This window comes from Wolffia australiana, chromosome 13 (assembly GCF_029677425.1).
Source record: "Wolffia australiana isolate 7733 chromosome 13, ASM2967742v1".
In the NCBI taxonomy this organism is placed as follows: Eukaryota; Viridiplantae; Streptophyta; class Magnoliopsida; order Alismatales; family Araceae; genus Wolffia; species Wolffia australiana.
In genome coordinates, this window is record NC_135847.1 from 14,281,010 (window position 1) to 14,353,098 (window position 72,089).

A 72,089-nucleotide genomic window follows, 5' to 3' on the forward strand; every position below is an offset into this window, starting at 1 on the left:
CTGATCTGTGGAGCCACTACTCAGTGTTTTCTTTGTGAAGGTTTTTGATCCCAAAGGCAGTGGTCTCTTGAATATGATCTGTAATCACTGGTTGTAGACGACTCTCTTCTCGGATGGCTAGGCGGACAGCTTCTTCAAAGGTGGGAGTTTTTTCTCTGTTAATAAGTAAGGTCTTAAGCGTGTCAAATTGTGCATTCAAATCTCAAATAAATTTATGAACTCGATCTTCTAGAACATACTGTCTTTCCTCTGAGTCAGGGTTTTTTACCGGTCTGTAATGATCTAACTCATTCCAGATTGCTTCTGATGCTGACGCATACTCTAGCATTCATACTCCCTTGAGTGAGGGTAATTGATCGCTGAACAAGTACTGCTATGTAGGCTTTATCGTTCCGCTTGGAGTGTGTTTGATGTACTTTTTCCCAGACATCCTTCACGAATGTTGATCGTATCAGTCTCCGACCGATATTAGATCCTTCACGAATGAGCCATGCCTTAAGTAAGGCATCGGCTTCCAACCACCCCTCATAAAGAGGGTTAGAGGGAATTGGTGGGCAAGTCGTAAGATGTAAGAGCTTTCTCCGTCCTTGACGAATCATTTTCACATATTCAGACCATTCTAACAAATTGGGTCCCTTCAGCTTGAATATTTCAAGGGCCTTAGGCAAGTCATAACATGACTTTGCATAGTCAGCAGCGGAATGTATGGGAACAGATGAGAGTTGGACTTTCACGCTATCATCCATGGTCTTACTCAGACAAATCAAGTAAAAACAAACTCTCCAAAAAACTGGTATTACAGCCAGCAAATATGGGCTCTTCCTGGGATAGGGGTACGGCTCAAACCAATTAGGATTACGGCCAACAAATATGAGCTCTCCCTAGAATAGGGCTATGGCTCAAACCAATTAGGGTATGGCTCTCCCCAAAAAAAAGGTAACAGCCAACAAATGAGTTCTCCTCTGAATTAGGTCTACAGCTCAGATCCAAAAACAATGATACAATGTTTTTCTGTGGCCCAAAAAAGGGAACACAAAAACGATTCTATTGTGGAGAAATCGTTTTCCAATGAACACAGGTCGTTTTAATGGAAGATCTCAGTTCGCCCAAGCAAAGAGGAAAGAAACAGCGAAGAACAATGAATAGCAGAGTACCCACGGATGGAATCCCAGATGTAGGAAAAAAGAGGAGTAATCACACCTGGGTGTCCTGCTCTGATACCATGAAGGAAAATATGGCTTCAGCAAGAAGAGAGACCACGAGAAAGTGGAGCACCGTGAAGCAGCTTGAGAGAGAACGGTGAGAGCAGCAACATCCACATCAAATGGCCTTGGGCGAGTGGATTTGAGAGACTCTGAGGGTCTAGTTCAGCAGAAAGGAGAAAAAGAAAATGTATATTTCCCATGGGCAACAAACCCTAACTTATACAGAACGATTGGGCCCATCAATCATTAATGAGGCCCACTAGGGTATACAACGGTCAAAAAAGAAAAAAGGACATATAGGTAATTATACTAACTTAATAGGGTAAAATAATAAAAGCCAAAAAACAAAGCTAGCTTTGTCAACAAGAGGGAATGAGAGAAATAATCAAAGAGTCAAAATGAGAGAAAAGAGGGAGAAAATGAGAGAGAGAGAGAAAGACAGAAAAATTCAGACTGTTTGAGAGATTGTGGGAGAGGGAGGATTAGAGAAAGATGAGAGAAATAATAACAGAGTGGGTGGGAAGCTGAGAGAGGGAGAATTAGAGGTAAAAAGATAAAAAGAATTAGAGAGTGAGAGAGAGGGAGTAAGATAGGGAGAATTGTAGAAAGAATTTCACTAAAATGGAATTAGAGAAAGGGAGAGTGACAGGGTGAGAGAGAGGATGAATGAGAGAATTAGACAAAGAAAAAGAAAAAGCACCACAGAGTGAGATTGAGAGAGGGAGATTGAGAGAAAACAAGATACATAACAAGACCAGAATTGACGAAGATAAAAATAAATTGAAGCTTCTGAGTACTGAATACAGATACTCCAATTTGAAATAGAATTCTCTGAATACATGCAACAAGAATGGAAATTCCAATTATTTATGAACGGGAAGGAGCTATGAGAAATAGCGGAAGAAGATTTGCAAAGTTGGCATGTGAGAACTGAAAATTAGCGGATGAGGTAGGAAAAAAAAAGAAGAAAATTTTGAAGAACTTAGTGGCAGAGAATATGAGAAATAGAGGCAGAATAAGAAAAATAAATTTGAAGGGGGAAGAAGAACTTACCCGCGACCGTCGATTGCGCCGATGCCGCCGTCCGCCGATGCTGCCGTCCATCGTCCGCTGTCTGCCGTCCGCGGTCCAAACCCTCTACGGCTCTCTTTCGTGTATTTTCAATTCAAATTTTTGAATCGAAAATACACGAAATAACCATAAGAGTAGTGTTCAATGTTGGATATCGGAATTCGATATCCAACATCGAACACCGATGTCGTCATCCTCCTCCCAGAGACGGAGGCGGATGACGACATCGAGACAGATATCAGTATCGGATATCGGCACTGTAGCAACCAATATCCGATACCGATATCTGGATATCGAATTGAATGGATACCGGAAATTGCCTTTCCGGTATCCTATACAGCATCCGTCCCAATACCGTCATCCGGTACCGGTATTGGGACGGGCGAACACTAGAGATGAGCAATGAGAGAGACAGAGACGAGAAATGAGAGAGAGAGAGAGCTATGAGAGATGAGCAATGAGAGAGACAGAGACGAGAAATGAGAGAGAGAGAGAGCTATGAGAGATGAGCAATGAGAGAGACAGAGACGAGAAATGAGAGACAAAGAGAGATATGAGAGATGAGCAATGAGAGAGACAGAGACGAGAAATCAGAGACAAAGAGAGATATGAGAAATGAGCAATGAGAGAGACAGAGACGAGAAATGAGAGACAAAGAGAGATATGAGAGATGAGCAATGAGAGAGACAGAGACGAGAAATGAGAGACAAAGAGAGATATGAGAGATGAGCAATGAGAGAGACAGAGACGAGAAATGAGAGACAAAGAGAGATATGAGAAATGAGCAATGAGAGAGACAGAGACGAGAAATGAGAGACAAAGAGAGATATGAGAAATGAGCAATGAGAGAGACAGAGACGAGAAATGAGAGACAAAGAGAGATATGAGAGATGAGCAATGAGAGAGACAGAGACGAGAAATGAGAGACAAAGAGAGATATGAGAAATGAGCAATGAGAGAGACAGAGACGAGAAATGAGAGACAAAGAGATATGAGAGACAGAGAGACATATGAGAGAAGAGCAATGAGAGAGACAGACGATAAATGAGAGAGCGATACAATCTGAAGTTTGGCCACTGTCAATCAATTGTGAAATATGATACAATCTATGAACAAATGCACTTGCAGGATAATAGGATACATGTTGAATTGGTATTACATAAAATGAGCTCACTTATTACTGCAATCCCTTAGGGATCTTCATTTGACATGCCCACTTTTGCCCCTCTGGTTGAGTTCCTCTGAGGAGCATTTAATTAAATAGCCCGGCCGTCATTTACTGGCGCCTCATCCTTGGTCAACACAACAAGATCCCAAGGTCAAAGGAGATGCAGTAAACTCCTCGTCTAGACCTTGGTCAACCCCAGGTGGAACCAACCGACTGGGTCCGCAGACCTCAATTACTCAGATGCTTGAGTTTTATCTTCTTCACCTCAAATCTGAATCTTTCTCTTTCCCAACCATAGTCTTTATGAAATGTAATTCCATCTGTACACAAATATACGTACAGGATAATATGACACATATTGAAGGGGTAATAAATAAACGAAAGTTACTCATCACTGCCATACCTTGCCATTAATGTAAGCAGATCTTGGCGTTCTTCGGAGTTAACACGCCAATATTTTGCCTCTGTTGAGTTCATCGAGGAGCACTTAATGAAACGGCTTGGCCTTCATGTTTTATCCCTTTTGGATAAGCAAATATAAGATTTTCCAAGGATGATCAAAGTCAACTGGGACTTCTTCAGCACTCAACTCTATTAGATCCCAAGGTCAAAGGAAGGAGACGCAGCAAAGTCCTCGTCCAGGGTTTGGTCAACCCCGCTGGTGGGACCCACCAGGTCCTTGGACCTTAAAATCTCAGCTGCTTGTGCTTCCATGGCGTCCAAATCCAGGCCTTGGTAAAATTCATCGTCGGAGAGCATGACAACAGCCATCTGATCCACAGAAGATTGACCTTTGGCTGCCCTTCGATCAACGTGCGAAAAAGTTAGCTTCTTCTTCCTCACCTCTCCAATTGATGATTCAAGCATTCTGACGCGTGATGGGCAGTTGATGGAGTTTAAGGCAGGAGACCCATTTCCGTAATTTTCCATTTTGCTGGGAGTTTGAAGGGAGTTGGAGATCTTCTCTGAGGAGCAGCTACCAGTTTCGGCAGTCACGGGGGAGAGAGATTCACCGGCAGATACTGCGGGAAACAGAGGGCTTCTCATGACCGCAGGTGACTGAGTGAGCAAAGAACGTCTGCAAAAGATAAAAAGGAAGAAAATAGTTTGTACAAGTAGAACATGAAAACTAAATATTCCATAGATGGCAAAATTTACAAATATAACATGGTATGAAACTTGCATTTAACAACTATAGCATGGTACAAATATTGGATGCATTTCCTACGGATGGTACATGCACAAGTAAAAATAAAGTAAAATTTAAACTGACATCAAAATAAACTGCGAATAGGGTCTTGATGATTGATTAACACTTTTTTGGCACCGTCAACTGTCCATAAAGAAAAGAATTGTTATCATCATCGCCAATTAAGTTAATTTAAACTGACATTGCATGGTTTATGATTCATTTACAAGAATTTTATTAAGTTAATGGCTGACCTTTATCAGACGGCATCCACCATCCATGATACCCCGTCATGGTCTTTGTCAACCATCAATAGTGACCTTGGCAACATCATTGTCAGCCATCATAATTGTAAGCGCTACTATTTTTGGTGACAAATGCTAATTACGAAGTCGTTCAACAATCATCCAAATCTATCAAATTAACCGTGACTTTATGTGCATGATTATTTTTTGATAAAGATAAAATTGAGCCTCCCCCACAAAAAAATCCAACATGAATATATATAGCTTTTTTTGGAAAAGAATGTTTTTGTGCTGCCAAATTAAAGTTTCCTTCAGAAATTGGGTAGGTGTTTACCTGTAAATTGCCATCATGTCAGTTCCACAATTCTCGCCTCGACCGCGAGTCTCTGCAGAATCCGACTCATCATTGATAAAACTATCTTCATATTGACTCTCTACCGAGCCTTCATCTTCATCTTCCGATGCCCTTGCGTCTGAAGACACCCTGAATAGAACGACGAGAAGGAAATACGAAAAAAAGAATAGTGTTAAATAAAACACGACATATCTATTTAGGAAACTAATCTTATTTAATATTTCTTAGATTTTATATCTGAATTAATATATCTGAATGCCAGCTTACTCTGCTTCCTCTTCAATAAAATGGTTGGGATTTACTTTGCCCTTATTTTTTCCTGGAAAAAAAGATATTTTATTAATTCAGCATCATACTAATCCAAAAATTATTAGCAAAACCTGGTTTTACCTCTGGCACTCTTTGTCTCGTCAGGTTTCTTCTTCCACCGCTGGCAAAATTGCCTGGCTGTCAAGCAAAATTTTTCTTCCAACACTTTACAAGGAAGCTTTCTGATAAAATCACGGTGCCTTCGTAGTCTCTTAAATTTTGGGGTCGGATGAGGTGTTTTCAAATTTTCAGCGGAATCAATCTGCCATATTTCACTGGAGCTGTTCATTGTGTGACTCACCACTGGTGTTTTTTCAACATGCACCTTGGGACAGAGGCTTTCTGCAGAAGTTCCCTCTATTCTGTGGATTTCATCATGTCTTAAGAGGTTCACTGGAGACGGAGAGACAATTTGAAAACTGCAATGGGCTTTTGATGGGGTGATCATTGCCACTTTTGGAGATTGTTGAGAATCATTCTTTGGGGTTGGCGACTCAGGAACCACGCCTTTTTCAATGAAGAGAGTTAAACGTGGACTCAGTTCTGTATCATGAGGAACATGTGTTGACATGCTTGCCAGTGTTCCTGAGTTCTGGGGTGAAGTCAAATAATCAACATGGAATGATCGTGAAACTGAGTCGATAGTTTCTCGTGGTGAAGATGACACATTATTCTGATAAACTATCTCCTGAATTGAAGGCAATCCGCTGACAAATGAAAGTACAGGAACGGAGGTGATTGAAACACGACAATGCACATCCACGGTCACAAATTCTTTGCCGAAAAGTAAATTGTGAAGAACATTGGTTTTCTCAGGAAGAAGATTAAAACTATCTTCCACTTCTGCGACAGGATTAGTAGCTTCCTCTGAAATAAAAACAAATTAAATTTTATTGTTAGATTTGCAGTAATCAGGAGATAAAATAAACTGAGAAACATAACAATATTTATGAGGAAAATCTTTTGATTTTAACAGGATCAACTATTTTTACCTCTTGGGAAGTCATCATTATGTTCCGAGATTTCTTTACCCATATGTGGCATAATATTCACCTGGAAATAGGAAGACAGTCAACTAACTCGAGCGGAAACAATATGGAAATTTTTTTTAATACCTGATTAGAATGATTTTCTATGTCATCAACTGAGGATAATGTTTGGAGACGTTGCATAGTATCAATCAGCATTGTCGTTGTTCTATATGAATGGTTTATTCTAGAGACCCTGGAAGTCACAGCCTGAAAGCCGGGAAACGCGATGAGGGATGGCTTCCACGTGTCTTCACAAGAATGGAAATACCTAGAGATCAAGCATTTCTCTTCTTCTGAGATTTTCATTGTAATTGGGGATCTACAGATCAAGTCATTTCCCACTTTCTTTCCACGGGGAACAAACTGTTTGATCGACAATTCCACAAACTGAACCTGGGGTTTGCACGCGTGAGGAACCTGCCAAAAAGATTTACTAGATTCTTAATCAATAGCATCACAAAAAGAGTTTATTAGTATTCTTTCCCACCATTCTTGGACTGGGATGAAAATCAAAGCTTTTGGTTCCGCCATTATTCATGTGCTTTCTGACAACCTTGCTGTTTGCTTGCTTTTTCAAGTACCCCTTCACTTCAGCCCCTTCGCTTGCTAAAACAAGTGCAACGAGTCATGGAACATTGGGTGCTCATATCATGGATTTGGACTTTGAATTCACAAAATATTGTAGTATGAATCATAACTTTTCATCATCCCTGCTTTGGATCGGTAGCAAAAAGAATGCTACATTGATAAAAATTAGGAAATTCAATAGCAAGAAATGTAAATGGTAAGATATTATCATGCCAACTTAATTCAATAGCAAGGATATCAACTCTCCCATCATTCTTCCTGCCTGTCCTTCCCATCCGCTGGATCATTCTCAAAGGCGATATATTAGCATCAAAGCAGATTACAAGGTCAACTTCCATGATGTCAAGGCCTTCTTCACCGATCGATGTCGCAACAATAACATTGTATTCGCCAGAACGGAATTTCTATAAAAAAATGAGATATTAAGAAAGTCATTTCTTGGACGATGTCCAACAAGATAACAGAATAAGTTTTCCCATAGCTGTATAGAACATAGATTGCAGTAATACTTTAACCATGATAAATATACGGACTTCCCTTTTGCAAAATGAATGTGATATGAGCCAAATCAGGAAATATACACGGAAACGGTATAACGGAAGACTCGTTTAGCAATGCAACTAAAATTAGATATGCTCGATGATATTAAATAAGAGGGAGCATCCTCAAGAATGGAGGAGGGAGAGTTGGAGTTTTGTTGACAGTCGAGGAGATTCTCCAAGACTGAGGAGGAAGACCGATCCGGTTGATCTCCATGAGGCGGCCAGCTGATCCAGCCATGTCCCGAGTCTATCATCATTTTTCCGTTATTGCTATTTTTCTTTTTTGTTCTGTCCCTGCCGTTCTCTCTTCGGAGTTAAGGAACTGGTCTTTTGTTGAGAAGAAGTGGGTTTATCTTTTCTTGTGGCTACTTTCCCTATTTTTCTCGAATCTGGTTACTACATATTGATACAAGGAAGCATATGTATCAGAATGGCCTGATTCATCACTACAGCAAAAGTCTGGATTTTGACTTCATGAAGCAAAAGTTTTACCACAGGTGAAAAGAGAATAATAAGTTCCAGGATTCGCCACAATCCCTGAATCTCACAGCTGCCACTATTGGCTGGGTTTTACAGAGTGAGACACACCACTAATTCGCTTTCAGCAGTCCCAGACCCCGGCTTCTGCACTTGTAGCACATTTGTCTTCCTCCACGCGCTCCTCGGTGACGACCACATCGACTGGAGCAGGAGCTTCGTCTCGTGGTCCATCTACTCGGACTGAGGAATCCTCCAAAGGTGATCCTTCCCTTTTCTGCAATTACTGCAAAAAGCGGGGTCACTCCAAGGAGACGTGCTTTAAGCTTCAACGGAAGCGAACACAACAGAGCAATCTCGCTACGGTTGCACCTTCTGTCAACCAAGTACCGATGCCTGGTCAAGTGCCTCTGTCCTATGGTCTTCTTCCAAGTGGAGCGTCTTCGGCGAGTGCTTCTCTTCCCGGCTTTACACCTGAAGAAGTGGAACGTCTTCGGCGATTGCTTGACCCTCCAGTCGTGGGCTCGTGCTCTCTAGCTAACGCGGGTATGTCCACCATTCCTTCTCCTCCTCCTTCACCATCTCCGTCGTCATCATCATCCACTTGGCTTCTTGACTCTGGTGCCACTGCCCACATGACACCCAATCCTAGAGCTTTTGTGACCTATGAACCCGTTTCCGGCTCCTCCAAAGTTAAAACAGCTTCCGGTGATCTTCTCACTGTGGCTGGGATTGGTCGTGTGTCTCTCTCCTTCGATGAACCTCACTAAAGTCCTTCATGTTCCACGGCTTGCTCATCATCTTCTTTCTTTATCCCGCCTTGTTCGTGATCTGAACCAAGATCTTACATTCACTCCTAATACCTGTTTTTATCGTGATAAGGTGTCGGGAGGCGATTTCCATTGCTGAGGAGCATGAGGGTCTCTATCTTGTTCGATCTCCTTGTCTCCTCGCTGTTGCTGCCGCTGCAGTTCCCCTTCGGCGCCTCATGAGCGTTTGTGGCTTCTCCATCGACGCCTCGGCCATCCATCCTTTGCTACTCTTTATCGCTTATTTCAAAACTTTTCCAAGGCCACTCTGTGGACCGCTTTGTTTGTGATGCTTGTCGAATTGCTAAACATCATCGTATCACGTATCCTATTTCTTCTTCCCATTTGACGACTCCTTTTGCTCGCTCACACCGACGTGGGGACCCTCCTGTTCATAGCACGTCCGGTGCTCGGTGGTTATGTATATTCATTGATGACGCTACTGCTTCACGTGGGCCTATCTCTTGAAAAATAAATCAGAGATCTCCTTGTTATTCCTCAGTTCTACTCTCATTCAAACTCAATTCTGCACTTCTATTCGCCGCTCATCCGACAATGCCCGAGACTGTCAATTCCACGTTAAGTACTTTCTTCCAAGAAAAAGGCATCATCCATGAAACCACATGTCCTTACACCCCAGCAAAATGGAGTTGCAGAACGAAAATTTCGTCACACATTTTTAAATGGCTCGAGCCTCTTATTTCACATGCATGTGCCAAAGTATTTTTGGGCTGAAGCTGTCCTAACTGCCATTCATCTTCTCAACCGTCTTCCGTCTCGCTGCATTTAACTACTCTACTCCCATTGATTGTCTCCAGCATTCCTTCCCCAACATTTCTCTCCGAACCAATCTTACCCCTCGTGTCTTTGGGTGCGTTTGCTTTGCTCCTAACCACCATCTTGGTCGTGACAAGCTTGATCCTCGGGCCATCCAATGTGTCTTCGTCGGCTATGCTTCTACTCAAAAGGGTTATCGATGTTATCATCCACCCTCTCGTCGATTTATTGTCACCAAGGATGCTACCTTTGACGAATTCACTCCGTATTACCCCTCTTCTTCTCCACCTTCTCCTTCTTTACCACCTCCATCAGATCCCCTTGAATTTATTATTCTTCCTAACTCATCTCCCTCGTCACCAGTCCCAAGTCCTTCCTTGCCTGTTCCTCTCGAAGAGCCTCCATCTGATATTCCCATGAACACCTTGTCCTCTGATCCTCTGCCTGCACCAATCCCAAATCCGCCTGTCCTTACTAAAGATCCATCCTCTGCTTCATCGAACCCTCCTGCAGAGTCCCCATCGGATCCCTCTATCCCACTATGTTGTGCCCCTTTACCTATACACCGTTGCCCGCCAGAAAAACGCTATGGTATCACTCTTGCTCGTCGCAAGCCTCGTGTTCCTCCTACCCCTGAAGTTCCCTCATCCTCCTCATCCACTCCTCTTGAAAATCCTTCATTAGCACTTGTGTCTTGCCCTCATCCTTCTCCATTGTATCCATTAGCCGCATCCATCTCATCTCATCGTCTTTCCCCATCCTACCACGCTCTTCTCACCTCCCTTGACACTATCTCCCTTTCAGAGACGGTGGACGTAGCCCTCTCTCTTCCTCATTGGCGTCGGGCAATGGAGGAGGAGCTACAAGCACTTGCCCTAAATGACACATGGGATCTGGTTCCATTACCGCCGGGCAAGCACTTGGTTGGCAGTCGTTGGGTTTATGCTGTAAAGCACAATTCCGACGGTTCTATTGAAAGGCACAAGGCACGTGTTGTGGCGCAAGGGTTCACCCAACAGTATGGCATTGATTATCAGGAAACGTTTGCCCCTGTGGCCAAGATGAACACTGTCCGGATTCTCTTGGCTCTTGCCGCCGATCGGGGCTGGATATTGCAGCAATATGATGTCAAGAATGCTTTTCTTCATGGTGATTTGACTGAGGAGATCTATATGGCCTTACCTCCTGGATATGCCTCCTTAGTGCCGTCTACTCCGAGTTCAGTTGTTTGTCGCCTGAAGAAAGCGCTGTACGGTTTGAAGCAATCTCCTCGTGCTTGGTTTGGCCGTTTCACCATGGCCATGAAGAACCGGGGATACCGTCAGTGTAATGGAGATCACACGCTTTTCTACCGTCATTCCACGTCCGGGGGAGTGGCTATTCTTCTCGTGTACGTGGATGACATTATCATCACGGGTGATGATACGGAGTCCATTACTCAGCTGGCTATGTATCTGTCGTCGGACTTTGCCATACGTCATCTTGGCCCATTACGATATTTTCTTGGTATTGAGGTGGCTTATTCTTCGAGTGGGATTTCCATCTGTCAGCGAAAATATACAGTGGATCTTCTTTGCGAGCTGGGAAAGGAAGACTCCAAGCCTATTTCGACACCGATTGATGTGAGTCATCGACTTGGTGCGGATGAGAATGAAGATCCGGCTGAGCCCGGACAATATCGAAGACTTGTGGGCAAACTGCTCTATCTCACCCACACCCGTCCCGACATTGCATATACAGTGGGTGTTCTAAGTCAGTTTATGCAGAACCCTCGAATGAGTCATCTTCATGCTGCCCATCGCCTCCTCCGTTTCTTGAAGGGCACCATTGGCCGTGGATTAATGTTTCGTCGTCACAGTGGTCTGCGTCTAGAAGTCTACACTGATGCCGATTATGCAGGATCTGTGGTTGATCGTCGGTCGACCTCTGGGTACTGCACCTTCTTGGGAGGCAATCTTATTACTTGGAGGAGTAAGAAACAGAAAGTGGTCTCTCGATCAAGTGCTGAAGCAGAGTTCCGTGCCCTTGCGCATGGTCTTTGTGAAGCACTTTGGATTACCCAACTGCTTCGTGAACTAAGGTGTCCGGTTTCTTCCCCTGTTCAGCTGTTCTGTCCGGCTATCAGCATTGCTCATGATCCCGTCCAGCATGATCGTACAAAACACATTGAGATCGATCGACATTTCATTAAAGAGAAGCTTGAGTCGGGAAATTTGTGCACGCCATATGTTCCGTCAGCTGAACAGCTTGCAGACATCTTCACCAAAGGGCTTCATGCCCCTCGGTTTGAGGAGCTCTGTTCCAAGCTGGGTGTGGAAAACATCCACGCTCCAGCTTGAGGGGGAGTGTTGACATTATTGTCTCCTTTCCTTTTCTTTTCTTCTTTCTATTATTAGCTCCTTTCTATTATTAGCCCATTAAGGGCCCTTTCTATTATTAGCCCATTAGGGCTCCCTATAAAACCCCTTGTAATCTCTTTGTTTGAGTATCAAGAATTGTTCTTTCTTCTTGTCTTCAACAAATGCAAGAGACGAACAGATTAAAGCATATTTCAATTAGAAAAAGGAATTTCGCAGGAAATAAAGTATACATGGAGAGATTTCCCATACAAACCTGTAAGACAGCTTGTTGAACTTTCTGTGTTTGGCCTTTCAAGGACTTTCCTAGAATATTCACAAGAAAATTTTTTATTAGAGATGAGTGATAGACCATATTAAAAAATAAACCTCATGAGAGTATACACACTGAAGGAAACCCCAAGAATATCACAGTATCTTCCCAGCACAAGAATACACTAGAGGCAGGACAACATCTATCAACCCACAAAAATGTGCTATAATTTTCAATATTAACTCTGGATAAAATTTTCAAAAAAAAACTCCTGATGCAAAGAATTCATCATAACTTAGCAAAATTTTGACAAGTGAAATAGCTTGGGATGTCAATATCTTTTTTTTGGCATATTATTCAGCAAGGGGAAGATAGCTCAACAGAGGAGCAGTGAAGAATATTAGAAACGAAAAGCAGGTAGATGGGTGCCACTCGGCATCATTAATCCCTTACAAGTGCTTTACAAGTGGCAAATTCTTACATACAGCCCGCATCCTCTACCTAATAGAGTCCAGTAGACTACAACACAAACTACACATAACATCACCAAGGAACAAGGAATACATGAATGCCCTGATTCGATCGTTTATGGCAGGGAGATCCTTTCTGGATACGCCGGATCAAACAAGACAACATGCTTTCATTGCAAATATCTGGATGGAATTTATACTTGTTATGTTTCAAAGGGAGATGACAATGGAATAATTACATCTAGCAGTACTACAATGACATGACATCACCAGGTAAACTAAATCACAGTAGAAAATGTCAGGCAAACACAGTATTCAAAGTAGAGAAAAAAACATTTTAAAAAATTTCCCCTTTAATAAACTCAAGAAAAAAAAATCTCATTTATAACCTCTTGGCCTTGCCCTCACAAAACTGATAATGAAACCACGATATTTAAAAAAACACAAGGGCAGGAAAAAGCTCCTGCGTTGGCTCCATCTTCCAAGAACAAACCTGAGCTTTGACCAACAAATTCAGTGGCCTTTATCATCTCTCCCTCAGATGACAACGAATGCATTATATCCCTGTACGTATTAAAGAACTGTAAACATTGGTGCATCAGTCTGATTAAAATCAAGTGAAAAATAGTATGCAAATGAGCACTTTGAAGATAAGCAAGCACTTTATAGGCTAGAAAAAAGACTGCGGGATCTAATTCAATGCAGAACTGAGGGTAACTAAAAATGGCAGACAGAATATATGGAAATCATGTGCACCAACTGACCAAGTGTTTAGGCCCCACGCACATACGTTGAAAGGAGGAAGAAGTATTCAACCAAGTATGTGAATATTGTAGAGGTCACGTGTTGATGACCCTAACCCCCTAAATGGGGGATTATAGGTTAGGGTTAAAGGAGTCACTTTTTACGAGCACTCAGCAGACAATCCACATACCTGATGCATTGGAGTTGCCAACTGGGGCTCTGGGTAGTCCCCCTCTATCTTCTTGTTATGGGATAAATCCCTCTTTTTGATAACACGTGAGAAATCTGTTTACTGGCTCTAACCTCTATCAACGATGCAAATATGTCCAGATTACTCTCCAACCTAGAGCTCCGGCCTCTCATATTACATAGGATCCACCCAAGCCCACAAGTCGGAACTAAATCAAATGGTATTGCAAAGAGGATGAGCTTTTGATATGATCCCAACTCGGGAGCATGATTGCTCTGCCCTTGTAAGGGGATTCCAATAACAATGAGAACCAAAGATGCGTCCAATGTCATGCACAGAGAGATGAGAGCGAAGAGATGAGAGAGAAGTTTCAGGGGTGGTAAGGAGAGAATGGAAATGGTCAACGGAGAGCCAAGGTGGGATCGATGGAAGGCATGCGGCCTGAAGATGCAGTGAAGAAAAGACAATCATGAGGTGGGGGATCATAGAGGGGGAGAGGGAGCTTGGACGCAAAAGAGAGGAGAGGAGAGACACATAGCAATAAAATAACTTCCAGTCTACACTCCGAAGGGGAGGGATGTGCTACTTAAAGGAAACGTGTGGGAAGGGGCCTAGATGCCCTTAATGGTCAAAAGACGAGACTACCCCCAAGAGGGCCATGGATCATATCGCCTTTTCACCTGTATAATAGATTCCGAGGTACCCAAAATGAGTCAGTCATTTGTGGATTATGATCATGTTAAGGAAATCTGGGATGCCTTCCGGAACCTCTATTTTATTGATAGAACACATGCCAACAAGTCGGTGACCCTCCCAATAGAACCTTACTGGTCTATCTCGGTCTATCCAAAGATGTCCAAACCCTCCTCTCTCCATCCACGGCCCACGGAAACCAGGCCGCCTTAAGTCCCTCCAACTCATGGATAGCCCAATTGATAGAAGCTGTCCTTCCCTGAACAGCACCTTGTTCCTCTGCAACCATATGGCCCTAAACCCTGCAAGTACCCGCCCACCCTCTTCCTTCCTCTACACTTACAGCTCTGGATTAAGCCCCAAAAAAGCCTCTTCCGAATTCACATCCATCATTGATATCTCTTGGCTGGCCCAAATTGTGCGACCAAAAGGGCACTTGAAAAATAGGTGTTGGCAGTCTTCTTCCCCTCTCGAGCATAACATGCATGCCGACACTGTACCTTGGATAGCTCTTTGCGAAAGGCCCAAGTCATTGGTCTTCTCCGTAATAGAAGCCAGGGAATTTTTGCTGCCATATGGACCTACATGCCCGGATGATTGTAGGGTTCTCCTCTTGCTCCTCTTTGATCCTCAAGTAAACCTTTCGAAGTGAAAAAGGGTCTTTGTCCCATGTCCAGCCATCTTGTTTGCTGCACCTTGGGCTTAACTATGCTGAGGAATGCTGCATGTCCAGGAATCCTGCAACCCTCTGGTCCGACAAGGCACCAAGTAGATTGGGTTCCACGCTCCATCCCAACAGCCCCAATCCTTGGCATTAGGACCCATGTGAGCACGTATAAATGAGGGAATGCTTTGTGCAACGTGCCTTGTAGCGACCATGCATCTAACCAATGCTGAGATACCGAGCCATCGTCTAACTTTGCAGAGAAGAAGTCATGTACCTTGGGGAAGATCTGTTTGAGTCTTTGCCAAAAGGCCGATGCCCCTTGGAACAGAGCTGCTTTTCTCTCCCAAAACCCTGCCATAGTTGTCCCGCAGTTTTAGAATGATGAGGTCATCTTGGGAGTCAAAATCCTTTCCACCCACTTCATTAACAGAACAATGTGGAGAATTTGGTAAAACCATGGATATCATCGGGTTTGCGTGTCTGGTCCATTCAGGAATTTCACTTCGTCTCTCAATGTTCACCAAACCTCATCATCCTACTGATCTTTGGATATTAGATTCTGGTGCTACCGTACATGGTCATTATACTGATCTTTTTATATTAGAGTCTGGTACAACCGACCATATGACTCCCTTAAAATGAGAGTTAAAATTCTATGAAACATATTGTATAACTAAGAAAGCCCAAACTGCTGATGGAATCTTATCAACCATGGCTAGTATTGACAACATTGAAGATCAATCCACTTGAATACTAACCCATGTCTTGCATGTCCTTAATTTATGTCTCAGCTTCATCTATGTCCAAAGATTAGCTCACGTAGCCTCCACTAAGCTAACCTTCGCTGGCCTGATCCTTTTCTATAGAACAATGTGGAGACACTAAAGCATTGGCAAGCTAAGATCACAGAAGGACTATATTACTTGAACTCTCCGGTTCCTTTGACTGGTTGACAGCACATGCTGTCCACTGTAGCATTGGCAAGCGAAGAGCATCTCTGGCAACTTCCCTGACATCTTGGTCATCCTTCATTTCGTGTTTTCAAACTTATAGTTCCTGATGTATGTCAAGGATTAGATGTGGACACCCTTGTTTTCCCCATATGCCATCTTGCTAAACATAAATGTGAATGATACGACCAAAACACTAGCATACCCAAGGGGGGAGCATATTAGACATACACATGCTGACTCTTAAAGCATGTGAGGAAGAGGTGATCAAAAGTGGGAGCATCTGCCTGTAAATAAAGGGAAAATGGACTGTGAATAAGGACGCTTTTCTTTGAGTCAGTTGCTGCAGCGACTAGGTGCTGGAGCTTGGGAGATCTTTACGATCTACGGGATTCAAGACCAATCCAACTGCTCTTTGTTTGTTCTTCTCTCAATCCTCTGTTAGTCTTCATCTCTGCTTTTCTCTTATGGTCTTGAATTCTTCTAACCTAGGAGGATGCTTCTATTTCCAGCAATTCTTGGAATATTCCAGCAAATATTGGCTCAGATCTGCTCTATTCGAGTTTGTTTTCAGAGGAGCGTATCAAGGAAATATCGATCTCTGTTTTTGTACCCATATCTTGTGATAAACTGGGCCCTGCTCTGTTTCACGATTCATATGGCTTCCAGTGGTTCCTAATTCTTATTGATGATGCAAGTCACTTTGGATTCATATCATAACAAGTAAAATATAGGTTTCGACAATCATCCGTCAGTTAATTGCCATGATTCATCGCCAGTTGTATACCCAGACTAAACAGTTTTGCACAGAATACAAAGGAATTCCTTAACTCTGAAACAGAGCAACTATTTAAAGATCTAAGGATCATTCATGAGCCATCATTTCCTTATACTCCACAGCAGAATGGTGTAGCAGAGAGAAAATTAGGGTATCTTCTATAAAAATATGAGAGCTCTTACTATTCAGAATAAAGTCCTTAGAATCTTTTGCATAGAGGTAGCTTTGTTGTTTCCTCATTAAATTAACTGATTATCAACTGCCTCACTTGGTGGAAAAATTCTTGTAGAGGTCCACCAGACATTATATCCTAATTCTAAGCTCCACAATCATTCGGGACTTCTGTTATTTGGTTGTGAGCGCTTTGCCCATTTGCACCAACATCAGATTAGCAAATTTAACCCCTGGGCTATCACTTGTGTCTTTCCTGGGTACTCTAACACTCAAAATAGGATCTGTGTTATGTACAACACAAAATTGTTTGAAGCACAGAAGTAGCAAGAAGCCCCCTCCTTTAAAAGAGAGGAAGACAGGTTATTCACATTTTTTCTGATGATCAGGGGGGAATTGAAAGCGATGCAGTGATAATTATAAGGAGCCCATGGGGAAAAATAGAGATGTATAATAGGTTACTCATAAATTTTTTTTGGAGAAAAAATTATGAGGAAGTATTGACGTTATTTCAAATATCTGGTATGACTGCTACATGACGAACATAACCCAGATGATGAAACAGATACCTAGGATGTAGAACACTTGAATCCAAATATGTAAAGTTCAATGAGGGACAGTTTTATTATTAAGGTCAACTTCTCATCCGGCAAAACCCAGGTTGTTCTCTTCCTCACTCGTCTCTTCCACATGTTTGATTACTGAACCTAACGAAGTACACCCTCATGATCAGGAAATAAGTGACATGGGACTACGTGAGTTGAGGGTTCTCAAACAGTCAGTAGAAAATAAGTGGCTCACTCTCATAAAGGATAATTACCTCCATACCCTAAACACTTTATTCGAACTCGGATCAGAACTCCATGGCCCAGCCATCACCGCAGACCCCTCCACAATCCTTATTATCATAAAGGATAATTAGGATAATTGCCTGCAGGGATGAATGCCTTGGTGTCTTCCCTGGCCACTGTTGGAGCACTGTGCAACAAAACTACCCCATATTCGTTGTGTGATATCCTGACTTACCAGAATGCATCAATGTCTTATAAGACCTTCCGGATGAATTTTCACCAGAAGCTCATACCCCATACTGTTCAAGATGCTCCTGTCCTTCCCCATTGGAAACAGGCCATAGGTAATGGAATGATAGCTCACTATGCCAACAATACCTGGAAGTAAATATCTTACCGGAAAGAAGCCGATTGGCTGCCAATGGGTCTACCCTGTGAAATACACGGCAGATGGTCGCATTGAAAGTTGTAAAGCTTGATTGATTGCTCAATGATATACACAAAAAATATGGAGTGGACTATGTGGAGCCATTTTGCCCGATGGACACAATGAATACTGTCCAAATTCTTAACTCCTTGGCAACTAATCAGCATAGGGAACTCTATCAGTTAATGGTAAAGAATGCATTTTTACATGGAGACTTGAATGAGGAAGCTTATACGAAGCCACCTACTGGAAATGATGTCCAGCACACACTTTTGTCGTCTAAAAAAGGAGTTGTATGGTCTAAAACAATAGCCTCGTGCATGGTTTAAGAAATTTACTCAAGACATGAAAACACTAGGTTACCTGACAAAGCAAGAAACAAAACATTGTCTCTTGATCAATCTATATTCAAAGCTTATGCGCGAGGGATTTGTGATTTTTTCTGGATTCAAAGAATAATGCAAGAACTAGGAGTCCCACCAGCTAGGGCAAGAAAACTTAGCTGTAGTAAATAATCTGCCAAAGTCTCCCACATGATCCTCTCCAGCATGACAGGACTAAACATGTTGAGATTGACCAACGCTTCATCAAGGAAAAGCTGGAGGCTAAGATTCTTGAGACTGTATACATCAACACGAAACAAGAGTTGTCTGATTGATATGATCCTCAACCTATATAGGGGTAATCTCCTCATATTAGCCATTTGGTCATTATGTATTTCTTTTGAATAGGGATGTCCTCCCTTTACAAGGGCTGCCAAGAAGAATGATGTAAAGTCTCTTGCCTCTCCTCTCAATGTCTACTGCCCTTCTCTCACCACGTCTTCAGGTGGCTCGTCCCAGATGATCCCTGCCTCATCCGTTCGTATCATTGATTTCCAAACCAAAAGGCTTTCCTGAGATCAGCATGAGTTACTAGTGTCCAAGCTGGGCATGACGGACATTGACTCCTCCTGAAATTTACTCAAGCTTGAGGGGAGGTTTTAATGGATATATTCCTCCTCGTGATAATGCGTGACCCTTAGTGTTGCACATGTCACACGTGTTTAGGAAAATATAATAGTAATTACCATTGCAATACGCCTGTATATATTTAACCTATGATTATGAAGAAAGTAAGCTTTTTGTTGTTCAACTTCATGTCTCTTATTACCTTCTTTCTCTGACCTTCTGTTGACACTTCGAATGTTTGTACGCTGCTCCTTCTGGACTTTTCTGATCTTCTAAAGGTGTATTACATTTCCACCCCGGGTCATTACACGAGGCCAAACATTCAGCTTTTACAATGGAAAGCTGGTGCATATTCGTTAATTAAAATAGTTATTATACTCAATGGGTTTCCCAGCACATATTTACACTTAATGATCAGCTGGAACTAGAATGTTGGCTCTTCATTTGTAAAATTTTGAAAGGGAGGGAGACAATGAGTGAGAACTACATTAAGACTAAATAAAGAAATAAAATCCTTAACCCATATATTGAGGACTTGGAACATGAAATATTTTTTTACTGGCCATTATCCGCAATTGGTTTCCACACTGACCAAGTGATTCTTTTCTGTCATTGTCTAACTTCCCATTTAAATAGAAGTTTACCAAGAGAATCAAGGACTTCTAATTCTTTAAACCAGTTATCAATGAAGAACTCTGGATTTCGGAGAAGACAAAGGCCCTACGAGAAAGAAAGAGGCTTAACCTCAACTTGATAATGAATTAGGATTGCATACAAAGTATTTATAGAGAAGGAGAAAGGTCTAAATGAGCCATAAGAAACTAATAAGTGCTTTCAACAATAAAGATTAATCTTGAATCTCGGGGGAAGCAGTATGATTTCTATCTTCTTTTACGACTAAAGTAACATTTTTCCCTTACCCATCACAGTATAACGAAAACATGATTGAAAATCAGAATCTACATTGGTATGCTAAAATACTTTCCATGAATTCGATGGAATTTTTCTTACTTAACACTGCCTCTGAAATTTGAAAAAATGATTGCTCTTGTCTTCTTTGGGTCCTTTGTCTCTACAAATGGGAAATTTATAAGAAATGTTAAAACAGGAAATGGCAGTTTTCAACTCAAAAGTAGCAAAGTCAATAAAAATATAACTGTGATAAAATTAGTTTGAACAATAAATAACCCCTTTAGTAAGAAATAAAGAGCAGTGCAAGCAGATAAAACTCATCAAGGGTGTGAAAGTACTGTGCATCTTTTTTCCAGGATATAAAGTACTCGTATCATTGTAATGCTACTAGTTACTTTGCCATCATTTATCACATTTGGCGGTATGCCCTCACAAGATAGGATCTAGCTTACAGGACTTGTAGATGATCCAATCTTATCAAATTGTATTTCACCTGACACAGTAACCCTAGTGCATCACTGAGGCCTCCTTTCTCTTGTTTACCTCCAATCATTCCAAGAAGAAAGGCATGACAAGGTTCTTTTTTCACTACCACAACAAAGTGGGGAATTGCCAGAGAAGCATGGCATAAGCAAACGAGCAAAAATGCCATAGAAGCACAAAACACATCCATGTCTGCCATGTGTTCAATAAAATGCAAGGGTACACCAAAGTCATTTGGTCTGACCGCAGAAAAGTGAGTGCCTACCAGGTGTTGTATGCAAAGGCACAGTGTGGAATGGCAGGCGCAAGCCAATTGTTTGACAAAATGCATTTCGACAGACACATGCCAGATATTTGATGAAATGATTGAGCGCAACGCCACGCATGCAGATGCGATGCACTAGTATCATTATTATAATGCCTGATCAGGCCATTCAAAGCTGCATTCGCTGTATTTAAGGCATTATTGAGGTGCACGAATATACAACACAAACTTCAAGGTGTTGTGTTCAAGGTTGTTTAGTCGCAGCAATGGCACAGGCACCTAGAGGCTGTTTTAAAGATGCCAAGCTGGCAGCCCTGTGGCTGCATTCAGCGTGCCTAATGGCTGCACCCTCACAAGGAGGAGCTGCATTGAAGACCTTGCCAAAGCACACACATCAAGGCGGCTTAAGTCACCTGCCTTGAGCTCAGTTTGCCACACAGGTGAGGACAGGGAAGAGACTCAAGAAGACGAGAGAATTGGGAAAAGCCTGACAAGCCTGGGAGAGACAAGAAGACTAAGAGAATCATGTAGAGGACGTGGAAGGAGCTCCAGCAAAAATGGATAGGGACATACCTGAATGAGGTCCATGGAACCAAAAGAAGTGAAAGACTGCAAAAGTACCCAGAAGAGCCGAGAGGCCGGCCATCTTGACTGCAGCAGGAGACTCAAGAAATCGAACACAGGGAATACCATGGTAATGACAGTGGCTGAGTAACTCAGCATTGACCAAGGGTTGATTACATCCTGCACATTGGCATTGACCACAACAAAAGACATTCGTGTTGACCTAGTGTTAGCTGTAGGTTTAACCATGACATAGTGTCATACGCCAGGTATTGACTTTGTTGGAGAACCTCACACCATTTGACCAAGGGCTGATCATCATTGACCACAGGACTGTCCATATCATGGGCGACAGAGTAACTGTGGTGCTAACTTCAGCAAATAACAGCAGTCTGGAAGTTGGCCTTACTCTGAAGGCACAGACTGGAAGTGGACAACAGCTGGCTGCCTCATGGACCAAGGAGTAAACCGTGGGAGGACCACAACATTGACTGATGGAGGACCAAGGCGTTAACCAAGGGTTAACCATGGCAGAAAACCTTTGTTGACCTAATATTGACCACGCAATGACTTGGCATTGACCGGGTGTTGCTCTCAAGTCTGACCATGGCAGAGGATCCGAATGAGGACCGGAGACCAGGAGAGCACCAGAAGATCCAAGACAACCCGAGGAAATCTGGCGATCCAGGAAAATCTGCGGCGACCTGGAGAAGCCTGGGAGAATGGGAGTGCACCAGAACACCCGGGAGACTCGGTAGGAAATTTGGGCCACCAGGGAGAACCTGCAGCAGACCCGTGAGGATCTTTAGGATAAAAAGGAAGCCCGAAGAAAGCTGGTAAGACCTAGCAGATACAGAAAAAGAAGACCGCAAGATTGACCATGGTAGGTAAATCACGATCAAGAACTTCAATGGCAAGATCAAAATGAAGAGTCAGATTTAAAAACGTTATAGGGTAGATCAGAAAAGCAAGGACAAAGAGGACAATAATGCTGAGTAGAAAGAAGAATGAAGAATTGAGAGAAACTAGATAGAACTTGATAGACGAGCTGGATCGGCCTTTTCGACCCTCACAATCAGGGCATTCCCGCGCTCCAGCATCATCACCCCAGCAACTGACTCCCAAGTTTTGAACTCCTCCGAATTATTCCAGCCCTCTTCTATATGGGCACTTTATTAGAAACCACGTACCCCACATAAGTAGACCAATGCTTTTTTGACCATGTGTAGGTACGGGGAGAACTTGTATCGCCATGGTTGAAGATTTTTGGAGACTTGTTGACCAAGGGTTGCAGTGGGTAAGACCATGGAATGGACCAAGGTGTTGACCATGGAATGGACTGCGAGTTGATCACTGCATCTGCAGTGAGAATACCATAGGAGACCACAGCAGAAAACCCTTACATTGACTTAAGTAGTAGATTGGCAGAGTGATGCATATTTCCCACAAATACGATCAAGAGAGACAAATCTCAACAGAGAAACAATATCAAAAATAACCTGAAAAAATCCAAGTCTATACACATTTCAATATAGCCGATTGACTGGCAAGTAGCTGAATGCCAGTGAATCAGCTTAGTTCCCGCCCAAGAGCTCCCTCTCTGAGGGATCTTGGAGAATCTACTTCTCTTCAGAATTATTTCCCTCTTATTTATAGGGTCCCCAATGAGCCCCTTCCTGAAATGTGTCCTCAATTATCTCTTGAGGAGGTTCTATCAATTGAAAATCTCCTCCTCCTAGTTTTCCACCACCTGCCCTAGTTAGGGTTGGACAAGAAGAAACAGGGCAAAGAGAGAAAAACCTTATTCTCTTACATGTGAATCAGCTGGTTAAATACCAGCAAACATGGACCACTTAAACATGGCCCTGTGACACAAATTGGAATAAGTCATGTGTGCCACTTGTAACATGTGGCCCACTTATAGAAAATAAATAAAAGAAAGAAAGATATATGAATACAGTAACAGGTTCAAAAAAGAAAGATATATGCTCCCATCGCAGAGAACTTCAGCGTTAATAGGGGAGTCAATCATAGTGTTGAATGAGGGTATGGTCTGCAAGGACTGCAGTGTTAACAGCAGATACAACCTTGCAAAGACTGCATCAGTCTCATCGTGGGTTTGACTGCACAAAGACTGCAGTGAGGACTGCATTGACGACTGAAGGTATAGTCGAGGATGGAGCACCACAGAGCTCCAACTATGTCAGAGGATCATTAAATTAGTGAGCAGCATCATGTTAGTATATGGCAGCATGTCATAGCTGTGCAGCAAGAGCCATTGCAACACCAGCACCACAACAGTTACAGCTGTATCTCAGCATCCGAGCCTCACCATCAGAAGCCGCATCAGCAGAGGGGAAACAACATCGTAGAGAGCAGTTTCTGCAGGGAAGCCACTTAGATCGGCCATGTGATTAGGCAGGCCGCGCTCTCCTGTGGGACAAATCAGCATGCAACACCATGGCAACGACCAATGGCACGACAGGAGATGCTACCATACCATTGATGTTCCATGTTGTTGGTACATTTTTTTCTCTACCTTGCATGCAACCTCCAAGCATTTTACTGCACTGTTAAAATGCCATTCCCTACTTTAAGAGCTTTAGGTAAAGTTGTAATAACCTAAGCCTATCTGCCTATGTAAGGCAGGTAAAACATGAATAAAAATGAGTTATTCAACTTATTTTCTAGTGTTTCTTCGCTCATTCCCAGGGCCACAGGCTCCTCCTGTCGCCAAGTGTTCCCCCCACCCGGAAGCTGATATTTTGCACAGGGGAAAACAGATATCCACCATCACTGATATTCTAATCTTGGATGCTGACATTGGATAATGCTTCCTACTGTACACACGAGTCTTCCTTCTCTGAAATCCGACGTATCATTTCTAATGCATTTTGATAGTGTCAGGTTAGACCACCTCAAACCCTAGATGGCCAATAGAATAAACACAAGAAAAAACATTCTCATTGAGTTAACCCTAATGACAGCCACGCACCCATATATATAGGATGCTAATATGGGCTGTACAATAGTGGGCCTATCATAACAGGCCATCAGTTACTTAAAGGAAACAAGTTTAAAGAAGGAAAGTACAGATATGAAAAAAGGCACAAATAGGAAATATAGAGGCGTGCAGCAAACAGATAGTATTACAATATTACATAAAAAGTCAACGTATGCATTTGACTATGGTGAAAATACAAAAAAGAGGCTCGTAGAACATCAAGGAAGGAGGCCAGACTCTTCACGTCTGAGTCAACAGGGGACAATTTAGTCCAGCCTGGACCTACACATGTACAGGTCATGCTCAAAGCCGAGGAAAACTGGACCCTCCCCCCCCCTTTCAACATGAATATCATGCATTATGCCTGTGGGCCAACAAGTGGGGGAAATCCACCGATGCCTCTTGGAATTCACAGTCCATTTGACAAAATAGTTTATATTCAAGTTCCTTTTTCAACATTGTTGTTATTGCACTTATTGCCTCTATCATATGCTACTTTCAGATATCCAGTATTAGTTACAGATATCTGACATCGTCTACATGATGGCAATACTTGTCCCAATATCCGATACCTGCTCCAGTATCAATATCTATCCTGATATCCAATATTGTCATCCGAAACCTTCTTGTTTCTCCCTGATATCGAATATCAGTGCGTCCAATATCAGACATCGGAACAGATATCAGACGGAAAACACAACCATTACCCTGTCTCCTCTCTCTCCTCTGATCATCCAAAATTTGACAGTTACGAAATGACTGGTTATACACTGAGCATTTGATACGGTATCCAAACGATAACACATGACAATGCTAAAAAAACCTAATCAATCTAGACCCAAAAATTGGCACAATGGTGAGGATGAAAGTATAGTGAATCACATACTAAAATGGTCAGACAGAACTTCTTTCATTTTTTCAAGTTTTGGATTGGGTGCCCCATGGGACAAGCTCTGCTGCATTAATCGCTTTGCATCCCAAATTGCTTCATTCCTCGTCATTAACCTAGAAAATGACCTACAGTAAAGGATGAACAATGGAAACTGTGAGGCACAATATGCAAAGCTTTATATAAAATGTGAATTTTTAAGATGCAACAAGAATAGAAAAAAATAAAATCCTTCTAGCACTTCCGTTACAAGTTTCACTGCCACTAGGAAGGTTTAAATGATCTTTTATACACTTATTATGTTCAGGGGAGGAGGAAGAGGGGGAGAAAGACGGATAAGAGAAGGGAAGAGATGGCCAAGGTCAACTCTTATCCGATTGGGCTCAAGAGTTTGAATAAGGAATTGGATATATGGGCGTGGGAACTGGTGCACCTATCAGACAGCAATATGAAGGCCTGATGGGTTACAGATAAAGGCAGGTTCCTAACGAGTGGCAGGGGCTGATCTTCTGGGAACGTTAAATCAACCATACAAAGCTCTTTGAAGGCAAACACATATGACTGTGGCGCAACATAATGAAGTGGAATGGTTGAAGGTGGGACCATGTCGAGCCAAAGCACTGTAGCCTGAATGAGGAAACATGCAGTGGGTGAGCACGGGTGCCACGATGCATGGCATGCAGAGAGATTGATATGCTGGCAATGTAGAGGTGCGGGTAATCATCAATTTGACTATCTGGAGAGAGGCAGAAGAGGAAAGAGGTCCTGTGTCCAGGAGGGTGAAGGGCAGGGAGCACTCTGAGGGCACGGAGAGAGCCCGGTAGTGGTGGGGAAGGCGGATCCGTGAAGTAGCCTTCTCCGAAAGTGCATGGTGCAGGAAGTTGTTTGGGGACCTCCGGCGCTTGAGGAGGACCGCCAAGAGCTATGGAAGAAACCTCTACAACAATTCCCCTATCATAGAACAATTCCCCTCTGTAACACTTCTGTAAGAAAGAAAGTGTGGTGTGCCCCTTCGTGTTTCTCCAAGTCTACACACATTTCCTAGTCATAATTTCATGCAACCCTGTCCCCAATATGGTGGCTGAAGCTGGGTCCTCCTAGCTAGCTTCATGAGCTCTTCCCCCATTCTCTAATGTCAGGTTGAAAAAATGGAGCGATCATGGCCATAGAAGAAGGGTATTAGGGAACAGATGGTATCTTGGTGATTGCCACAACTTAGACAAGGTACAGAATCCAGGAGATTGGCAGGAAAACTTGCACGGCCACGACAACATCCAATTAGGGTCACTTTCAGGGCAACCAGATCCACTTACTCTCTCAACACCAGAACTGAATCATTGGCACTATCCTCTAACTCGCATTCTTCCTGAATTTTGGTTTCCAAGACTGAACCTTCTTCAATGGCAACATGTTCAAATTACCTTGAAATGTAAGCTTATGAAACATCTTTTGGAAGAGTCATAACTTCCCACTGCTTCGCATTATTATCATCGTCTTAATGTTGTGTGTGTTGTTCACCCCTGAATCCTTGACAGTATCAGTCCACAACTTGGTCATTATCCTTGTGACTCACGCTACAATTTTGGTTCATGGCCCGCAATCTGTTCAGGATTATAGCATTGAATTGACATCTCTATGGGATATGTTGGATCACTACATGCCCCCTGATCCCAACTTGGTTGATCGTGTGAACGTTCTTCAACTCAGAGTGTTCAAATTCTTCATGAGATTGAATCCCAATTACCAGTCTCTGTACAGCCAGCTCATCCAGGAGTGAACTCTTTGACGGGCCTTCTGACAAATAAGGTGCCCTTTGAATAATTCGAACTGAGGAGATATATCATAGAATTATCCACTCTGAACCCACCTCTACGGTGACTCTAGAACAGCTTGGTAACTCACATCCCACGCATGTCTGGGAGGTCCACCTCATATGTTCTACCCAGCAGTTATGCAACCACACAAGACCCCCTCGGTCTTCAGGTCGGCGCCATCTCGGTCTTTCTGCAATTGTTGCAAGCAATGTGGCATGCGAAGGAGAATTGCTATAAGCTGCAGCACAATAATGCTCACCAAAGCCACTTGGTAACCACTATGGCTCCTCCTGCCTCCCTCCCTGCCACACCAGTATCGGCCATGGTCTCTCCTCCTATGCCACTTTGTCTTCTTCCAGGGGTTTCCTAACCAACAGCAGCTGATGCATCATCTCCAATGGGAGATCTGCTCCGGCATGAGGAATCCTACCAACTTCGCGACTTAATTCAGTCTAATGTGATGGTACACAGGTTCATGGAGGTAAAAATCCTGTCCCATCTTCTCACTTATCGTTATGGATGCAAGAGATTGTTGACTCAGGATCCACTGCCCGTATGACCCTCAAAAATCCAGTGTTTCCTCACCTACACCTCTCCTAGTTCTCATAAAGTGAGTACTGCTTCCAGTGAACTCCTCATTGTCGCCGACGTGGGATGAGTCCAATTCTCCTCCCACCTTACTCTCACCCATGTCTTTCATGTTCCACGTCTTACAGCTGACCTCCTTTCATGTTGTCACCTTGTTCAAGACTTGGGTCAGAACTTATCCTTCATTCTTCATACCTACTTCTATCGTAATAAGGATGTAGAGACCATCGCATTCCTCACTCGCTGAGGAACATGGTGATCTCTACATCCTTATCACGCTGGTATCACCTTCAGTCCACGATGTCGGAGCTGCTCTCTCCTCCACAATGCATGCGGTCAAATATGGAGATGGAGGGGGACTTAGACCTGCGCGGCTCCGACATCATGGACTGCGTGCATTGTGGAAAGTACCTTATCATAAACAAAACAAGCGTTGGATCCTACACCCACAACTTAGACCTGGGCAGGTGTAGGCTCATGCAACAGAAACCAAAGAAGCTGAACCTGGATCTAGAGATGGAAGGGGACAAACTGTAAAAGATATATCCACCGAGGATAATGAGAAATGAAAGAAGAGTTTGAGAAGCTCCAGACTCTGATCTGTTTAATGTCAATGGCTCAAGCTGGTGAGCTAACTTACCTTACTTATAATATGTCAACAAGTGGATTATTGATACAAGTGTTAGGGATCATATGACCCATCCTTATTCAATATTTTCTTGATATACTCCTTATAACGGAGTTCAACAAGTGTTCACTCCAGGGTGGGAGATCTTGTCTTCCACCGGCATAGGTAATGTTAAAATTGCTGACCCCAGCTTGATCAAACATGTTCCTTATGTACCAGAGCTTCAGACACAGCTTATATCACCACAGAAACTTGACAAATACTTGAATTTCAAAGTTACCTTAACTCTTAATGGTTGTTCTGTTTATGATAAGGTAAAAAACCTGCAGGCTTGACCTTTTAAGGAGAAGAATGGGCTGCTGTACTTGAATAAAGTTCCTGATGGAAATCATGCCTCCAACATTGCCGCCAGCCAGCAGGAGCATAGCTAGCAACAGAAGCTCATGCTGATGCATTCCCTCCTTGGACATCCTTCATTTGAAGTGTTAAAACTCATGTTTCCTATGTCCTTTAACAAAGTGGTCCTTTCTCCTGTTCAATGTGATACAAGCCAACATTCAAAACATAAGCAGGTATCTTTTCCCAGGAAAGGCGAATGGAGTACAGGTCATTCATACTTGTTTATTGTGACGTCTGGGGGGGCATAATCCATACTACGCATTACAGGAGCCAAGAGATTTGTGGGTTTATCTGTTAAAGTCCAAGTCGGAACTCACCACTATGGTTGAGAACTTTTGGATGTTGAAAAATCAGTTTGATACCTCTATTAAGCAGTCGCGCTCTAATAATGCTAAGGATTTTGTCAACAAAATCCTGTCATCATTTGAAAGGGAAGGTGTGATACATGAATCGTCCAGTATATATAATCCACAGCAGAATGGGATAATGGAGAGAATAACTGGTCATGTGACCACTACAGCTCCAGCATTACTTCTGCATTATTTTATTTTTTTTAAATATATTACTTCTGCAATATGAAGTTCCGAAGAACTTCTAGTTAGAAGCCGTCTTGATGGCCATACATATAATCAACTGACTACTCTTCAAGTTTCTGGGATACAATAACCATGTTGATTTCATGATCAAGTTTTATCCTCAAATAAGCTTTAAGACTGATTTCATATGCGGGATATTTGGCTGTACAGCATTTGTACATGTACATAATCTGGTCGATAAGTTCAGTCCTCGAATTTTGTGATGTGTTCGTGGGTTACACACACAAAACGGGTACAAGTGCTTTCATCCTAAATCAATGAAGTTTTTTGTTTCTGCTGATGTTACAATTCACGACCATGAGAGCTTCTTCAAGCATCAAGGAAAAGCAAGTGAACACACAGGTTTGCAGAAGCTGAGAACACCAAATTCAGGTGAGAGTATTCAATACCTTACGCCTCTAGAACATCTGCAGATTGCACCTGAAAAAGCCCCATGTCTCCAGTATGATGACACACAGGACAAGCTGGAACTAGTGGCAGAATCGATCACTCAGGACATGGCAGATGGGAGTGAAAAAGTTACAGGCAAAACCGAGGGAGAATCAGATACCTCTCTGGATCCACCTCCTACAGCAATAGAGGAAGACAATGGCAGGTGGAAAATTGCCCCGGTAAAAGGAAGAAGGCAGTTTACCCTATCTGACAAGTATCCTCTATCCAACGGGGCAAGCTATTGCAAGCTGGGACCTGATTATTAAACCTTCATCACATCACTCAACTCTGGGTCTATTCTGAAAACACAAGAGGATGCCCTCAGAGATGTGCAATGGAAGACAGCAATGAACATTGAGATGGAAGCCCTAGAGAAAAATAAAACAAGGGAGATCATAGTAGCCCCCCCTGGTAAATGCCACGTAGGGTGTAGAAGGGTATTTACTGTAAAAAATATAAAGCCGAGAGAAGCAGACAGTACCCTAGAACGGTATAAAGCCAGGCTAGTGGCCAAAGGCTACATACAATCCTATCGGATAGATTATGGAGAGACATTTGCTCCAGCGGCAAAACTCAACAAAAACTGAATATTATTTGCTATTGCAGCAAGTATGGAATGAACATTATCACAATATGACGTGAAAAATGCATTCCTTCACAGATTTAAAAAAATAAACCTCTATGCAGCTCCTTCCGGGATAATATCAAGAGGAGTCTGGATTAGAAAGTATGCAAATTGAAAAAATCTCTGAGTGGCTTTTTTTTTTGAAGAAATCTCTGTATGGCTTTAAACAGTCTCAAAGAGACTGGTTTGGTAAATTCTCTTGCAGCCTGAGAGAAATAGGTTATAGGCAGAGTAATGGAGATTGCACCTTATTCATGAAGCAGTATAACTCTGGTAGAGTTTCAATTCTACTGGTGTATGTCAATGACATTATCATTACAGGTGATGAGGATGATGGGAACCAAATCTTGAGTGATCAATTTTCAGACTTGTTTGAAACTAAGGCACTTGGGAATCTGCAATATTTTCTGGGAATCGCAGTATATATTCATTTCATAACAAAATTATATTCTTGATCTTTTTTCTTGAATGAACAATCTTGATCTTCGAAGGGAAACCAAGATGAGTTGGCGCAAACCCTCGCCCATGCAAATTGATCCCAATCTAAGATTAGGCGCTTTGAAGACGAGGCCCTCATGGACCAAGGACAATATCAGCGGCTGATTAGGAATTTTGTTAACTTAAACCATACCAGACCTGGCATTGCATTCGCAGTTGAGTTGTTAATTAGGCTAATGGACAGCCCTAGAAAGCCCCATTGAGATACTGCCTACAAGGTCTTGCACATTTGAAAGGATTTGTGGGTCACAGAATATATTATAACCGCCAGAGGGGAATAAACGTGGAAGAATATACTGATACGGATCAGGCAGGCAAAGCCACTGACAGAAGTTCTACATCAGGCTGTCGCACATTCCTGGGAGGGAATGTAATTATCTGGAGGATTAAGAAACAATCAGAGATCTCATTGTCCAGTGCCGAGGCCGATTTTAGCGCATTGGTCAAATGTATCACTGAGACTTTGTGGATCCACAGTATTCTCACGGAGTTTGGAATGAAGCAAGAAAGCCCACGGTTATATATTTTGATAGCAAAATATATCAAAATATCACCCGTAATCAAGTTTTACATGACAGAGTGAAGCAAATTTAGCTTAAAAAACACAGGATCAGGGAGAAAGTTATCACGGACATGTCCAGATTACGCACATAAAGTCAGCTGATCAGATAGCTGATATATTTACTAAAGGATTGGCGAGGCCATTTTTCAACTGGCTGCTGGACAAGCTGGGAATCAGGAGCATCTATTCACCATCTTGCGGAGGGGTGTCATCCGAAGATCTTCCCCAGCCTATCCCTTCTCTATTCTAGCCCTGATGTAATGCTTCCCTTCTTATAAAGGGGCCTGTTTTTTTTTTGTTACTGGACTTGATAAGTTTTGGGCCCAAATTGTAAACCCAAAGTATGGGGTGGACTCCTGGTAAGATGAATGATTCTATCTTTTGCTTCAAACCCTAGTGCGGCCTTGTCTTGCAACCAGTAGATCCATCTCCAAACACACCAACGATTGAAATTTTGATAGAGTTGGTTGTAAACCAGATACTAACCAAACTATGTAATTTCACTTTGATCCCAACTTTGAGTTTCCCACCAAAAAGAAGTGGAAGTAAGGGTGAAAAGGGTGGTCCGGCGGAGTGGACGACGCCAAGTGTTGAAGCAGGTTGATGCTCCGTGCATACAGGTGTGGGCGTCTGTGAGAGGACAAATTAAGCTTGGGCAAGAGAAATTAAAGGTGCAAGGCTTGGGCCGAAAGCCACTCTCTCTGCGCTGAAAGGCTAAAGAGTTGCTTGGGTTTGGCCTGGCTTGGGCCAGGCCAACGTCTCATTTTTTCGGCAGGAAACATCTCCGGAAGATGCGACTCCGAATTGTATTGATTACCATCATACTTCGTACCACTGATCCACAAAGATGACCCAGCATAGAGTTGTCTTCAGTTCACTGCCATCATCAGTTGAAGTGACCCGAGAATTATTGTGGGCACTTGAATTCAACTTGGGTAATTCGGTGTGGCTACCCACCAGATCAATACCAACGATTGAAATTGAAGATGACAACAGGTCAGAATGCGTCTGGAAGGCTCAACGAGGAGATTCTTTTGGAAACCAACAGGGGGATTATTTGGTCTCCTGGGTCATGGTCTGCAGACCCGTGTATCTAGGGTGGTTGAGGCTTACCAAATAATGGGTCGGCAGAATTATGAGGTCAGAGGAGGATCTGGTCTGGAACGTACTGAAGGAAAGTAATGGCTTGGGACTAGATCTGGTCTGCAACTTTTTACCCTTCCACGGAATCCCCACACTGAGGTCAGGGAGTGCAAGGATGGCACATGAAATCAAACCTTGGTGGGAGCTCTGTGTGGTCAGAGGAAGGAAGAGCTGTTGAGCATCCAACAGTCGCCATTACATTTCAGACCCTTGAGTGAAACACATGATGTCAGGGAAGGGGCACGGCCTTTCAGTCCGCGATGCCAACATGATGATCAGAGAGGGATTGACAGAGAAATTGACAACCATCACCACACATAGACTTCAATGGAAACCGAAGGTTGTAAAGGTGTGCATTTTTATGGTTCCCCATTAGGTGGCAACTTGTGACAGAAAACCTCCGGAAGAGAATGTTCCTTGATGCCTTTTAAAAAAGGAATTGATGGTTCATTTTAGGTCCAATGATCCAATCATAGTGTTTCATATAAATCCCCTTGAGCGGTTATTACATGAAAACCGTTTAGGATTATGTCGGATTTGGTGGAAAACAATGACAAAAGCATTAAAACATAAAAATAATATGTCAATGGGCATTAATCAAAGTACCGGGCAGACGTGCTGAACTAGCTGTCATGACACAATCGGACCAAAGTAACCTGATAAACTAGATGTGATTAACATGTTTAAACTACATATTACACAAGCAAGGATTGTAATGCAACTATTCAAAAGTAAAGAACTAGGGAAAAGGTCCAACATGTGAAATTACAGCAAACGCATAAGTACCAAATGATGAAACATTATAATCAACCATGACAAAAGAGTACGTGCATTCGCAAGAAAAGGCAGCAATTGAACCATGAAAATTGATGATAAAACGACTCTCAGTAAAACAACAATTACATACCCCTGCTTCAGCTTTTCTTCAAGCATGTCATATGATGGCCTTATACCATGACTTGAGAGCAACTTTCTTATATGACAAAGTGTAATCAGAACTCCAAAGTAAGCCTCCACTTCACCATACTTAGGAAGCGGAAGATTTGCTGGCGGTGCTTGCCGGAATTTATCCCTTGAATTCAACAGCTCACATGCGTTCAACTGAATGAAAGAAGAAAATGAGAAATACACAAAATATCATCCAATGCAGGCGAAAAAAATAAAAATGAGAATTTCTATTGATGTGCCTCTGCAAAGACACTGAAACTCAAGTTTCACAATGGAAGATGTCAAATCCATCAAGAAGGCGCAATTAAAATTTGGCTCTGAACAAAAACACGCAGGTAAAATTTTCAAATAGCTCCAGATACCAAAGCAACAACTTGAGCATGACATTGAGTGCATATAGCCATCGCTACATATCTAACCGAAAAATGGCACCAGAAGTTGTGGGTCAGACCCTCTCTCCTTCATTACTCTTTCCTCTCTTCTTTCTCTCAGTCATGTGTGAGTGGGCAATTTACTATAAGTGGCCAACGCATTCCATCAATTACACTCTTGCATTTGGGTCATTTGACGGCATATTATAAATGGCTCACCTTCCATTCTTTGTTCCTTTTTTTTCTATTGAAGGTTAAGTGATTTATTCCCAGATATGAGGAATTAAATCACTGAAGCGACTGTCCACATAGCCCAACTGCTAAGTGACTAATTTACCCCCTAGGAAATAAGTCAGATAAGTGATTGGGCCCAGGCGTACTGTAATGGGACCAAGTTTTCTTCGTTCTTTTCTGATAGAAGTAAATGCTATGCTTTTTTCATGGCAACAGCTACAAGAAAAAAAAACGCAAGGAACACAGGACCTCTCATCCAAACTAATCAGTACAACTTTATGGGTAAGGAAACATACAGAAGCAAAGTCTCTATACCAGAGAACCCCCAAACTACACAGCCTTGTGGCAAATGGCCGTATAACTTCTAGTAACAGGTTATTGATCGCCACAGAATTCTTGCACATAGGAACCTGGCCATATAGCCAAAGTAGGCATTATTTCAAGTACGAAGACAAAAGGCACCAGTAATATCAGAAAATTTTAAAGATGAATGGGAGACAATTTTTTCTTCTATTAGCTCACCCAGGAGAGATTACCTCTATTAGCTCAATCTCTCTGCGGTGAACATATGGGCTAACATCATTATCACTTTCATTCCGATATTCGAGCGTCGTTATACGAAGGTTGTCTATAATATTTTGAATGGTTTTCTGCTTTGCTGTTGAGAATACATAGAAATCATAATGAATCATAGATCGTACAAAATGCATGCAAAAAATACATGCTCTCTTCTGCATCACATCACAAAAAACCTACATCCCGGAGTTGCTGTCAAAGCCAAAATTCTTAGTTGCACCGGCACAGTCATCAACTGCAAGTCAAGGGAAGAAAAAAATAATATATTCAAGACAAATCATTTTGGACGAAAATTCTAGGTTGGAACGGTATTGGTCTTCCATAAAATTAGGAGAGTATTATGGAAAATCAAAATAATCTGAAATCTTGCTCTGGCCCCTGAGGAGGTAGAGAAACGCTGTAGGAGAAATAAGAACGGAAATGATCAAATTAAAAAGTCTACAAAGACATGATGACCCCCAAGAAAGTGAAAATTTATGAAATAATCAGACGTGCCTCGCGTACGGCAACACAATAAGAGTAGTTTCCCATGGCTCGATGTGCTTCATCGATAACAAGGCAAGTAAGCTGTTTCACTGGGCAAATACCTGAACCGTACAAAAAAAATATGAACAGGTTTACAAATCTCAAGAACGGCTGAAAGCTGGGGAGAGACAAAATATCAGTAGCATGATCACCAGATAAAATATCTTTCTCAAGAACTTGGGGAGTGACAAAAAATACTCGTTTCAATTTCCAAAACTCAGAACGTTTCTGAGGATTTGTTTGTCCCGTCATATCAATCGCCCATTCCTGCCAAACTTGGAATAAATTCATCAATGAAGTAAAGATCAAATGAGATATGGATATGATTCAGGTAAACGCTGTTACCTGAGGAATGCCAACCGTATTATGACATGCCTCGATCTGCTGCATTACAAGAGGGCGTGATGGAGCAGTAAAAACAATTTTCCCTGGAAAAATTTCGGTAACTAGTATATGAATAGGAGATAAAGAGACGGTGAAATTAAACTGTTGGAGGTCAACATCCTGTCTAAACGTTAAGAAGAGAAGTAGCGGACAAGCTATCAGTTATAGCTTTGATCACAGTGGTAGCTATTTAAATTCTAACACCAACCAATAAATTAGAGGTATATATATTTTTCAAGGTGCAAGCGGTCAATATTCCATCGCGCAAGAAGCTTTAAAAAGAACTTTCTCTTCTGAATGCATCCTAAGACATCACATAGCACTTAAATTAAATTTCTGCAGGTCTCAGCCATAGCATTGACCAAGACATATCAGAGAGATTGGGAAATTCTCATATTTAAATACTGGATTTCTTAAGACGTAGCAGCATTTAGATATATAATCCTTAGATGGATAAATTACCAACAGTGAGACCGCACAAGAAAATTTATCATTTTATATAGAAAATTGCCGCGTATCTTTTAATTCCTTCTATTCTCTATTATTTTCTTTAACCAAATTTATATACAAATAGTGCAAATATCGGTTTGTGTTCATCCCCCCTGGAAAAACTGTCTTCTGTCAACTTCAAGAAAATAGCCCACTTTCGAACCCCAACAACGGAGGGCCATTAGAAGGATTAGTGAGACTTTTTAATTCCTTATGTTTGCGCCTCTCTCCTCACAGTGGAACATCTACCTGACGGACTGGTGTGGCGAGAAAATCCACAGAATTCAAACTTAATCCCATTATGGAACATCTTCAGTCTCCGAATGTTTCTTTACTCGAGATTTAAAAACCCTATTCCAAAGGGAAGCATTCTCATTTCAAGAAAGAGAAATATAAACTATTTCTTTCTAAGTATATCTAAAACCAGTCTGAAATCATTGAAATCCCTAGAAGAAGAAATTCCACACTAGGTAGAGAATCCAAGGTAGAACAAAACGATAAGGGAGAATCCATCAGGATTTAGGACAGCAGGTGAACTCCCCAGAACTCCAGCCCTTGGTTGCTCCCACAACTACCCTCTTCAAGAACTTCTTGAATAAATGTCGAGGTTGCCCCTTTTCCCGTCTTCTCCTTACATGTGCAAGCTTCTCTGCACATGCAGCTTGCTGTCAAAACCTTCTGTTGAACATTTTCTGACGTTAGACCGCGTCCTGTCCTTTGTAACTGGGCCGCAGCTTATAAGTGGCATACACTGGTTATTCTATTCTTTTTTAGTAAGCCAGGGACATCCGACTTCTTAATGCCATGCCAAGCCCGCCCTGTAGTATCTTGGCTAAATACCAGCTTGGCGAACTATACTCAGTGTGGTTTTTCTTCTGTGTTCTTTCTTTTTATCATATAACATCATCAATTTTGATTTATTACGTACAGAAACAGAAAGAGAGGTAAATTTATTTGTCAGTAAACAACTACAGAGCTGCTCTAATGCTACACCTTGAGCCATTCGGTCATCTTTCAAATATAACAACATCCTGTTATTGACCATAAACAGAGTGAATAGCGGGTCATTCAAATATATTTTTGCATGCTCTATTGGAAATGTAAACTTAACGTAAAATCTTCAAACATAAAGTATTAAATTAAAACTTGCTTTTGAACATGTTTTCGAAAAACAAGTCGGCCCTAGTCGGACCACCTGGAATCTGAGGGTAGAAGGTGCTCTGTCAGACCAATGGGTGGCAGGCTTCTAACGCATGCAGCAAGCCTTGATTCAGTGCCAGCAAAGCCATGAAGAACAAGACGGATGGGTTTGGACACGCACTCCCTTTTCAGTTCGGAAGGCCTACACGAGGATCTGTCAGGGAAATGAGGACTAATGAACTATCCAAGCATGTCGGGCCACTTATCCCCAAAGTTCCACTAAAGGTTAAGATCTTTGGATGGCTTTTACTGCGCAAGAGACTGGTGACTCACGTCTTCTGCAAAAGGATGTATCCTGATACATCCTCGGCATGCACTTTATGCATAAGAGGCGACGAAGACTGCAGCCATTTATTCTTTGAGTGCCCCTTTGCCCGGTTGATTTGGGCCACCCAAGTGCAGCTTGCGGCCAATGCGACATCGGAGGTGGTCTTTTGGGAGTTCATAAGGAGAGGTAGCTCTAGGAGGGAAGAAGGGGGGTCAAGAGATGACAGTGCTCTGGGCAATATGGCTACACCGCAATGAGGCAATATTTAGGAGTAAGGTGCCCAAGGACAGGCTCGCCCATGAGGTCGAAGGCCTCATGGCATCATGGTTGCCTCGAGGTGAGAGCAGATTAGGGAGTGGTTGACCATATAAGAGGAGAGCTTTAGCTCTCTTTACCTGTACCTTTGGGTGGGTACCGCTTAGTCGGGTGATCGCCTTAAATCTATTTACAAAAAAAAACTTGTTTTTGAAAGATAAAACAATAAAATTAGTTAAGATGACGATCTTAGATTATATATAACTAAGAATAACGAAGGATCTATATTTTATACTATGGTTTTGGACTAAGGTTATTTTTTATGAAAAAAATTTGGACTAAGGTTATACATTTATATAAAAATCTAAAAGTGCCTCTCTGTCCTTGAAAAAAATCTAAAGGTTATACATTGGAGCTTGATTGTCTAATATGATACATTCTTGAAAAAAGTGTACCAATATCCTACTTAGGACCTGTTAAGGACAGAGATACTAACTATTGGGCCCAAGGCCTTGTAAATGTATTAGCCTAACCCTAGGGCATTAATGGAACCACTAACATCCCTAGAATGCTGCTAATGGACCACTGGAAGGCCCATTAGCAGCCCAGTAATGGTCCCTTAAGGATCCATTACACTCCCACTAAGGGCCCATTAGTGAAGGCCCACTAGGGGCGTAAATATCGGGCCCACTAAGGGCCTGATATGTTCTGGGCCTGTCTAGGCAGGCCCAGAGTCCAACGGCTAGCAGAAACTAGCCGTTGGACCCCTTCCAACGGTTACTTTTTGAAAAAGGTAACCGTTGGAGGCTACTTGTTAAACAAGTAACCTCCATAACACTGTTTGAAAGGGTCTAGTGACCCTGGATTTCTTGTATAACAAGGGGAACTATGTATGAGTAAAAATATACTTTAAGCCCCAATCTTGTGCACTCTCTCTCTCTCTCTACTTTCTCTCTCTACACTTTCTCTCTCCTCCGATTTCTTCATTTCTACAGGACCTATAGAGAAGGCAGAAGCAGACACCTGAAAAGCCTAGATAGTCACAAAAGCAGGAGATGATCATAATACGAGCAAAATGCCCATTAACTTCGTGAAGACAAGCATGAAATCAATTCTGAATATTTTCCTTTCTTTGATCTTGAGCATTTTTTCTAATCCAGCTTCAATTCTACCACTTAATTCTCTCCAATATTCAGCAATCGGGATATATTTCCCTGAGTTATTCATAATCTGGTATCAGAGTGGAATCCGTCTGTTGTCTCAAACAAACTAAACAGATGAAACACAAATATCTTGACAGAGCTAGCATTAATGGCTGATATTCCAAGACAGATACAATCTTGGAAAGAATTATTTTTGGAAAGAATCATCAAACTAAACATATGAGGCTTTCACACGGCGAGCTACCCCAGGGGTATTCCATTACTCCAATATGTGGACGACACAACATTCTTCATGGAAGGAGCTGCGGCAGAAGCTCATACCATATCGTCTCTGTTCGAACTATTCGCGGATTTATCAGGGCTATGGCTCAACCGAGAAAAGTCAGCCTGTATTTGGAGGAGGTACAATGCGCTAACGTGCTAGGCACACCTCGAGGTTCGCTACCAATGAATTATATGGGTCTTCCACTGACAGGGAGACGTATCTTAGCCGCATACTGGCAGCCAGTGATCGATAAGGTGGAGCGGAGGTTGGAGGCCTGGCAGAACAAGGTGTTATCACGAGGGGGCCGCCTGGTACTTTTGAGATCGGTGCTCTCAATGATCCCTATATTCTACTTATCAGTATGTAAAGTACCGTTAATTGTGACAAAGCGGCAAGAGGGACTAATGAGGCGGTTCTTTTGGGGAGGCAGTGGAGAGGGGGATCGTAGGGGGATACCCCTGGTCGTGTGGGATGTGGTCTGTAGACCCGTGAAACAAGGAGGACTGGGGATTCTCCCCCTGGACTCCATGAATTTGGCATTGATGACTAATGGGTTGAACGAATTATGGCATCGGCGGAGGGTCTGGTCTTCAATGTCCTAAGGGACATATATGGCCTGGAGACCAGGTGGAGAACGCCGCTAATGATGTGGGGGCATTTGATGTCTTTTTGGGGTGGAGGGAGAGGATAGCCTATTTTGGGCCTGATTGTATATTGTTTGTACAAAATCTTTACCGTTAATGATAGCATGTAGGTCACCGGCTTCGGGTGGTCTTCCTTATTGTTCAAAAAAAAAATTTGCCTGGATACGGATTGGGAGAGGCATTGGGCGAGAAGTAGGGGGGAGTCCCCTTTTTGGTGCAGCCTGCGTCAAACCATGCCTCACATCTCTGAGTTATTTGACCCCAAGTTGGGGGATGGGGAAGGCTTTTGATTCTGGTCTGATAACTGGTCAAAACAAGGTCCCATGAAGATGAAGTTTCCCAGTCTAATTGCTCTGGCAAGGAACCCAAATGCCACAGTCAGTGAATGTTGGGACGGGGCTTGGGTCCTGATAGGTTTTACGAGGCCATCGAGGGCACTTTTGTCATATTTCCCTTTTTACAATTCCTTCAAATAGCACAGCCCTCCTTCTGGGGAGGGGAGACTAGAAGCTTGGTTCTAAATTGCTCTTGGGTGTTCCCCCTTCCCTCTCGTCTCCTCTATCTCCACTCTCCGTCTCTCTCTACGATCCCCGTCCCTCGCGATCGTCTCTTCTTCACCGCATCTCCAGGCGGCTCGTCCCTGGCCGATCCCTACCCCCTCTGCTCAGCTTCCTCCCTACCCTTCCCGTTTCGCCTCTCTACCCCGGGAACTTCTACCTTACCTCGTCCTCCAACCTCCCTCCAATACGAACCTAGATCAAGGTTCGTATCAGGTCCCTACCCTATCTGAGACACTATCAAACCTCCAAATCGAGGAGTTGTTGGGGATGCAGGAGATCCTCCTACCTCTTAGCCCATCGGCGGATTCCCGAGATGGATGGGTATGGCGGGGGCCACCTTTCTCGGTGAAAGATGCATACTTGAAGATTCGAGGGGATGCGAGGGATGACCCAGCAGTCAGTAAGGCATGCCACATACTATTGAAGCAAAAGATTCGCCTTAAAGTGAGACTCTTCGGTTGGTTGTTGAGGAAACGAAGACTAGTCACGTGGGTCTATTGGCGGAGGTGGGCACCAACGGAGCCCGTCGTTTGCCCTTTGTACGATAGAGGCGAGGAAGACTGCTCACACCTTTTCTTCACATGTCATTTCGCTCAGGGAGTATGGGCATCGCAACAGATTTCAGGGGTGAATATCTCCTCAGACAATGATTTTTGGGCATCAGTCACGACTGGTAGATACCGGAGCAGAGTGGAATGGGGGAGAATTCTTGCAGTACTATGGACGGTATGGCTGCACCGAAACAAAGTGGTGTTCAAGGGAGGGATGGCTTTAGCCGAGAGCGTCATTTACGACATTGAGGCGCTAGTATCTTTTTGGGGTGTAGGGGGATAAAAAGTAGGCCATTGTGGTCATATCTGTATATGGTGTGTACATAACTTTGCATTTTTAATAGTAACCACCGGTTAACAAAACAAGTGGTCATATCTGTATATGGTGGGCCACCGGTTCCGGGTGGTCTGCCCTATTTTCTTCAAAAAAAAATCATTCAAATGTTGGATTCACTCACCTCCAAAGTGCAAATTTCTAATTGTAAAGATCCCACCCCAGGGACCTCAGGACAGATGCAAGATTCAGCTTATATTTATCAAGCCAAGGAGAGATAAACACAACATGATCACAAGGGTCATTGCTGATCTGATTTCCTTTTCTTGAGGGAGAAAATCATGATAGTTGCCTGAGCTTGCCAAGCGCCTTTTCTGCTTAAGTTCTAGCCAGGAAAGACAACGCTGTGACATAATTGTCAAGGCCATGGATGATGCCATGCGGGATTGGTTCCCCTATATACAAGGTTTGTTTTCTGAGTTTGACTGGAATTCAAGATCCAATTGGAGGCACATTTTGGTTTCATCTGGAATGAAAATCTGTACCAACAGTTGTGTAATTTGCATCAAGATGGATCAGCCATTAATGAACAAAACAAGGCTTATTAGATGGAGGTAAAACCAAAAATTTAACTGTTTGCCAGGGAAATTTTTTTTTTTTGAAAGAAGTTTGCCAGGGAAATATTATTATGAAGGAAGCCGTTGATTTTAAAAAAAATGAAGGAAGTCGTTGATGTACAGAAACTATTATTTATCGACCCAAAATTTCCTTCAAATAAAAGTTCTGCAATAATAATAGACAGAGGTGGTCAATAGCAATCTGATCACGTACCTCTACTTTTCTGCATTGAAAATACCAATGGTTTGACATCGACGACTTCACTGGAAACAATTTTGATAGAGTTGGTTGTAAACCAGATACTAACCAAACTATGTAATTTCACTTTGATCCCAACTTTGAGTTTCCCACCAAAAAGAAGTGGAAGTAAGGGTGAAAAGGGTGGTCCGGCGGAGTGGACGACGCCAAGTGTTGAAGCAGGTTGATGCTCCGTGCATACAGGTGTGGGCGTCTGTGAGAGGACAAATTAAACTTGGGCAAGAGAAATTAAAGGTGCAAGGCTTGGGCCGAAAGCCACTCTCTCTGCGCTGAAAGGCTAAAGAGTTGCTTGGGTTTGGCCTGGCTTGGGCCAGGCCAACGTCTCATTTTTTCGGCAGGAAACATCTCCGGAAGATGCGACTCCGAATTGTATTGATTACCATCATACTTCGTACCACTGATCCACAAAGATGACCCAGCATAGAGTTGTCTTCAGTTCACTGCCATCATCAGTTGAAGTGACCCGAGAATTATTGTGGGCACTTGAATTCAACTTGGGTAATTCGGTGTGGCTAACAATCAGATCAATTCTCTTGCGTGCAAACCCAACAAGAAGGCGCCTTTAAAACGCACGATGATCTCAAACACTGGGCTCTTGAATTCAACTTGGGCAAATCGGTGTGGCTTTTCATGCAACCCCACCTGAGCAATTCCCTTGCTCGCTTGCCCGACAAGAAGGCCCATATAACCACATGATGATCTCAAGAACTGGGCACTTGAATTTTACTTGGCAACTTGGTGTGGCTTTGCACACGACCCCACCTGATCAATTACCTTGCTTGTTAACCCAACTAGAAGCACCCTCCAGCAGGTTAGACAAATAGTATACAAGTTGAGCCTCCAGGCACACATTCTGCTTCACATGATTTTCCTCCTTTTTCAGTTTTAGAGGGGGCTGGGACCAACAGATTGGAACCCAAGGTGTTCCCTGGCCAAGTTCCCAATCGGAGCTTGATAGAGTCTAGTGTGGCAGTATTCCTTCAGTGCAAGGTTTTCTTGATTCTCCGCCATACCTTGGACTAATTTTGTTATTTATGTCCAATAGGGGTATTTTGGTGACTTCCCATCATACATGCATTTCCTTTTAAAATGGCCAACCCTCCCTTTAGGGAACAGACAATAAGTAATCAACGTTTATGGTTCTTGTATCCCCTCTCTAGGTAATGTTCATTCTGCCAGTATCTCTCCTCCCTCTGCTGAAGATCTTTTCAGCACTTTTCCCCTCCTTCTGTCTAAGATCTCTACAGCAGTCTTCCCCTCCCTCTGAGATCTGGACGACAATCTAACCATCAGTCTCCCTCTCTATCCCTATTTTTCTCCAATAAGAATGCAGGAATTCTTAGAAATGGTCTCGACTAGTGTCTGATACAGTCCACTTTAGAACTACTCCTTAAGTGCAAGGCCTTCCCCATTTTGACCCAGCGTGTAAAACAGTCATCAAAATGAGTCTCCCATCAGAAGACATATTGCAGTATTGACCCAGATTAGAGAAGTTTCACCAGGTGAGCTAATCTGCATTGAGACTCTTACAGCATAGGCTCGCAATACAGTGTGCCTCTAGCAGTTACTAAACCTTAACCAATTCACTTTTCTGGTTTTTCGACTGACTCTCGCCCAACTATATGATTTATTCTCACGATTTTAGTTGTCTCGCTTAACTTTGTGAGTCAGTCTACATTAAGGTTGATTAGACGATCGCACCAAGGGGAACACTATATAATTTTGGAGGCTTGAATGGACAGGGCTTGACTGTTATCACTAACCTTTTTAAATGTCCCTATAATGGCTCTAGCCTTGAGACCTTGCGGTATTTCCGTTTCACTTTTTTGGCAAAGGCTGAGGGATTCTTGTAGAAACTCAAAGAATCTGAATAAAGGTTCCTAATCTAAAATAGTAGACATGATAAAAAAGGATGGTGAAACGAAAAGAGTAAGATACCTTCAGGAAACCATCTGAAGAAGTTGTACATCACCACGGCAGCTATCAGAGTTTTCCCAAGCCCCGTGGGTAATGCCACGAGGGTATTAGAAAATAAGGCTGTCTTTGTAATCGAAAACTGATAGTCACGAAGAGGAACATTGACTGAAATTTATTTTGAAAAAGATAGTGAGCAGGTACCCAGAAATAAAGGTAAAATAAAATTTCAAAAAAAGAAAATTAATGAAATACTCCTAGCTTCGGAAGACTATCAAGTGAATTTAAATTCCCGTGTAAACTCAATATAAGCACGAATTGGGTCCAAGTATTACAATTCATGACGACGCTGCATTAGATAACTGCTGAATACGCCCCATGGCTTATTCTTACTTTTATGATGTGTATTATCATAATTTTAGTTTTTTCTCTTTATCATGAGACTATGGATACTCTCAGAAAAAAAAAATCCTTCCTTTTTCCGGTTTGCAGATAAGAATGCAGATGATTTCAGCCAACATGTTTTTGCGGTGTTATCGGGGCAGAACCATTCGGAAGAAAGAAACAGACGAAAGAAATCAGTAAAGAGAGAACATGGCCAACCTGGATAAATCCACGTTTTGGCGGCTTCCAGATCTATTCCTACCAAACAAGGCCGATCGTCGCCACGGTGATCGCCAGAATCAGCCCTCTTTACTATAAAGCCATGCCCAGACCCGTGCACCGCATCAATAGCTTTCCCGCGCGCTCCAACGAAGTAATCTAGTGTGGTCTGCCGGGGACGACAAGCAGGTCCTTCCCTCTTCGAGAGAACCGGATTGGATTCGATAAACCGACCAGAAGTAGAAGCAGACGACCCTTGGCAAGCAGAGTCGATCTCCCTGACAGCAGCCTCCCAGTCGAATTCCTGGATACGGCAAGAGGCGGAGATCGTCAACGAAAATTTAAAGAGGAAAATTAGCTTGAATTGGTTCGGGCGAAATCTCACGCAGTCCTCGACGTCGAACTGTTCATCGAGTTGGATCGTCGCCATCGCCGTTCCTTCTCATCGCCCGTCGACTTCGGCGGGAGCGGCTTCAAACAATCGAAACCCGACTCTTGCGCGGCAAGTCTCAACCAACTTGACCTCATTTTAAGCACGGTCCGGAGTCGGATGACGGATGACGAGTGACATATGGTGGATGACTGATGATGGATGATGGATGATGGATGATGGATGATGGATGATGGATGATGGATGATGGATGATGGATGATGGATGATGGATGATGGATGACGGATGACGGATGCTGGATGACGGATGACGGATAGGATGACATTAAATTAGGGATGGGAAGTTGCTTCTTTGTCTACGAACGAAAAGTGTTTGTTGACGAGCAGGTGAATATCTATGTTAGTGTGCGTGTTCGGTTCCGCTGTTTTCACTGACGAGTGGTTCACTAACCAACTATATTTTGAAAGACCTGTATTACTAGAGAGAGAGAGAGGATAGAGAGAGAATTGCACAGAGATGGCTACCGGAAGGACAAAGATTATGATTACATGTTCAAAGTGTGCTCCTCAGCGACTTCGGCGTGGGTAAATCCAAGCATAGGGGGCGAAGCATAAAGAAAACCCTCTGATCAATTCATTTCTGCAAGCTGGCAGGATCCAGAACAAAGCCCCCCTCCTGTTCGAGTGAAAGTCGGGTATCTGTTGTCTAGCTTTATGAACAACTGAGTTCAGCCTTGACACCAAATTCACCATCGATGTGGAGTTTGCAACGGGAAGCATCAAGGTCAATGACAAGATCATAAAGGCTCAGATTTGGGATACCGCTGGCCAGGAAAGGTTGGTCATTCTTACAATTATTTATTCGATTATGTCATTATTTCATGATTTGCCGCTCTCTTTATGATCTATGTTTTAATCGTGTCATTTTTTTCATATTTTCTGATGGATATTACCTGAGATATTTCTTCTTCAGATGTTTGATCAATTTATCTTCTCTAAAATTATTGTTTATCCTCCATCTCAATTTTATTTATAAATAAATAAATAAAAGTATTGGTCTGCCTACCATTTTGCAAACATTGTTCCTTAGGGTTTTCTACGATAGTGTTTGTGTTCGTTCATGTTCATTTGCATGTTCGCGAGAAAAAAATATTTTTTTACCCATCCCTAGTTAAAATATATTAGTTGAGCGGAGTTGATGACTATCTGAGAGGAACGTTGTTGTACTCTCTGTTCTGAGGTCAAGATGGATGGTTGATCACTTGTTGCATCATGTCTCATTCCATGTGTTATCCGTTGGCTAACCTTACTTTTAATGGGTTCATAGGGTCAGGTAGTTCTCGATTTGAGGCATGAAGCCTATAGGCCAGAATCCTACGTGGATGACAATGTCCACGTGGAAGAAAGAGAAGCAAAGTCAGTTCTTTTTGGGTGGGATCAATGGCAATGATGAGTACTTGATCCCAAAGCATAGAAATTGGAGTTGGAGGGTCATGAAAAGCCTACCTGATGGCGCACGCCATCAAGTATCGTCATCGGCGTCAACCGCGCCGCGTGTGCCCTCCACGTCAACGACCGGGTGAAAGACATTCAGTCATCGTTTTGTTCGTATCTCTCTCTCTCTCTCTCTCTCTCTCTCTCTCTCTCTCTCTCTCTCTCTCTCTCTCTCTCTCTCTCTCTCTCGTGTGTTTTAGTTTTTCCCATTCTGGTTCGTGTTGTTTTTGTCATGTTTCGTCGTGTTTGCGACGTTCGTTCCTCCGTGGTTTTGCCATCAAGGGGATGGGCCTCTCTCTAGCCTATTCCCCTTGACTCTTCTCCATTTCTCCCCCCTATTTCTCTCTATTTCCCCTTTTATTTTCATCTTTGTTTGTAAAGGGGAGCCCATTTACAAGGGCTCCCCAAAAGGATCCGCTTGGCCCGTTAGGGGCCCATCTTTCCCCCCCTTATAAGGGAAAGGGTGGGCGCCCTAATGTTTCAGACCCATTTTCTTCATTTTGGCATTTTATCGAACAGATCGTCGGTCTCGTTCCTCGTTTTGAGAAGAACAGAAAGAAGAGGAAGAAGAGGGAAGAAGGAGGAGGAAGAGGAGAAGAGGGAAGAAGAAGGAGAGGAAGGAAGGAAAGGCCGCCCCGCCACCGTCGGACCCTCACCGGCGCGCTGCGCGGCGCAGCGCAACTGCCGCTGCGCCCCTGCGCCGCCTGCGCGCGATCGCTGCCGTGCATGCCTGCCGCCACACGAGGCCACTGCCTCGCACGCCCGCCGCCAAGGGCGGCGCCGCCCGCTGCGCCGCCACGCGCTCCAGCCGCCGTGCCGCCCACACGCGCCGCCATCGCGCCGCGCCGCCAGCGCCGCTTTGCCGCGCCACCGTGCCGCTCCGTCGCGCCGCTGCACTACCGCCGCCGCGCCGCCGTGCCGCTTGTCGCCGCATCGCCGTGCTGCCGCCCTACTCACGCCTTCGCCAACCGTCATCCCGCGTCGAGCCGCCGTGGTCTCTCTGGCGCCCCATCACCCAACCCGCTCCGGTATGCCAGTGACGAAGACGAGATCCTGCATCACGAGCCCCGTCGACGAGGTACGCCGTCCTCTTCCGTCGCTTGTTCATTTATTTTTTGCAGTATATTTTCGTCACGTCTCCACCGCGCTCGGGCTAGGTAGGTGAGCGAGGTTAAACGAGAGAACTATGTCTTGAGTGTCCTACCGGTGCGGACGAGTACGTCTGTTACGTGCGAGCCCTACGGATTGAGTCCGTTCGGCCGTAGACGCCTCCGTCGCTCCGACGAGGTACGAGAGGCCACCGTCGCCATCACACGACGACCCGTCCAAGCTTGGAGCTCAGCGCCCCTTGAGTCGGAGCCTGCACTTACAACACGTAGGGCATTCATCCCCGTAGTTACATACCTGTTAGGGTATCGTCGGACGACAACATTGCCGCTCCCGATACGTATCCTTTATTGTCGCTGAGCCATCATACTCGGTGACAACGGGACGACGTTCTAGACGTACGTCCTGCATCACTACCAAACAAAGTATCATTTACCCTCAGACGTGGATACTAGGACCGATATTGGAAGACAATATTGAAATTAATATTCACCTTATTATATATCTAAATGTCGGATGCCACGATTGGACATTTGTACTATAGCAACTCGATGTTGAAGCTGTTGGAAATACGTGTGGCTTGCAAGAGAATCACAAATTCCACATCTCGTTCCATATTCATTGATATAATATTTATATTTATTATAATGAAAGTGTGATGTGTATAGTTGAACTATGTGAATATATGCAATGACTAGGAGAATTATGATGAGATCATTATACGGAGATCGCTAATCTTTAAATAAGTGTGATAAACATTACATTTTAAGGATACTCAACAAGGACATCGAAAGAATAGCATTGTCTTGTCCCCCTAATATGGATAATGTTGGGTTCTAGAGGCCTAGATCTGGATGAAGACGACGATTCCATGCAGCAAAAGACACGTAACGGAAACGAACGACACCGATAAAACCATTGAAATGAAGTACCTTTGCATGGATCGCATCCGTGATTTTTTGGATCCCAGAGCGAGACAAGTCGAGCTGCTCAAGTTTGCAGTCTCTAGACGTATCCATGCAGTCCCCCAACACAGCAGATCTCCTCATTCTCATTGACAATCCCCGTTAAACCTCCATCGCCATCATTATGTCGTCTCGATTGCATCGGGAGTGGAGAGGAGTCATGTGGAGAAGGGAGAAGAAGAGGAAGGCTCCTGAACAATTTTGGCCTGGGTGAATTTTGTTCAGGGCCTTAACCTATTTATACTAAGTGGGTATTTTTCACAAACCTCCCAAAACTTAAGTATATCTTCCGACGTCCAAAAGACCATTTGCATGTGACCTTCTAGGCCCATGTATCAGTCTAGATAATGACTACATCAGTCCACTAACCTTTATTGGCCTTCTAAATTAATTAACTATATCATCATTTAGATTAATTAATTTCAAATTTATTTAACCCAATCAATATGTCGAGTCTCCAACACTTAGGGTGCCAAGGTACACCTCAAGCTCTAGAAGATACAACGGAGTGTGTATCAGCTCACTCATGGAACCTATTCGTCGTCGGTTACAGTGTATGTATAGTCCCCCATCCACTTGACACTCTTAGGATGACTTAGAGTATGGTGAACGGTCAAACCCTAATTGATCATCCGAGTTAGTACAGATGCATTCAGAAATCATTAGAGAACTCTTGATGTAACGCGACGTGCCGGGATCGGGCGGCTCATGTTTACACCACAAAGAGTGGAGGGCTGAGCCGCAGAGCGCCAACACGGGGTGGACGCTTTGACAGCGGTGACTGGGTGGGCCCGACTTCAATCTTCTATAGAGCGACAAAGATAGGCATCGGTGGTGCAGAGCGGCGGTTGTATATCCTACTACGGCATGTACTTCGCATCGGTAAACTAGCGGCGGCATGTCATCCAACAATCATCTCCCCTAAAACTTCTCTAGGAGATTGTAGTTGCGGGTATGTGACGGCGGAACGGCGCAGCGGCATAAGGCGGTTGCATCTAGATTCTATCGGACTTCAGCGACGAAGATATCAGGCGTCGCTTCGATGACGAATAAAGCTGTAACTAACTAGTAGCGGACGGACGTGAGCATCAGCGGTAATGGCGGCGGCAATTCATCCTGCAGTGGCATGTAATTCGCGGTAGTGAAGTGGTGGCGACGGGTCGTCCGGTGATTGCTCTTCTCAAAACTACTCTAACGGACGCTAGGCGCGCATATGGCGCGTATGGACACGGTGGCGCTGGGAGGCGCAGATACGGGCTCGGAAGCGAGCGTGATATTGAGGAAGGTGGCAGGGCCGTCGAGCGAGGTGGCTTAGGGCGGTCGAGGTGGGGCCGAGGGCGGCCGAGGCGATCGAGCCGACAACAGCCGGATTGGCTGAGGACGGCCAGGATGGCCAGGGTGGTGGAGGCGGCCAACGTGGCTGTATGTGGCCGGAGGAGGCCGGTGGCATCCATAGACGGCTGGCGGTGGATGATGCGGCCGGAGGTGGCGGTCGCAGTCAAGGCGGCCCGTGATGGACGGAAGGCGACCTGAAGTCGGGCCAAATCGGGCCGAGGTCGACGAGGTGGTCTGGTCAGTCGAAGGCAACCGATGAGATCAGCGGGCGACGGTCGTTGAGACTGAGGCAACCTGAGGCTACCGGAGCGGCCAGGCAGTCGAGGGCGGCCAGGCGGCCGGCGGCTGGCGCCCGACGGCGGCGGACGCCGGCGCTCGGGCGGCAGGGCGGCCGTGGCTGCCTTGCGATGGTGGCGGCTGTGGCCCCCCGGGCGGCTTTGACGTCGTGGCCACCACGGTGGCCGTGATTGGCCAAGGCGGCCAAGGATGCCGTGGAGACTGCGGGCGGCTTTGACGGCCGAGGCGGCCTTAGCAGCTACAGACGGTAGGGGAGGCCGAGGGGCGACCGAGGGCGGTCGACTGGTCGAGGGCGGCCATGCGACCGACAGCGGTCGGGCGGTAGGGCGGCCATGGGCGGAAGGGTGACCGAGGGCGGACGGGTGGCCATGGTGATTGGGCGGCCGAGGGGCGACATGGTTGCCTCGATAGGGCGGCCAAGGAGGTTGGAGGCCACTATTGGCGGTTGGAGGCGATTGGAAGCGGTCGGAGGCGGCCGTAGGCGATCGTAGGGGAGGCTGGTGGTGGCCGACGGAGGGCCGGAGGTGGTCGACAGGGAGGCGGCGGTTACGCAGCTGGAGGGGCCAGAATTGGCGTAGACTGGCCGGATGCTGCCAAGGCGACTAAAGGCGCCCGACGAGGGCGGCCGAAGGAGCCACAAAGCCGCTGAGGCGGCAGAGCTGGCAGCGCCGGCGACAATGGCGTCGACGCTCTGGCGAACTTGAGACGATGAGCCAGAAAACCCTAACAAACCTTTCTTGGGGGCATTTCCATAATTTTCCCCAACTTCTAAAAAAACTCTCAAAAATACTTCTAAAATGCCTAAAAATTCAAAGGGGCTACATTTTAAAATCATTTTTCACTTGGCTCTTTTCTCTTACAAGGGGCAACCTTCCTCTTATAGGGAAGAAGGGGGCCAAAGTTAGGTAGGGGAAAAAGAAATAAACAAATAGAAAAAAACAGAAAAATATGTCCTTAAGGCAGGATGGTCCCCCATCAACTCTTCTCTGATATTTCACTGCCTTGGCCAAGGAGTTCATCGCATCATCTTCCTTGAGCTATCACCTCTTATATTGAGGGTGGACGATCTCATCTTGACCACTCAATCATCATCGTGAACTTCTTGATGCACCCGAACTAAGACCGTTTAGAATCCCATGACTAGAGACTCGTTGGCCATAGTCAAAGTACAACCGTCTGTCCACAAGGTGTCTTTGGTGTCTCATTGCTCATGTAAAAGAGGTGATAACTTCAAAATTCACATATTGAAACTTATCCCTCATTTTAGCTACAAGAATTCACTTTCTTTTTGAATTTGTTCAATGAGGATGTCTAACGAACGTAAGATTCATATTATGACTTATAGTTAAAATATTTTTTATTTAATAAATCTTGAATTTCATTTTTTCAATAGACTTTTCATTTAAAAATTAAATTTCATCGAAAACTTACAACAGGCTGCCAAGAAAATGCTAAGAGAAAGAAAAATAAAGTCTACTTGCACAACCGCGATGTGAATCTGGGGTTTGACGGTCCCGGTCCATTCCGGTTTTTTGGCATGGTCCTAAACCTTACCTGAAGTTCGATCTGGTTCGAGTCCGGTCTTGTTCGGTCCTAGTCCGGTCCGGTAGGGGGGGTGGGGAAGAGCATGGGGGTGGCAGAGGCGTTGTGCATGCGGAGTAGCGATGATGAGCGCTAGGAGCGGGTGATGGGAATGGCAACAGGGAGGGGGAGGGGTAGTGTATGGGACAGGGTCCGATCCAGTCTGGTTTTTTGGCATGGACCTAAACCTTACCTGAAGTTTGGTCCAGTTCCGGTCCAGTCTTGTTCGGTTCTAGTTCAGTCCAGTCTGACCGGTCCCCGGTCCAAAATGTCAAAGCCTATGTGAATCAACTTGATCAACAATTCAGTATAATACCTTTCAGGGATTTGTACCGATCAATTTAGTAAACTCTTTCCACTAAAGAGCACCCACTATCTATTCTTAGTATCTACACACTAATGGCTACGGGAACGACCATACTCATCATATGAGCGAGGCTAGATAGTGATATTCTGTCTGGACACTTCAATGTCCTTCTTGTGTATCCTTCGAATAGGAATGTTTAGAACACATGCTTAAAGACTAGTGATCTTCGTATTACGATCTCATCATAATTCACTAAGGCCGATCATGTATTCATGGACTTCACTATAAACATCACACTTACACTATAATGAATATATTCTCTTAATGAACATGGAACAAGATGTGGAATGTGTGATTGGTTTGCCGGCCACATATATTTCCATCAGATAAGTATGACTGATCATGTTGCTATTAGTGTGGAGACATTAAGGACAAAGTGGGGGTAGTCTTTGGGAAAGAGTTCACTGAATAACATTGTCTTGTCCCGCTCACATGGATAAGTATAACCGATCATGTTGTTACTGGTGTGGAGACATTAAGGACAAAGTGGGGGTAGTCTTTGGGAAAGAGTTCACTGAATAACATTGTCTTGTCCCGCTCACATGGATAAGTATAACCGATCATGTTGTTATTGGTGTGGAGACATTAAGAACAAATTGGGGGTAGTCTTTGGGAAAGAGTTCACTAAATTGATCAATATGAATCCTTTAATGCTGTTATATATATCATCAATTAGTTTGCTTTATGTCACGATTGTGTAAGTAATCATCTGGTCTAAGACACCAAACATGCCTTGTGGATTGGCGATTGTGTTTAAACTACAACCTACGAGTATCTACTAAAGAGTCCAAACTATCCTATCTTGGATGCATCAAGAAGTCCACAAACTTGATTATATGGTAAAGCTGGGATCGTCGACCCTTAGTATTAGAAAAGATTGACTCAAGGAATATGTAGTTAAATTTCTAGGCAGGGTAGTGGAAAAATCATAGTTGCTCTCGGATAATTTTTCCACCCATCAATACTGACTAGAATGACGGATTAGGGTTTGAAAATTAACCATACCTTAAGTTATTTGAGAGTCTCGTGTGGATGAGCGATTATATGTACACAATAATTGATGAAGGTAAAGGTTACATGAGAAAGTTTACATACTCCTTTAGATCTTCTCGGTCATGAGGTGTAGCTTAGTACCCACAAACCAACAACATAACTAATCGATTGGGTTAAATCAATCATTGATTAATTAATCTATATGTGATATTGTTAATTAATAATGTTAGTCTAATAAGAGTCAAAGGACCATTATAATTTTTAAGTAGATTGATACATGGTCCTAGAGGGTCACATGCACAATATTTTTAAACGTTTGTGGATATACCCAGAGAGGACTTTTATTAAATGATCCTAGGAGAGGAACATTTATGCCATTTTCCCCAAATAGTATAGATAAAGGGGCACCCTCATTTGATACCAATGCCAGTCAGTTTGAGTGTCCCCTCTTTGTTCTCTTCATATTCCTTGAGTGATAATTCTAGTTGAGGATAGGTGGAGAGGAAACAGAATTTCAAGTAACATAGTTTGTGGAAAGAAGGGGGGATCCGACACTTTGGATATTATGTGGATATGTCTAGAGGTTGGACATTTGAGCATCTTGAAGATGCTCACTTAAGGACCGATAAATTGTGGATTAGATATTTACATGGGTATTTTTTTGAGGTTTTTTTTTATGTTCTTGGTTTTCATATCCACATTTGATTTGGTATTCCGCTGCACAATCGAGTTAGGATCTTGTCGATCAAAGCCCTAAAAGTTCCCACTCAAAGCTCACCATAGCTCTGGATATCATATGATAATGTCTTCATGCTTTGATGCTGGTATCAGAAACAAGTTTCAAATATCTATACTTTCGACATCCAACATGTTTTTTAAAACACTTTGTTACTATTATAATAATACAAAGTTGAGTTTTGTAAATATTATAATGTTGTGATTTTAGTTATAAAGGTGCTTAGAGACCCACGAGATAATCTTGCATATTCTTCGTTTGACATATTCTTATTTTACCAGAATCATCATACTATTTGGGCTATACAATTTTAGAGGTACAGATATTTTGCTTTGTCTTTTCAGAATCTTATTTAGGCATACAAAATCTTCTCTGTTATTTTTCTCCCTGTTTAAAGCTGTCTTCTCAAGGTTGATGTCATCATGGATGACCCTAGAGATTAAGTGGCCTATGTAAGGCCACTTTGTAACCTCAACGAACATTATTGAAGTATCTTATTTTTTTTAAGAAAATTACTTTTTCCCTCTAAATGTTATTATTGACATAGAATGCTCTAGTTCTCGAGGACTCAATGGCTGAATAGGCCTGTTTTGTGGATTCAAGAGTCAGCAGCTTAAATAAATCTTTGAAATTTATTTAAGACAGACACCGGACAAAGCGGTAACCACCCAAAGTTACATGTGAAGATAGCTAGAACTCTCCTCTCTACTTGGCCAACCCCTCCCTTATCTGATTACCCCTCGTGCGAATGATGATGCCATGAGGCCCTCGACCTTGTGGGCGAGCTTGTCCTTGGACACATATTTGAGTGTCAGTTGGCCGACAAGTGATATACAAGAAATAGAGAGAGAGACGGAGGAGATAGATATGGAGGAGAGAGAAACTAGAGAGAGATTGGGAGACAGAGACAAAGGAGAGAAATAGAGAGAAATGGAGGGGAGATATCTAAATGGAGAGAGAGAGAGGGAGGTGAAATAGAGAGAGATGCATGGAAGAGAGAGAAAGAATGGAAGAAGGGGAGAGAAATAGAAGAGATAGAGAGATAGAGAGATAGGGAGATAGAGAGAGAGAGAGAAATGGGAGAGAGATGGAGAAGTGGAGGAAAGAGAGCGAGAAATGGAACAGAGGGAGAGAGAGAGATGAACGGAGGAAAGATAGAGAGAAATAGAGAGAGAAAAATGGAAGAGAGAGAAATAGAGAGAGAAAATGGAAGAGAGAGAAAAAGATAAAAATGGGGGGAGACAGAGATATATATATATATATATATATATAAATGGGAGAGAGAGAAATGGGAGAAAGAAAGAAATGGAGGGAGAGAAATGGGAGAGAGAGAGAGAGAAATGGGGGGGAGAGAGAAAGGTGAGAGAGATAAAAATGGGACAGAGAGAGAAATGGGAGAGAGAGAGAGAAAGAGAAATGGAAGAGAGAGGGAGAGAGAGAGAGAGAGTTATCCTTGAGCCGATGCCTAATCCACAGCACAAAAAGGACAAAGATAGAAGCCCCTTATTCCCCTGGATGCAAAAAATGGTTATAAACCCACAAAATCCTCTTACATGTTTTTCATTCGACATATTCTTATTTTACCAAAGTCAATACACTATTGGTGCTACACAATTTAGAGATGCAGATATTTTGTTCTGTCTTTTGAGAATCGTCTTTACATGCGCAAAACTGCCATTGTCATTTTTCTTGATATTTCAAGCTATCTTCTCAAGGTTATTGTCATTATGGGCCATCCTAGAGCTTTAATCGCTTATAATACCACTTTGTAACCTTGAAGGATATTATTGAAGTATTTTATTTTTAATAAAATTATTTTTTACCTCTAAATGTTATCATTGTTATAGAGTGCTCTAGTGCTTGAGGACTCAATGGTTAAATACGCCAGTTTTGTGGATTCAAGAGTTAGCAGCTTAAAGTCAAGCAAGGCTTGCTATATAAGTCATGTTTGTACACTATTCATGCACTAAGGTTGCATCAATTTACCATTATCGTTTCTCAAAGTGACATTCTAGCTTATAACTTATATGTATATACATGAGCATCAACTAGCCAATGAGTGATAGACAAGAAGGAGCTCTACCTCTAAGTCTTGATCTGCTTAATACAACTACAGAATGTCAATAATGCCAGAGCATAAGAGGGTGCTTAAAGATACAATAGTCCCATTCTAGAACATATCCTTGCCACACGCAATGACATATTTGACATTGTAACGTTATTTCCTACATGGTACACCTCTAATAGTATCAACTTATAAATTTTAAGGAAATTGAAAAGTTATTAGATAATTAATAAACTTGAGAAATGAGGAGGTGGTGATATTTTTCATCTATCATGAGCACAAATTGTCCATAAGGCTATCCAACTAATTTTCAATTCATAGTGAATTTTACTCATCTACTTTTCTATTTTTCCACAAGTAATGGCTGGCTCAATCCAAAAATCCAAAGGTGTGATTATGAGTATTTTTTCAATCCTCTAAAGCTGACCTAGATGTTTATTGATAGAAGAATATGACAAAAATATATGTGCCCTGCAAGCGGATCCACATCTTGTTCGTTGTTCATTAATATGATGCATTCATTACAATGAACCTGTGATTGACATAATGAAGTTCATGAAATCATTAGCCGACTTGATAAATTATGATGAGATGGTAATACGGAGATCACTATTATCCAAGCATGTATTCTAATATTTTTATTCAAAAGACATTTGTGAAAGACATAGAAGTATCATGATCTGTTCGAATCTTTCGATCGAATAGACCCTTTGTTCATGTTCGATCGAAAGTTTCAAATGAATAAATTAGTTCGTTCATGTTCGATCGGCCATTTGTTCAAACTGTTCGAACAAGTTCGAACAAATGGCCAGCGACCGCTAGTGGCGGGCAGCGACTTTCTCCCTAGCGGCTGATGGCCGACGCTGGCTAACGCAATATTGCAGGAGCTGAACTGAACACAAAATTTGGATTTGAATATTCCATTCGATCTGATTCGAACAACGTATTCGAATCGGATTGAATTCGAACATTCAATCCGAACAGCCATCTTGTTCGAATAATCCGATCCAAATCCGATGCGCAGATCAGGTTTGGATCGGATCTGAACAGGACAGATTGGTGTTCGGATTTGATCATTCGAATGCCAATCAGATCAAACATTCGAACGATCTGTCCGGATCCCCAATGCCTAAGAGTGAGAAATGGGGGGATAGAGATAGAAATGGGAGAGAGAAAGAGAGAGAGGGAGAGAGAGAAATTGGAGCGAGAAAGAGAAATAAATGGGAGAGAGAGAGAAAGAAATAGGAGAGAGAGAGAAAGAAATGGGAAAGGGAGAGAAAGAAATGGGAGAGAGAGAGAGAAAGAAATAGGAGAGAGAAGAGAAAGAAATGGGAAAGAGAGAGAAAGAAATGGGAAAGAGAGAGAAAGAAATGGGAGAGAGAGAGAAAGAAATATGAGAGAGAAGAGAAAGAAATGGGAAAGAGAGAGAAAGAAATGGGAAAGAGAGAGAAAGAAATGGGAGAGAGAGAGAAAGAAATAGGAGAGAGAGAAAGAAATAGGAGGGAGAGAAAGAAATAGGAGAGAGAGAAAGAAATGGGAGAGAGAGAAGAAATGGGAGAGAGAGAAGAAATGGGAGAGAGAGAAGAAATGGGAGAGAGAGAAAGAAATGGGAGAGAGAGAAAGAAATGAGAGAGAGAAAAAAATGGGAGAGAGAAAGAAATAGGAGAGAGAGAAAGAAATGGGAGATAGAGAAAGAAATGGGAGATAGAGAAAGAAATGGGAGATAGAGAAAGAAATGAGAGAGTGAGAAAGAAATGGGAGAGAGATAAAGAATTGAAAGAGAGAGAGAAATCGGAGAGAGAGGAAGAAATGGGAGAGAGAGAAAGAAATGAGAGAGAGAAAAAAGGAGAGAGAGAGAAATAAATGGGAGAGAGAGAGAAAGAAATGGTAGAGAGAGAAAAAAGGAGAGAGAGAGGAAAAAAGGAGAGAGAGAGAAATAAATAGGAGAGAGAAAAAAGGAGAGAGAGAAATAAATGGGAGAGAGAGAAAGAAATGGGAGAGAGAGAGAAATGAGAGAGAGAGAAAAAATAGGAGAGAGAGAGAAATAAATGGGAGAGAGAGAAATGAGAGAGAGAGAAATGGGCGAGTAAGAAATGAGAGAGAAAGAAATGAGAGAGAAAGAAATAGGAGAGAGAGAGCGAAATAAATGGGAGAGAGTCTCGGACGAATTTGTGGACGAAAATTCGTCCGAAGGACGATCAGACAGGACGGTTTTCATCCCATGGGACCATAAATCCGTCCGCCCGGAATACTCGGATGGTGGATGGACAAAAGGTGGACGAATTTTTAATTTATAATTTGATAAAATTCTAAAAAAAATATTTCTTTACATTTGAAAATTTGAAATTTAATCCCTCATTCATTAGCAATAAAAATATCTTGCATACATGCACTTATAGTTGTATGGTAGTAGTGAATTGTGATATTTGAGTTCTTCACTAGATAATTAGCTTAAATTGTGATTTTCACATACCCTTTATCCTTTCATTAATTTCACGAAGAATGCAATAAATCCCCGCCAAATTTTATAATTATTTCACGAAGAACTCATTAATGAATTTTATTATTTAAATCCCACCAAATTTTATAGGACTTATTTCGCAAAAAGTCATTAAATTTTAACATAGATGAAAAATGAATTTAAAATCCATTAGTTAAATTCCAGATGACTGTAGATAGTTCATTATTTGATTCCCAACTTTGTCAATCTAATCAAATATTGTTTGAAGAAGTCTAAGAAGTATTTTACAAATTAAAAAGATGGGTATTCCACCATGGAATTTCCATGCTTAAATATGCCAGATGTTATGCATAATTTATCAGTTTTCTTGAGTAATCTTATCTCCATCTTAGAATGAGATGAATATGTTGCATTAAAATGAGTTGAAAATTTCATATATTTCTTACGAGCACCCTTAGAAATGTCCATTGTAGTTCAAAGGATAGCACACAAACTAAAACGGAAAAAAAATTCAGAGTATGGCTAGACGTGGGCATGTGGCGTTCATGAGTCACAGCAAAGATGAAATAAAAAGTGTGCAACGTTTTTTCACAGTCTGAGACAGAATACTGATGCAAAGTTCTTGCAGCCGTTCATCCAACTTGCTCAAAATCACCTTTACATCTGGCGTAGATTGACGGTGTTGAGATGGCCGTCTCACCTCTCGCACTTTTACGCAATCCACACTGTTATAGGAAAAAAAGTAAAAATGTCATTGGAAAAAGGAAATCCAATGTGATCAATGGGTAACAAAGATTGATGGACGCAAATTGCAAGATTTGGAAATGGTTGAGCAGCATTTTTTAATGTCTCGAAGAACTGTTTCTGATCTGAGATACATTCACATTTTACGACATGAATTGGTTATCGACCAAAAGAAGAGAAACAATTATCAAATCTGCAGCAATGGGCAACATAAGAATGGCGTCAGAGGAAGAGAGTTTGGGAGACAATCGTTTGACAAAAGAGGTACTCCATGATCGTCAAAACCTGATCATGAAGTGGGAAAATTTAAAGGATGAAAGCAGGTACTTTAAAAAACAGCATTCAACCATAAAACAATGATCCAAAATTGTAAAACCAATCATAAAAAATAAAGCAGGGTCATAACCCCCTAAAAACTTAAAGAAAAAAAATTAAATCACAGTCTTTTCTCGTAATTTGAGAAAAATGAAAGCAAAGGATAAAAAAGTTCGAACCCATATATAGAATCAGAATATAGTAGAGAGAGATACCAGTGAAAATGGGCAAACCCACCAAAAACAAAGTAAGAGAACTATCTCCCGCCATAGTGATACCTACCTCAGAAATATTCAAAGACTCAAAGCGAGAAAAGTTTCTAAGTTAAGGGCATGAAGATGAGAGAGAAACTCGATGCCGCGTATTTTAAATGGAAAGTTCTAAATTCAAATTCGATGACAAACTCGATGCCGTCGCCGCAGTATGATTGCCCCAAATTACCTTTGCGTACTGCATCAACTTGTTATGCATAGCACTACATGTCGAGCACAACGCATCCCTCCGCTCGACATCCAAGGTTGCCCCAACACTGTACATAGCCTGCTCAAGTTGGGACTTCAGGTCCGTGATCAATGATGTTACTTCAGTGATTGGTAATCTCTTTGTGGAACACAAATAGTCAGAACCCTGACACAGTGGCCCAAGGATACACAGATATTCATCAATCAACTCCCAGTCCTCCTGACATAGGGCGTAATCTTTAGTCGATGTCGAAAGGAACCTCACAGCCATATGGTCGAGTACCTCTCTCTTGGCGAGAGCGTGCTCTAACATCATGAAAGTGGAGTTCCAGGGCGTTGGGCAGTCAACCTTTATCATGATCGAGTTTGGGAGCTCAAACATTTTGCACATAACAACATATTTCTCCATTCGTTGCGTGGATCCTTGAATAGCGTTGACGATGGCTCTCACACGTGAAATGGCTATTCCCAAGGGTGCAGCTGTCGTGGTACTATATTCGTCGACTCGTGATTCAGTTGGTTCATCCGTGGCCAACGCTGCATATGTCTGAAAATCTCGACCTCGTAGCATACTACTTTCTGGTGCCTCATGATTACGAATGATCTTCAATCCGGCCTGGACTACGAGGTTCAGAACATGTGCAATGCATGTTACGTGTCGATCCATAGTGAATTGTGGGTTTGCGGTCTTCAGTTGATCTACAATAGAGGCCAACATCATTCTGTTGTTAGACGCACTGTCAGTGGGGATGGCACAAAGCTTCGACTCGATTCCATATTCATATGCAACTTCCACGATGATCCTTGCCAAGTTGGTGCCGCAATGGGATCCCTTGATCCGCCGGATAGCAAGGAGTAGCTCACAGATCTTCCAGTTGACGTCAATCCAATGGGCAGTGACACCTAAAAGGGCAAGGTTATTTCTTTATGTCCAAGCGTCCATTGTAAGAGAGACACTGTGAACGTCAGCAAACATCTCTATTAATTTCCCTTGGACTTCTCTATACATGTTAGAAGTCGTTGCTTTGACCGCATCAGGACCAGGGATGTCCCCAACCACCTGTGTCCCGTAGAACCATAATCTTCGGAATGACTTCTTCTTCACAAGTTGTCAAGGAAGATTGTTGTCACAGATGAACCTGACGAACTCCCCCTTCGTACGCTCCACGTTGATGCCGCATAAGTACAGCTTGTGGGAGAGTAATTCGTAATGGGTTATCCTTCTTTGATTCGTCTGGATGCCCTTGGTTCATCTTGAAATTTACAATGTACTTTCTCTATATGTCTCCAAAATACATTTGTGCTCATATCTTTATTTCGCTTGATGATGACCTTATGAGTGGGGTCCTACGCTTGACAAAGCGTACACTGGTACTCGTCCGGGCCAACTTCAACAAATCGATCTAAATCTTTAGACCGATTGCATTTTACACTTCGAGATGACACATTGCCATCCACCTCTGCGGCATCGCACTCAACGGACACCGACGGCGTAGCCCTAGCTGTTGATTTAGGAGTGGTAGCAGATGTGGACTCCATATGTCTATCCAAATTATTCACAATATGTCAGTCATTTGTACGAAGTGTGTGACGAGCAATTTGAACGCCATATTAGAGTGACACTGAAATATAATAAAATTAATGGAGACTGTAATAGTTGTTTACAACACTCGACGTTCATAAGGAAAACAAATGCAGAAAAAAATATTCAGAGATGACCATGGATATTAATCTCAAAACTTGGACTCATTGACTAGTAATATTTCGATAGATCGATAACCATTCTGGCGGACTCAAGCATGGTAATCACATAGCACATGCGACAAAATGATATATACGCAACTAAAAATTTGTTATCTATGATTCGTAGAGAATGATCAGTTGATATATTTGTGACAAGTTGAAATATATGTACCTCTTTGGGTCGCCGACAAATAAAGCTGCAGTCCAGAAGCTCCGAAAAAGACGTGTACAAATTATTTGAACAATACATGAAAGCGGCGAAATTTGATTATACTGGGGCCTACGTAATATGAAATTAATGTTCTATTGAAATAATCCAGGCATGATTAAAGAAAAGATTACTCATATACTTTAGTACCTTGTGTTACATGATATGGAACCAGAATTGTTTTGGTAAACACTGAGTGGTAGGGGGAGAATATGATAACTCATTCAAAAACTCATTTAAATTAGCAACACAGATAGATAGTTATACATAGAGATAGAGAGGTAGATAGATAAACAGTGAGATAGATAGATAGATAGATAGATAGATAGATAGATAGATAGATAGACAGTGAAATAGATAGGTCGAAAGTGAGATAGAGATTGAGACAGTGACAGCCCTCTTATTCAATAAATCAAAGCACCACCCAAAACCTATCTTGTGGGTGATTGGAATGGATATTGAGATAGATAGATAGAGATTGAGATAGCTATTTAGATAGACAGTGAGATAAATAGATCAACATTGAGATAGGCAGGTAGACATTGAAAGGGATGGATCGATAGTGAGTTAGCTAGGTAGACAGATAGATAGTTAGATAGGGAGAGAGAGAGTTACACAGCGAGATAAATAGATAGTTAGATAGATAGATACATAGAGATAGATAAGCAGACAGATTACAGAAATATAGATAGATAGACAGTGAAATAGATAGGTCGACAGTGAGATAGAGATTGAGACAATGACAACCCTCTTATTCAATAAATCAAAGCACTAACCAAAACCTATCTTGTGGGTGATTGGAATAGATATTGAGATATATAGATAGAGATTGAGATAGCAAGATAGATAGACAGTGAGATAAATAGATCAACATTGCGATAGGTAGGTAGACATTGAGATGGATAGATCGACAGTGAGATAGATAGGTAGACAATGAGATAGTTTGATCGACAGAGAGATAGATAGATAGACAGGCAGTGAGATAGATAGGTAGACATTGGGATAGATAGATAGGCAGTGAGATAGATAGGTAGACATTGAGATAGATTGATCGACAGTGAGATAGATAGGTAGACATTGAGATAGATAGATAGGCAGTGAGATAGATAGGTAGACATTGAGATAGATTGATCGAGAGTGAGATAGATAGGTAGACGTTGAGATAGATTGATCGACAGTGAGATAGATAGGCAGTGAGATAGATTGATCGACAGTGAGATAGATAGGTAGACATTGAGATAGATAGATAGGCAGTGAGATAGATAGGTAGACATTGAGATAGATTGATCGAGAGTGAGACAGATAGGTAGACATTGAGATAGATTGATCGAGAGTGAGACAAATAGGTAGACATTGAGATAGATAGGTAGATAGGCAGTGAGATAGATAGGTAGACATTGAGATAGATAGATAGGCAGTGAGATAGATAGGTAGATATTGAGATAGATTGATCGACAGTAAGATAGATAGGTAGACACTGAGATAGTTTGATCGAAAGAGAGATGGATAGATAGACAGTGAGATAGATAGGTACACAATAAGATAGATAGATCGACAGTGAGATGGATAGGTAGACAGTAACATAGACAGATCAACAGTGAGACAGATAGATAGTGAGATAGACAGATCGACAGTCAGATAGTGAGATAGAAAACATCAACTGATGGATAGATAGGCACATACCTCGCCGTCGGGGAAGTGCTCTTGGATGATGCAATTGGGTGCGGAGGGCCACCGACCTGGTTGATGGGGAGCCGAAGGTCTTCTTCTTTCATTTTGGAAGGACACAACTAGGGTGCGCCTGTTCTTTCAAAAGGGAGCAGGAAATAAAAGGTTTTTTAATACATAAAAACTTTTGTCTTGGACGAGGGACGGGACGGTTTTTGCCCTGGACGGGACGAAAAACCGTCCGAGTAATATTGGACGGGACGGTTTTTAGTCACCGGACGAAAAACCGTCCTGTCCTTCGTCCCGGGGAAAATTTGGACATTAGACGGGACAAAATTCGTCCTGTCCCGTCCATCGTCCCCGTCTGGGACGATCTGGATGTATAGAGAGAGAGAGAGAGAAATGGGCGAGAAAGAAATGAGAGAGAAAGAAATTAGAGAGAGAGAAATGGGAGAGAGAGAAAGAAATTAGAGAGAGAGAAATGGGAGAGAGAGAGAAAGAAATGGGAAGAGAGAAAGGAGAGAGAGAGAAAGAAATGAGCAATGAGAAATGGGCGAGAAAGAAATGAGAGAGAGAGAGAGAGAGAGAGAGAGAGAGAGAGAGAGAGAGAGAGAGAGAGAGAGAGAGAGAGAGAGAGTTATCCTTGGGCCGACGCCTAATCCACACAGCACAAATAGGACCGAGAGAGAAGTAACCCCCTTATCCCCCCCCCTCCCCACCCCCCTTGGAGGCAAAGCAAACCTCTTCTTCCGCAACCATGTTCGCCACGGCGCTCCTGCAAGCTCCGACCACCTCCAAGCTCCAATCTTCCCCCTTCCTCAAGGGCTCTCCGCCCCTTCTCTCCCCCCCCAAGCCCAGCTCCCCTCAATGGGCTCCCCCCTCCCTTCCCCTCACCGTCCGCGCCATGCGGAGCTTGCAGGGCCGCGTCGTCTCCACCGTCAGCGACAAGACGGTCGGCGTGGAGGTCACCCGCCTCGCCCCCCACCCCAAGTACAAGCGCCGGATCAGGATGAAGAAGACTTACCAGGCCCACGACCCCGAGAACAGGTTCAAGGTTGGGGATTTCGTCCAGCTCGAGAAGTCTCGCCCGATTAGCAAGACCAAGACTTTCCTCGCCGTCCCCGCCCCCGGAAGGAACGCGCCCCTGCCTGCCGAGGATGCTCCTCAGGACCTCGGTCTTCCCCTTCAATCCCAATCCTAGAGCTTTCCAATCTTTTTTTCTCGTGAGTTAATTCACAACACTGTGTTTCCAGTTCTTTGCATCTCTTTGAATGTTTGGCTCGGAAGAAATGGGAGTGTCAAATTCTTGATTTTCCTGCTGTTTTTTTGCGATTATGGATGTTGGGTTCGTGTGAAATGACTCGCAATTCCCTTATTCACCTGCAATTTATTCCCCTCCGATCTCAATCCTAGAGTCTTCTGTCTTGCCGTTACTTCCATCTCTTTGAATGTTTGGCTCGGAAGAAATAGGAGTGCCAAATTCTTGATTTCCCTGTTGTTTTTTTGCGATTATGGATGATGGGTTCGTATGAAATGGCTCGCAATTCCTTTATTTACCTGCAATTCATTTCCCTCCAATCTCTATCCTAGAGAGCTTTCTGCCTTACCATTACCTCCTCCTTTTTCTACCTTTTTTTCGTGATATAATTTACAACACTGTGTTTCCAGTTCGTTGCATCTCTTTGAATGTTTGGCTCGGAATAAATGGGTGTGTCAAATTCTTGATTTCCCTGTTGTTTTTTTGCGATTATGGATGTTGGGTTCGTAAGAAACGGCGCGCAATTCCTCTATTTACCCACAATTTGTTCCTGAAATTTCGCTAAGACTCTTGATTATCATAGATGCATGGTTGGTGCCAGAGTATTTACTGGGTAAATCGATTTATTTGAGAGTCCTCCGCTTAACAATCTTTTGTTTTGCATAAGCAGACAAGTGCAATTTCATTTTACAATCTTCCATAAATGCTTCAAACTCCGATGCGTTTTAGACTTTGGTCAGACTTCCAACTTTGAATGTGTTAGTCCATCAATTTTATACTTTACCTTTCTTTTTCTAATGTAATATACAGGCTCTAAGGAATGTGCTCTGAGACTTTGTCTAAACAGTATATCATGCTCTCCCAATATATCCAGCACTTTTTATATGCAAGCAGGTTGAGAATAAAGCTCATTATGGATGGCAAATCCCTCCCATATAGAGCAGCCTTGCAAAGATTGACATAAGATAGGGATTATATGGCATCATATAGTTCCTCGTCTATCTTTTCTGGCCAGAAATCTGTCAGCTTCAACGAACAACAAAAGAGTATTATGATGCTCACGCAAGGACTAAAATACTAAGCACCAAAATCTTTATAGAAGTTGGTAACACTTATAAAGTCCTTGAAGATCTTCCCATGCTTCTGTCAGATCCCTATTAACTGCAATAAGCCTTCAAGTCAACAGTTATTAGAGTTATGCTACAGGCGTATTGTGTAGTTCTTGGTGAACCTGGAGTTATTATCTTCTCTATTTACATCAATAAAATAAATCCAAACCTTTCGCACTAAACCCAAGCACTTGCCTTTCAAATATTATCGTTTTACCTTGGCAGTTTTCCTACTTCCACTCCAAGAAAAAATCATAAATTGCAATTCGAATTTACCAAGATCTTGTTTAAACCCCAAACTCAAGGTAGCTTTAGCTATTTACTGATTGAAGTGGTAGAAGCTAGTCGCCAGAACGATCTTCCAGGCCAGTAAGGAGGCGGAAGCTACCACGCCTTCATCTTAATCTTCACGCTCCTAAAGTCGTGCCTTCATCTTGATCTTCATGCACCTAAAGTCGCGCCTGAATTTGAATCTGAATTGACTTCGTGACATGAAGATGCATCTGAATTGATTTCGTAACCTAAAGTTGGAAACTTGGTATGGAGAGATCTATAACATGTTAGAATCAATAGGGAACATGCTGATACCACCAGATAACTTTGTAATACTACAAGCAGTGAAGTACAAATGGATGAGGTGATATTAACATACCTGTTCCAAACATCTAAAGAGGGCTGCCCTTCAATATGACCCACATTACTTTGTGACGGATATAAATATATTTAGGGTTATGTTATGATGGCTTTCACCCCCTGAAGATGTACAACACAGAGTGCCAACATTTGAGAGATCAGAAGGAAGATTGGGTTTTAACTCAATAATTTCCTTCCATTGCCTTGAAAAGGCAGATAGGAGATTGCAAATTGGCATAAAACACCCCACTTAAAGCTGATAGGGGATCTCTCACTACCATGTAGCACTTAAACTATGCATCAGAATTCAGACACCACGTTTTCCGCCCCTTGCTCGTAATATTTCTCAAAACCATTGATGATCTACTCAGGAATCCAACCTAGTTACTAAAACAGATGGTTTAAACTATACAGCTAAAAAACAACGCTTTAATGATCCAGTATTATGAGGAAGTGATGATCCATTATGAAATTCATATCAGTTTATACCATTAATATTACTATGAGCTCCGCATGCTCTAAAATTGACGTCAACTTGTATTTAATGGTTACTAGATTAATTGAAACAAGAGGGGTGGGGGGGTTGTCTCTTGAAGGTTACGTGCAGTACATGAATCCCAACAAACATAGGAGAGTAAGTCTCGATGCATGAAAGGGGGGGTTCTAGATTTAGATGATGATTTATCTTTTCCCATCCTTAACGACATTTCTTACTCCTGAGTAAACATTTACCATATTTATAGGTAGCTTCTTATGAATTAATCTTTGGAGGATGCATGAAAGATCTCCAAGTTTAAGCCAAACTATGCAAGTTTAAGCATTGACAGTCGTAGAATTTGGGTTTCAAGTTGGCCTAGGCTTGCCTCCATCATCTGTAAGAGGATCTATAAGTAAATTACATATCTTTTACATTTTTCTTGTCACTTTATGACCTGAGTACAGTCGTTTGGTGCAAAGTTAGACGTCCTTTTCAATAAAGCTAACTTATAACATATCTATGCTTTCTCATAATAACCTCTTTCATTAGTTTGTGGAACCGAGTTGTAGTTATAAAACCCCTCAATTTATGTTGTTTTGGATTTCGTCCAACTAACAACTCATTTCAAGGGTCAAAATGTCGTTTAATACCCCTCGATATTCACTATTTTCTTCCCTTTTCAAGTCATATTAGAGAAAATGTCCACACTAAGGCAATGCCTTAAGACGACTTTGAAAATAAAAATTAAAGTAGTTATCCTTTGTATAAATGAATCATGACCCTACACAGAATCTAAATTTTGATTTACTCATAAGTTTTTAGTATAAAACTATTTCCTCGTGTTTGGAGGTAAAATATCAGGGTTTAATCAAACCCTGATGAAATACATTTAATATATGCAGACAATATCTATAGATGATAAAAAAGCCCAGTTGAATATAAATTCATGACATAAGGACTTTGTATATTCATATTTTGAAGATATATTGACTCCGAAAAGAAATGTCAATGGATAAATTCTATATACTTGACCAAAAAACCTAAATTTTGGAAGTGCAATGTACCAACAATCAATTGAAATAATTTAAACTTGGTCGTTGCTAATTTGTAAAAAAATAGCTTACTTCGTACCCTTATTTATATTTTTAAACACTGAGTAAATTAAATTATTTAGGTTGATGGTAGAAATATTGAATAAAAAATTAGTAAGTTAAATAAGAATGTGAAGAAAAAATATTCATAAAATCATGTCTGGGGATTATCAAGATATTCTGCCTATTTTTTGCATGGCTTCAAATAATATTCCAATCTTTTTGGAAAAAAAATATACACAATGTGATAAGGGATTTTTTTGATTAATGATGTATGCAAAATACACCAAATGGGTTTTCTCTTTAAATCGTAATGAATGGTTATGTGACTATCAGTGTTTCACCAGAAAATCTCAAACACCGAATATAATTTAGACTACTTTTTCCATCTCCTTGAACTCTAAGCCTGAAATTTTTAAGAGGACCAGTGGATATTTAGTCAAAAACTTCTGCAATTCTCTAAATTTTTAGAACCAACTTTTTTGCTACATTTTCTTTAATATAAATATAAATGGATGATATTCTATATATATTCCAAGTAGATTAAAAAGGAAAACTTAATCAAAAATCATTTTTTTTATAAAAATCAAGATACAATGTAGTAGGGATCATGCTTGATGTGGACATACTTTTCTATTTTCATTGTATTGAAATTACTATACATACTTTTCATGCATATTATTTTGCATTTAGATGTAAGTTTTACAATATATTAAGAGATAATTTATTTTAAATGTGATTCATTGTTTTCAAAAAAATGTGATTCATTAAAAGTAAATCAAGACAACTTTATAAATAAGTATTGATAACCGGGGCGGCGATAAAACTCTAAACAGAAGGGGAATGTGATTTCTATAAATGAACCATTTTTTGACAATGTATCATTATTAATCTCATTATCTATAATTTTATCAACTACATTTTTTTCTGAATTATGAATTATTGACATTATTTTGGAGTTATTATGCATTAAAATAATTGTAAAGGTAATTTAAATAGTGAGAAAGATAATATACCATGCATAATTAGATAGTTCATGTTAGATAAAATCAGTGATACATTAAGTTGTCCTTAAAATCCCTAAATTCTAATATTTAGCCCAAAGAAAATTATTTAATTTCTTTCAAGAATTTTTCATTATATATTCCCAAGGTTTGTACAGTACATTTTTATGTTAATATATCTATTTTATGATTCTGGAAAATATATTTTATGTTGAAAACTCAAATGAAAATATGATGAAGATTAATTCATTAAAAGATGGTTCTAGGAAGCCAAAAGGTTGATGTTTAAAATCAAGATTTTCTCTCAAAGATGATTCAACATTGTATTTTTAATGTTTGTGTGATCAGATCAAACAAAGAGCACACAAAGGAAATAGTGTCAAGGTATTGTTCCATAGGAATTAGTGGTCAAGGTCTAGTTCCAATCATAAATGGATTAATACGGTTACATATTGACCATAAAAATTTCTTCATTTAATTTGTATGATGTCTGATAAATTCAATTTTGGGGTCTCATTTTTAGGGACTCATAGGTCATAATCATAATACCACCATCCCCCCAAGTATGTCCATGGAGTCTCACTTTTAAGGACCTGATACACAACTATAATTTTAGCCAACAAGGAAATTAAAAATGTACATTCATATTATGGATTTTATATACATGTCATGGTAACTAGTGATGTTAAAACTTAGATAAGAGAGTATGCACATTCCTATGTATATTCTAAATCGTGAGAGTAGGTATACGTCGGCACCCTACAGGCTAGCCACTCTACCTAGAGATTTAATATGATTAAATTGATATCAATGTGTGATTTTGATGAATTTACTAGTAAAAGTTCTCTTGCGACTTTACATGGAATAAATACCACTGTTTATTTGAAAATCAAACTATGGTCAACTCTTGATCAACATATGAAGAAAATATGATCTACATATTATCATGACATGCGAAATCTAATAATATAAAGTCCATATCTTTTATAATAAACTAGAATCTCAAGCATATTGAATACATTCTTATATCATTTCAAGTCCATGAAAACACATTGACTTGCCTGACTTTGAAGGTAAGGTAGACCAAATATGCATAATATGAATCCATGTTTTGATGGTCAATGAAAAAACAAGAAGTTAGATAGAAAGATGGAGAGGCAAGAGGATAGAAGAGAAAAAATATTATACAGTGATATAAGAAATGTACATGTTGAGTCATTTATAGACCTCGTTGAGGCTGAAAGAAGAAGGGGGAAGTTCTGGGATTTGGAGGCCATACCAGGAAGGTGGCCATTACAACGTCGATTTCTATTTTTGAGTTTGTTTTATTTCAGTTTTTAGTCTTTATTTAAGAAGGGCATGTGTTTGTTTCCTATTTGCTGATCTGAATCCTTATTGTTCTATTCATATTTGTTTCTAATTTTCTTATTTGAATATTCTTGAAGCAGGGTAAGTGTCCTTATTTAAATGGTTTCCTATTAGGTGATTTCCTATTGGTTGAATTTCCTCCTTGAGATGACTCATGTAGGCTTTGAGTTTGAAGCTTTCATTTTGAGACAGATAGGCTCTGAGTCCAAAGCATTTTTCAGTCAAGAATCATGCCCACATTTGGCATATCTTCAGCACCCCCTTCAAGCTTAACCGAGAAGGAAGGTTGAGTTTGCCCCTAAGCCAATTGAATCGATGCTTGGGCATGGACTTGGTTAATGCATCAGTGAGTTGATCCACGCTAGAAACGAAGGAAATTTGAAATTGCTTTGAGGTCACTTACTCCTAGACAAAGTAGAAATCGATTTCCACATGTTTTGTTCTTGCTCCAATATTTCTGTAGTAGAGGGTTTGTTTTGGATCAAGTTATAGTTCCAGTTCCTACACAAGAGATTTTAACTTGAGAATTTATGTGATACATTGGCTTAGGCTTTATATTCATCCTCAATGCGAGACCATGCTACAGTGGGTTGCTTTTTGAAATACAAAAGATGAGAGTATTTCCATAATAAATGAGATAGACACTGGTTGACCTTCGATCAATCTGAAATCGTTATCAATCTACAACACTATAGGCATTTAAACAATGGATAGAACTTTTTAAAAAAATTGGACCGAAGTGAATAGTTCCCTTGATATAGCCTAATAATTGTTTCACTTGAGTACAGTCATTTGAAGTTGGGTTATGCATTGCTTTTCATGCCTTGTTTACAACATAAGAGATGTCGAGTCTTGTCAAAGTGGCATATCGTAGTGTTCCCACTATTATTCTATATAGTTTTGGATCAATAAAGTTTAGATTTGGTTGACATGAAGAGGTTTGACTATAAGGGATTGAAGATAGCTTACATAATTCCATATCAGCCTGCTTGAGAATAGAGAATAAATATTTTTCCTGTGACAATACACATTTGTTAAATTCAGGAATAAGTTCTATGCCAAGAAATTCCCTTGCGAATGGGGCTGACAGAGACTTGATGACATATTATATAGCTGAGTAGTTGGGCTTATAAAAAATACACCTCCCACTTATGGCCCTCTTTAGGGGAATATAGCGGATCCTCATGACCCCCTTAACGGGGATATATATTAAAACAAACACATGAACATGCAATTTTTTACAATTAATCGCATCAACCTCCGAGCGATCAACAAAAGAGGAGGCTCGCTATGCGCTCTGAGCGATCAACAAATGCGGAGGGATTCACTGTCCGAGAGAAAGCATTCACAAGACTTTTAGAACGGTTTGTTGCAAGGGATATTCATTCATAGGAATATGGCTGAGAAAGGAGTTGATTGACTCGAAGTTGCAGAGAAAGTGCATGACATTAAATCAAAATAGAAAGAATTTTAGAAGGGCGTATTCTAATATCAGGAGGTTCTCTACTA

At 42.0% G+C, this 72,089-nt stretch overlaps 2 protein-coding genes across 4 annotated transcripts; one reads left to right on the plus strand and one right to left on the minus strand.

The window, feature by feature from the left end:
• Positions 1–3,358: 3,358 nt before the first annotated feature.
• Positions 3,359–45,207, minus strand: FANCM (DEAD/DEAH box RNA helicase family protein). 3 transcript variants are annotated; one of them, XM_078585128.1, is made up of 23 exons: positions 45,095–45,207; positions 44,710–45,013; positions 44,131–44,274; positions 35,609–35,691; positions 35,416–35,530; positions 35,234–35,325; positions 34,919–34,973; positions 34,699–34,820; positions 34,459–34,572; positions 33,517–33,710; positions 25,322–25,452; positions 20,219–20,279; positions 13,340–13,410; positions 12,380–12,429; positions 7,400–7,565; positions 7,061–7,188; positions 6,658–6,990; positions 6,535–6,595; positions 5,624–6,409; positions 5,501–5,552; positions 5,213–5,362; positions 3,848–4,522; positions 3,359–3,764 (listed from the first exon to the last, which is right to left on the minus strand). In XM_078585128.1, exons 1-22 carry the CDS (start codon positions 45,137–45,139, stop codon positions 4,039–4,041), a joined length of 3,741 nt encoding a protein of 1,246 aa, XP_078441254.1. In that variant the 5' UTR covers positions 45,140–45,207; the 3' UTR covers positions 3,359–3,764; positions 3,848–4,038. The 3 variants fall into 3 exon arrangements, with proteins under 3 accessions (XP_078441254.1, XP_078441256.1, XP_078441255.1); XM_078585129.1 differs by lacking the exon at positions 3,359–3,764 and adding an exon at positions 4,888–4,953 and having other exon boundaries at positions 4,385–4,522; XM_078585130.1 differs by lacking the exons at positions 44,131–44,274; positions 44,710–45,013; positions 45,095–45,207 and having other exon boundaries at positions 35,416–35,538; positions 35,609–35,693.
• A 19,126-nt stretch (positions 45,208–64,333) lies between these two features.
• On the plus strand, positions 64,334–64,951 carry RPS17 (ribosomal protein S17). Its single transcript, XM_078585206.1, has one exon. It carries the CDS (start codon positions 64,397–64,399, stop codon positions 64,838–64,840), a length of 444 nt encoding a protein of 147 aa, XP_078441332.1. The 5' UTR covers positions 64,334–64,396; the 3' UTR covers positions 64,841–64,951.
• The last annotated feature ends 7,138 nt before the right edge of the window (positions 64,952–72,089 follow it).

Excerpts from the sequence above, each read along its gene's own strand:
- FANCM (XM_078585128.1), bottom strand. The coding sequence starts at position 45,139 with ATGGCGACGATCCAACTCGATGAACAGTTCGACGTCGAGGACTGC. Across the intron at positions 45,014-45,094 it reads AGTTCGACGTCGAGGACTGC|GAATTCGACTGGGAGGCTGC; the intron begins GTGAGATTTCGC and ends TGCCGTATCCAG. Across the intron at positions 6,991-7,060 it reads TTCATCCCAGTCCAAGAATG|GTTCCTCACGCGTGCAAACC; the intron begins GTGGGAAAGAAT and ends TCTTTTTGGCAG.
- RPS17 (XM_078585206.1), top strand. The coding sequence starts at position 64,397 with ATGTTCGCCACGGCGCTCCTGCAAGCTCCGACCACCTCCAAGCTCCAA.